Genomic DNA, 72,089 nt, shown 5'->3' on the forward strand with positions numbered 1-72,089 from the left:
ATCTATTCTCAACTGCATTCCCAAAAGCAGAACTTGATCCATTAACAGATTTTTAAGATATTGATGCTTATTTCCTCCAGATTTGATGAAACCAAAGCCTCAGATTAGTTTTCTGATCTTTTTTGAAGCTCTGAATGTGAATAATGTGGGATTATCAGGTGTAAACATACACAACTGAGTTCTGTAATGTTCAAACTCTAAGCAGCAGGTTGCAGTTTTCTCATCAAAACAAATAAAAAACTGCTATCAATGTTGTTCTGTAGTACAAACATATACAGGGGATTTGTTATTTCTGACATGAGACTTTTAAACGTCTGTACAATAATTGGAAAATCACCTAAAGAACGAAAACTAAGGAATGTGTAGCACTTTTAAAGAACATAAATAAAATTTACAAACATGTTTGTAAAGCACCAATATTTCAGTAAAACAAATTGCTTGACTGTTTTATTAACAAAATAAACTACATTTGATTGCTCCTGGAGTCAAAAACCTGTAAGCAGCGATCATAGAAAGATGGGCTACTGGAAACATTCAAAATTCCAATGACGTTTACAAGTACTTTGTACAAAAAGTCCTTTTAAAGATGTTCCGTATGTTGCAAAAAATAAAGCTTTCTCCACAAGGCAGAAGCATTTGCATTTCAAAAGCAGTCTACTAGAGTCATTTGCGCCTATATGGGGAATCGCCCCTGTGCTTTCGCCTGCCCTCATCTCTCCTTGACTCTTTAAACTGGTCTGGATATTGCCTGGGCTCATCCATCCTGGGATTGGGATAGTTACGTGGTCTCTCTCTAGACTTTGATCTGTCTTTCCTCCGTCTGTGGAGTTCACCATCCTTATCATGGCGACTGTCCCTCCCTTCGTTATCAGAAAAAGAATTCTGCCTTTCGGCCCTCTTCTTCTTAGATTGGCTACTTTTGCTTTCCGAAGGAGTTTTTCTTTCCTGATCCCTGTCCTTTCCACCGCAGTAGCTGTTCCTGTCAGCGGAATAATCTCTGTCATGGGAGAGTTTCTGTGGTGCATCATCTCTCCGACTTAAGTCTCTTGAATTCCTGTCAGCATTCCTCTCAGCACCGTTTTCCCTCTCAGGCTGCCTCTTCTCTTTTTTCCTGTCAAGCTGTTTCTTTCGACTTCCTTGCTTTCTCTTGGCGTCTCTGTCTGATGCTTTCTTCTTCTGTGACTTCCTTTTTCTCACATCTGAAAGGATCATAAACAGAATTTACCCTTTTAGGTTAATATATTCGCATTCCTTTATTTGCACATCAAAATATATTGGCTTCATTTAAAGAACCTACAGCAGGCTTCCTCAACCTTGGCCCTCCAGATGTTTTGAGACTACAATTCTCATCATCCCTGACCACTGGTCCTGCTAGCTACGGATCATGGGAGTTGTAGGCCAAAACATCTGGAGGGCTGCAGTTTGGGGATGCCTGGGCAAGACCTTCAGCAGACGCTGCAAGAGCCCATAGGGGATGTATGTGTGAAACAGCCTTTAGGTCAAGGGCTACAGATCATGGGAGTTGTAGGCCAAAAACATCTGGAGGGCCGAGGCGGAGGAAGCCTGACCTACAGTAAAGTGAAGGACAACCAATTCCCAACTGCAACAAAGACATTTAAGCCATTCCGGGAGGGGTGTGTGTGTCTCTCAACTCTCTGGAGCAAATTGAGCTGCAGACAGGAGGGAAATAAACCTAAATAGACAATAAGGAATATTTTCTTTTCAGGCAGTGAGACCTTTCGATCCAAGCTACCAGAAGTTTTACAGCTACTTTGACAATCATATTATCAAGTTGTGTTCTGGGTACTGAGCTTGAGTTAGTAACTGTGGATGTGTCCATTTCCTTCTCTTTGCTGAAGGTTTTTCCAAAACTTGTGGGAGATATTTAGCTTGCTCTGTTATCCGGACAACGACCCAGAGAAAAAGAAAACTATGTAATGTCAACATTGCTCATACTATTTCCTACAGACTTCATTAGATTTTAAAAGTCAGGAAAAACAGTTCAATTCAGCTCCATTTTACTTTCCTCTCAAAATCCAGAGGGCCAAATAATTTAGACTACTTAAAAGTCATTTTATTCCCCATCTGCGTACTCAAGGTAACCTCCGTGCTGCAACAAGAGTGCTTGCATGTGCCCTAAACTAATGGATGTGCATGCAGTTCTTTGTACTATTTTAAGAATTTCCAACTAGAAATTGGGACTTAAATTATGAGCTGCCAAGGTATATTCACCATCAGCAATAATATGTAAACAGACTCGCTGTTGGGATGAAAAGATGACTACACAGCACATCACTGAACACTGACCGTACTTCTTCCTACTGCATGTATTGTTCAACATGCTGACCAGATTAGTCTTCCTGTCTTTAGATAACAAGGAATTGGCTGATCATTCTTGTGGCAAAAAAAGCCCTCCTTGAAGTGGACAGTTATGCCAAAATGTTTGGCCACCTGCCTTTGGAGGGTCTGGAGTGGGGGAAAGGGGGAGCAGAAACGTCTCCTTATATGAGCAGAAAGAGTCTCACAATACTTTGGATCAAAACCACCATGCCTCATATACATTGCCTCTATGGTCCTTGCAACGAAGCAGTAAGGTATTGTTATCTCCTTATCAGAGATATAACTTGTCTAGAATCACCCAGTGACAAAGCGAGGTGTGAACTGGGCTTCCTCCGCATGTTCTTAACTTCTATGCTATACCAATAAAATGAGCACTTCCTGACCATAATGCCCCCAACACAGCAGCCTTTATGCTGTGTTGTGATATGATTAATTAAGTTGTCAGTAAATGTCCCATGGTCTGACTGTTAACTGAAAGTTGCAATGAAGTTTCAAAATGGTGATGATCCTTCAGATGATTTATTTTCAGTCGCCTGACCTCTCAAATAGAAGTCTTCACTTTTCCCTTGGTTGTAGGACTGTAAGTTAATTTTAGTGCAGTTTTCTCCCTGCCCACCCAACCTTATGCTGGAGTGCAAATTTAACATGCTGGGCATTTTGAGAAGTAATTCAATGTGGTTTGGAGACACTGGGATTTTAAAGGAGATACATTAATGAAAGCCCAATGGAAGGCATTTGTATAAAGACCTGAATTCCCCTTTACAAAAAGATACAGTGGAGTAAAATCAATATAGCTTTAGCACAATAGTCAAGTTTTATTGTAGTATCTTCTTGAGTTTTCTGGTACAACCCTGAGGTCTAAATGTTGCTGAAAACAAAGTCTCGACTCCCAGTACGTCTGCTAGATAGACATTCAAGCATTCTAGATATTTTCTGCCAGACATTCTGGAAGGACTCCTCTAAAATAATGCAACGTCTTCACTGTTGCAGAATTACACGAAGATAAAAAAGTACAATTTGAACAGCAGCAAACTACCGGTACTAGCCTGAAGTTCTCTTCAGAAAACTTTGCAAGTAAAATAGAAGCTGACTCTCGCATCAAACAGTCTAAGTACCCTTGGCTTTTCATCATTTTGGCAATCTTTCTGCTTGTGGTGTACAAAAAAAAGAATGAAATCCTGACAATTCAGAGCATACCGCTGAGACTATCAAATCATTTCATTTGGGTATCTTTTTTTCTCCGATGGGAAAAAGGATAAAACATTAGAATGGAACGTATTAAATTAAAACCGAACAGCAAAAAAAAAGCAAGCCCTGCGCACTCTAGCAGAATCCGTTAATTTGTCACCAAGGACCTCCCTGGTTCCCATCTTGCTGCAGCTGTCTATGCAGGAGCCATCTGGCTCTCTGCTGAAATGCCACTTCCCTGACCCTGCTTCCATTCTGCCTTACTTTACTGCTCTGGTGTTACTGATGAGTTGCCTGGTAATAGCAATAAAAAGCAAACGCTGCAAATTACAGAGGGCTGCTTTTCATGCATTCATAACCTATACTGGGTTTTTGTGAATCAGAAGACTTCTGCTCTTAAAACCCACCGATAAATCTAATTTATTTTAAGTCAGCATGCTTCTTGCCTGCATAAGCTCATGCTGGGCGATCATCTGCTCTCACAGCTAACTGCGTGTGTGATCCAGACTGGGCTAGCAGGCATTATTGGGCTTAATAAGGTTCAATTATATAATTCATCTCAACTAGTTGGAATGAAAAGTCAGTAGAAATACTTGCTCAAAAATACTAATTATAGAATGGAAGTTACTAGATATACTGTGCTGTCAGCAAAGGTACCTTGGACCCAGAAAGAAAAACACAATACAAGCTGTTTTACGTTCAGTCATAATAATGGTAGAATGCTACCATAAATATTTTCTGCTTCAGATGCATGTATCTGGCACACACATACACAGCAACAGAGAAAGACCTGCTTATTGTTTTTTTTAATTGACAAAACAGGCGGAGAAAATAACTTGTTTACACATCGGCACTGCCTAAGGTCGGGAGAGAGAAATTAAAGGTGACCCTTTAACTCCAAACACACTGTTGTCCACATTGATAGTTCAGTATCTCACTGCTGAACAGCTTGAAGTGAGTTCTTCTGCGTAACTATGATACGATGACCATGCTATAGGCTTGTTTGGCTGCCTATTACAAGGCACGACATGAGCCATTCTAATTACCCAGGTGCTCACATTTCGAAACCTTCGATTGTGCAAACAAGTCAGATCCGGTTTTTCTGCAGACTAGCCACTCAAACAAGTATGCTAAAGCTGCAATTCCAAACACACTTACTAGTGACTATGACCCATTTAAACACAGCAGGACTTACTCTAAGTAAATAGGCACAGGGGACATGTTGCCCAGGAAGGTGAATGTATTTTCAAATTAGCTTCTATCGGCCATTGTTGGGGAAGGGGGTTTGCCACCACAACTTTCACACTGGGCAGATAATTTGTCTGAAAGCACACCCCAATGGTGAAAACTTGGCTTGTAACCAATGGTGTTGCTCCTCTGACGGAAAGAAAGCAGAATAGGGGAGATAATCTCCAGAGAAGATTTGGGAGGCGAGCAAAGAGGAACTGGCCAAAATCGCTTCCTTCCCTGTGTTGCTGATATATTCCTTTGGATACACCCTGGGATAAAATTGTTTTTCCAAACAAGAAAAGGGCTAGTTTTCAATATTTATTTATTTCTTTTTACAATGTATCCTTTTCACTTTCAAGCTAACAACTCCATGTGTAAATAATTATGAAAATAATACATCATAAATCAGTCTCCCAACAAGGTGACCTGACTTACTGAAATCACATGGGGCTGTGGTTGAAATGCAAACATTGTATTTGCATTTGTTTTGAAATAAAATATCTAACATTATCCAGATAGTCTGGGAAAGATTTATGCCTGCCATTTTCAGGCTGACAATGCATTGTTGAAAAGACTCCTGCAAGTTTCAAACACCTAAAATCAACAGCACACAGGAACCAATAAATGAGTAAATAGACGCTGCTATTTTCCCCCTTAGTTAATGTGCACCAGGGCATGCAGAGTAAATATTAAAAAAAGGTGGAACTGAGTACCAGAGTCACTGCTGCGCTCGCTGTCAGATGATGATTCACTTTCACTGGAGGACTCTGAACTGCTGCTGCTGCTGCTGCTGCTGTCGCTACTGTTATCCTCTGAACCGGACGAATCAGATTCTGAAGATGAAGACGAATCTGATGACTCCACATCTTGCTTCTGCGTCATGATAATTTTTGGTGCATTCTTCAGATGTTCACGTAGCTCATCGCTAGTTAAAACACATTTAGCACGTTATAATTTAATTGGCTGGTGCGAAGGCCAAGCATTACTTCTCTCAGCTGTGTGTCTCAAATGTGAACTCATTTGTTTGTTTGTTTTTGCTTCACAAAACTGACCCAAGTACCACTGAGCCAGTCGCTGTCTGCAAAGTCCTACCCTCTGTTTTCTGCTCTGCGAAGCCCCATCCCACTTTCTGTTTCTTGTTGAGATGGTGGCATACGATACCGGGGTGTGGACTGGACTGTATGACACCTGCCGCTGATTTGTCCTGCAGACATGGTCTGCAGATATGGACTGAGAACACTCCCCACCCTCCATCCAGCACTCCTAGATGTCCACGTGTGTTTGAAAAGGACCTGGGCAGGTAGAGCCAGTTACACTGGCGATTTCCACACCCACCCACCCCGGGGATTGCCTACGATATCAAATGCACAATCTGGTCTTACGCACATTGGATTTTACACATGCTGAACAATGTGCCTCTGTGAGGACATCAAAGGCAGGGAAGGCAGAGAAGAAGTTTGTTATCTACCTAGCATGTAGCATCTCGCTGTTAACACCTGACTGCTTTTATTGTGTAACAAAATGGATTTCCTTACGTCAGTCCTCCAAGACCAATCGAAGTGAAGAAATTGATGGCGAATCTAGTATTTCTTGGGTTATCCCGAGGTAGCAAACCTTCAAAGAATGGCTGCAGAGTTCTGTTAAAGATGAAACATGGCATCAATACTTTAAAATGCTGGATAGCTGCAATCTAAAAATATACATTCAATTTTGATCCAGAGATGATTTGGAAATGTCGTTTAAAAAATATTCTTAGCTACTTTGATTCTGAAGGAAGCAAAAACAGGATGGTTCTATTTATGCAGCAGTACATAGACAGATACAATCTATGACCCTTTTAAAATGTAAATATATATTAAACTGATTTAAGGCAACTAGGTCCCTAGACAACTGTCCCTCATATCAAACATAAAACAATTAGGGATAATAAATGTTAATTTTGTAAGTCCAAAAATAATGGGCCTCGATCAATATATTTCTCTTTACTACACTAAGTAATGCCAAGCTAGCCAATAGATCAGCTCTGTCCAAAAGGAACAGGTGTTTTGTGATTAAACATTTGCTTTCAAAATCAATATTGCACAGAAGCAAGGCTACCTCTAATTTACCATGTACCTAAACAAGTCTTAAAATCTTTGACAGTTGCTCTAATTTGAAAATTGCTATGAAGATATATATATATATTTACTGCCAAATGCTTGGGATTGGGGAAGTTGCCCATGTTTTCCCCCCAAACACTGAAACAAAACATGCATTTAAACATTCTGAAATTAAGAATGATATTCATCTACCAGTCTTAAGACAGTACTGGTCAATAATGCAAGAATTGTTAGTATCTACCCATTTTGCTCAATCAAAACTCCTCTGCATTTTTCAACTGTCCACATTTCTACACTAGCATATGTTAGCTCTTCATTTTATTTTGCATTTCATTCTTTGGGACCAACACAGCAACAAGATGGTTAGATTCATCATGATTTACAACCTTTTAAAAAGATGCTTCCGTAAAAAAGTGTTTTGCCAGGAGTTTAATGAAAGGTTTGGAACATGTGTTACCATGAACGTATGAAGTGAAGGTTACAGATGGGGGAAAAACAAAAACAAAATGCCAACTAACAGTAGATGGTCTGGCAGTGGGAGGGGGAAAATGAGGTAGATGAAGTGATGGCTATTGTGCTTCTCCAGGATGTTGATGTGTTGTTTTTTGACACAAAATCAGTGGTAAATGCCTGGCATTTGTGAGGTAATTAAGGATGAGGCTAGTCTAGTAATTACGGTCTGGTCATGGATATGGTTGAGCCAGAATCTAGATTCCACTGAAATAATGATGGCTTGGAGAATGTGTGGTTCTCTCTTGGGGTAGTATTTGGAGTCTGGGTTCCACCTGGTTTTGGGAGGGTGTTAGGAATTTTTTAGCATGTGTTAGGTTTTTTACCTGTCTTGTTTTTAAGGAGGCGGTTTCCACATTTCACTCTACTTCCCTATGTCTGTCTTATGTCATACTAAAGAATATTACACCCTGCCCATTTTCTGATGAACACAAGTATTTTATGAGTCTCAAAAACAAAGCCAAGCCATGGACCTCCTGCTTTTGAAAACTTTGATAACTCTAGGGTAGTTACCTCTGCAAAGCAATCTTTTGAACAAAATGTGGGGTAGCCCCTGATATGCAAAGGATTTTAGGTATACTAAAAAAACACAGATCATAAATCTGTGATATCACCATGCAAAAATTTAGTTGGGGGGGAGGCAAGGGATGGGGCCACAGACCCTCTGGGTGCATTCTGCGGACCCCCCAGGGGTCCCCAGACCCCTAATTGGGAACCACTGCTTTAGGGCTCTACAAATGAATTTGAGACCCTTAAGCAGGCATGGTGGTGTAAGGGCTGCCCGTGCAAGCTGTTAAACACCAGTGTTATGTGGTGGCAACAGCCTGACTTTTGTCGACACTACAGCCTCAGCATTTTGTGCCAACCAGAGCTTCCCAATCAGTCCCAAGGGTAGTCCCACCTAGAGTGCCTTGCAGGAATCAAGTCTTCAGGTCACCAATGAATCAACCGGCTTCAAAGGATTACAGTGAACAAGGCTTGCTCACATCAAGACACTGTAAAACTAGCTTGCAGTGTGAAGAAGCTTCTACTTACTCATCTTTCAATCTTGCATTAAGATTCGGAAGCCCCATGTATTCACTGAGTCCCTGGAAGAAGATTTTAACAAAAATCCTACTGGAGGATGTTGTAGTTTCTTCGCTTAGCGTTATGCATTCAAGCACCTACAAGTCGGAAGTTAATAGTGGGTTAATAATAAACATCCTCTTCCCCCCGCCTTAAAACAATCCAATTTATTATTTGTTCCCCAAAGAGCAAGTTCTAGACTTTGCTCCAGCTGACAGAGACAACTCTGGCCTTTTCTTCCCTCCACTTGTGACCTCATAGCACCAGCCCCTACATGGTTCTGGAACGCTGGGGGACAGTGAGGAAAGTGGCAGGGGGAGTTGGGAAGCTTCCTAGTGGGATTCCTCCAGATTAGTAGCTTCATCTGGACAAGAGGCATCTATCTGCCGAGAGACAACGATGCCTGGATCCAGCATGCATGTGTGCATGGTCTTTCTTTTAAATAACAAATTCCTACCAACTTCAGATGACTTAGAAGCTGCCATCACATAGCTTTGACACTTTCCCTTCATTTAACATCCGGTCTCAATTACAAACAGTTTATCTGAACTTTCTCCTGAAATGAGGCTTCAAAGCTCTCACCTGTCAGTGCCCAAACAAACCTGGCGCTCAGCTCAGGGTATGGCTTTTGGCAGATCCCACCTACATTTTTTAAGTGTTGGAAGACAAATCAATTTTGCCTTTTCAGAAAGCAAATTAACAACTCATGCCTAGAAACACTGTCTACTCACGCTCCACGGAAGTGAATCCGTATATAAAAGATGCGCAAACATCTTGGCAACGTTCCTCAACTTGTTTGTTTCCAGCCGGTGTATCGTGTCATACTGCTCTTTGAAAATAGCTTCAAATGCTTCCATGTATTCTTTTTTCAACATGCAGAAGCGCTGAAAATGCAGGACACAGGTGGGGGGGGAAGAGTTTAGAAACTGAATATGGAAGTATGGCGGACGAAAACGGGAAAACAATGAAGAGATTGTATATTAATTTTCAAATGCTGGCTTGGATCCTAAAGCTCCTTGGGGGGCAAAACAAAGACACTTCTGCCCCATGTTTGGGGTGGGGCTTTGCAAGGTTACGGGGAAAACGAATGAATGGGAAAGCCAGTAAATTGCAGGTGGGCAGCAGTGCCTTCCTTTCAAGCAGCAAGGGGGGAGCCTCAGGCATAAGACCTAATGCGCTGCTGTCTTCCACGCTTCTCTATTCAGAGAAAACACTTCAAACTCCTATAGAAATAGTGCTGAAAAAATGGCTTGGATCCTAACTTCCTTTCTATGGATGGCACAGAATTCCACACTAGTTAAAGATGAGCTTCTTACAGCTTTGTAAACTCCTCCAAATAAGAATCAGGTTTTGATTTTTAAAATGCTTCAAAGCTCACGGTTGCTAAGGGAAGGCTTGAAAACAATGGAGAAAACCTTAACGGTAATCCAGTTCAGGGCAGTCTCTAGGTCTTTTTTTGCAGCCCTCAGCAACATTGGACACCTGCCCCAGCCCTCCCAACTCCTTCCCCAAAGCCTAGTTAGCACTTTCCCAGCTTTGGAAAGGCAGTGGGAGGACCCTGGGACTCTGTCGAGCCCTCAGGCCTCCTCCCCAAAGCCGGTGCCTTGCTTAGTTGACTTCGGGAACACAGCAGAAGGGGTGGGGCATCAAAGTTTGGGCTCACTCCCCCCTCCTAGCACAGCAAAGCAGTGTGTGGCCCATCGGTTCTGTGTTGAAGTGGTCTTGCCGCCACTTCATAGGAAAAGTTGGACTGCCCTGATCTAGTTCAACTCTCTGGAAACCAATGTCAACTTAGCCGGCCTGACTCGGAAACAAAAAAGAAAAAAATTGCAACACATCATGGCCAGCTTTTAAATCATGTGATTTCCCAACTAATCCTGAAAGGAAATGTGTTCCTGGACTATCTGGCATAACAAAACACTTCTGCTTAACTAACCTTGTCCTGCTAGATTTCAATAAAAGGTTGTGTATGAATGGTGCCAATCTACCAGATTTATGCAGTCTGTTCTATGGGATGAACATGCTTATATAAGGATTGAGCTGCATACTCTTGATTCAGTGCTTGATGCGTGAGCAGACTCTAGCCTGAGCCGAGGTGAAATTCAGTGATATCCAAGTTCTTCTGCCTGTGATATTTGATCTATGATGGCTCAACCTTGCATTCTGCAAATGCTGAAACTGCATTTGTAAACCAGCCCTTTTTGCAGGATGCTGAATGGGATGTTTGTGCATTAGGTGTGCCATCTACGAAGCAAGCAACTCACCCCAGCCAGTAAACCAAAGAATTTCTCGTATGTTCTCTGTTGAGCGCAACAGTCAAGGATCATGTTGCACAATTCTTTCTGTTGGGAGGAGGAAAAACTCATAAAATCCTATGTATCAACTGAAATTAATTACAGTACTTATCTTTTTTTAAAAAAAACCCCACAATAATATTGCCGCAAACACACGGAAAATAGTAAGCCAGAGATTTATTTGCACACCAAATAAAAGTGTGAAATACATTAGAAACAAATTATAGGTTAGAAAACGCTACGGGATTCAATAATGGCAATTCTACGTACATCAACCTACTCTGACTTACTTTCAGAACAGGATTTTTAAAAGGGATTTTTTCCAAAAAAAAAATCTAATCTTCCACTAGTAAAGGATTACGACCTAGCCTTTTTATTCTTTTTGCTACAATATAGCGTACTGAAACATTTCTCTTCAACACACTGTGTTGACAGAACACAAGCCAGTTTTACAGTTACTCCATATTAAACAAGACCAAAACCAAAAATATATTCAGAAAGACTGTTGCTTTGTGGTGGTGGAGAGGGCAAACTAATCCGTCTCTTAAAAGCTATCTTTTCTAATATATGCCATTAGTTTAATATATCAGGGCGCATATTAACTTTCTTACATTGTTTTATTATAGTAATGTTGCAGTCAATCAGTTTTCATACAATAAAACAGGGCAAAGTGCTGATGCTGTTACTGGTGGAATCAGCATGACTTGCAGAACAAATTGCTTTCTGCTCTCTTAACTGCAGTTACAACGTTTTAATATCCCCTGTGGGTTAAAGTAATTAAATATTTTAACATTTTAATTAAATATTACAATGATTCTTAGCAGAGTATCTCCAGTAGCCACGCGCAGGAAAACAAATTTGCCTATAAAGACACTCCTGTTTCCGCCTTCCGAAAGGAGGAGAGGCTGGGACCAAAGGGCTCGTCTTCAATATTAAATGTTAACATGTTTTTTATTATTGTATATGATGATGGAAAGCAGGGATTCGGTGGCAGCTTCAAAGCTGAATAGTAACATTTGTTTCACTCGCTCAACTCTTTCGGCAGATCCTGTATAGCAGGGGTCCTCAAACTTTTTCAGCGGGGGGGGGGGGGGCAGACTATATTTTGGAAAAAAAAATTGAACGAGAGACGATGAGCGGCGCGCGAAAGCCCAGCCCCCTTCCTCCTCTAGGCAGGGTGGGGAGAAGCCAGGAGGAGGGAGGGAGGAGGTGCAGAGGCGTAGGAAGGGAGGGGCAAGGGGGGGCGCTCCGCCCCGGGCAGTGTGATCCCGAGGGTGCCATGGCGGCCTCCCCTGCCTGCGCTAGGAGCCACGCCCCCAGAATGCGCGCCACGCCCCTACGGGCGGTGCACCATGCCCTCAGAATGCGTGCCAGCCACGCCCCCGCCTGCTCTCTGCCCCTGGTGCCGGAGAATGAAGCTCTGCCAGTGAGGAGGTGCTGCCACCGCTGTATGAGGGAAAGAACGCACACACTGGCGATCCATGTAGCGATTCCCGGACTGTCAGTGGGCTACATTTAGAAGGCAATTGGGCCTGATCCGGCCCAAGGGCCTTAGTTTGCCGACCCATGCTGTATAGGCTTTGCAAAGACACTGGCAAGGCAAACTGCTTTATAAACAAACAAACAACAACAACGAGGTACGCTAAATTTGACACTCGGTATAAACAAAGCATGCACTAGCCTTGTGCTAGTCATGTGCATGGGACAAAGAGTTGTTCACCAAAGTCCTGATCTCTGACCACTATAAGCCCAAACAAGGCCTCGCTCTGAGGCTTCTTAGATTTCAACAGATATTGTGCAGGACAAATGAACAAAAGATAAACGAAAGATGAGATTTTAGAGCAGTGTTTTCTAAACATGGGTCTCCAGCTGTTTTTGGAATACAACTCCCATCATCCTTAGCTGGCAAGACCAGCGGTCAGGAATGGTAGGAACTGGAGTGTCCAAAAGCAGGTGGAGACCCAAGTTTGGGAAACACTGTTTTAGAGCCTGATGAATTCTGAGCCAGGACAAATCCCGGTGCTTGCATGGTGCACAATATATTGGTTACTGATCAATGGCCAGGCTTCCCATGCAAGAAGGGCAGGGACTGCTCGTGCCTTATGGTGAAGATACCCAAAGCTTTAGGGGGTTCTCTCCTGCTGTTTCTAAAATTAATAACTGACCAGTAATCTATTAATTGGGACACAGGTGGCGCTGTGGTCTAAACCACTAAGCGTAGGGGCTTGCCAATCAGAAGGTCAGTGGTTCGAATCCCCGCAATGGGGTGAGCTCCTGTTACTCGGTCTCAGCTCCTGCCCACCTAGCAGTTTGAAAGCACATCAAAGTGCAAGTAGATAAATCAGTGGGAAGATACCTTCCAGCGGGAAGGTAAACGGCGTTTCCGTGCGCTGCTCTGGTTCGCTAGAAGCGGCTTAGTCATGCTGGCCACATGACCCGGGAGCTGTCTGCGGACAAACGCCGGCTCCCTCGGCCTATAGAGCGAGATGAGCGCCACAACCCCAGAGTCATCTGCGACTGCACATAACTGTCGGGGGTACCTTTACCTTTAACTTAGCCAGCTATATTCCCTCCCCCCTTAGGAAGACCCGCCAAAGATCATCTAGTTCAACCCCCTGCAATGCAGGAATCTCAACTAAAGAATCCATGACAGATGGCCATCCAACCTCTGCTTAAAGGCCGAGCACAGTGTTTATCCCAGCTGGACAACTAAAAAAGAACTATCAATAAAATAACAGTCTTGTGGCACCTTAAAACATACAGTGGTGCCTCGACTTACGAAGGCGATCTGTTCCGCGGCACTCTTCGTAAGTCGAAGCTTTTGGTTGTCGAAGCGTCCATTGCGCGCAAGCGCAAAGCACGATTTTGCGCTTTGCGCAGACCGCGCTCGCCGATTCTGCACAGGCGCAGAACATGCGCGCAGCGAAAAGACTTCCGGGTTTGCCGACTTCATAAGTCGAAACCTTTGGAAGTCGAGGTACCACTGTAATTATAAGTAAATATAAATGTCTTGATTTCTTTAGGTGCCGCAAGATTCTTTCATTGTTGCCATTTTTTTCTGCAAAAGATCAACACATCTCAAGGCAGTTGAGGCAGAAACAGGTAACAAAGTTGCAAATTCCGAAGAGCGAGGGCAGAAGATGCAGAGCATTTTACAACTGCAGATCTTTTGCCATTTCTAAATTCTGCCTCTCAAGTTTTAATCCAAAGTCACTACCACCTGCTTCTATTTACCCCGAAGGCTTTTTACCACCAGATCGCTTCTCTCTCTCTCGGCATCAAGGATGTTCCTCAGATGAAAGCAGACAAAATTGTCAAAGGCAATCTTCTAACAGCATCTGGTTCCTTGGCAAAGTTTGCAGGCAATCGTGTTGGCTCCCTCTGATCTGCTTAGTTCTGCTGACCATTTTCTTACTGTGTGTGTGTGTGTGTGTGTGTGTGTGTGTGTGTATATATATATATATATATATATATATAATTATTATTTTAAAGCATTTCCCTTCTCTCTCCGCCTTTGATTCTCCATTCTACACTAATTGGTGCAAAACAACCACTCTGCCAACCCCCTTCCCTGCACTTGCTAATCAGACTTAACATTTTTAGCAATTCACCGAGAAGGAACTTTTCTTAATCTATTTAATTTGTAGGGTCAGCGGTGATGAGATGCAGTTGTGTAAGAGTATTTTATGTAAAAAAGTAAAATGTATAAAAGTAAAGCTTAGGCAGAATCATCATGGCACAATCTTATATCACAGTATGCCTAGTCACGTATGTTTGCAAAGCAAAAGGCTGGAATGATTTAAGTTGATCAGACTTGACTCTAGATTAAAAGACCTGTTTTCTCTGTGCTGCCATGGCCTGGGGCTACCAGGATAGCTCTAATGCACAGATGGCCCTTTCAATTGTGGAAGAGTGATCACAGTCCCTCATCTTTAAAACAAACTCCGTTTTTTATATTAATGCTGTATTGAATAGTCTATGTTCTATCGGTACAGCGGGGGGAGGGGGAGGAAGCTAAAATAAAATAAATTGGGGCAAGGTGCAGCTGTTAGGGGGAGACATTCATAGAATCATAGAATCATAGGGTTGGAAGAGACCACAAGGGCCATCCAGTCCAACCCCCTGCCGAGCAGGAAACACCATCAAAGCATTCTTGACATATGCCTGTCAAGCCTCTGCTTAAAGACCTCCAAAGAAGGAGACTCCACCACACTCCTTGGTAGCAAATTCCACTGTCGAGCAGCTCTTACTGTCAGGACGTTCTTCCTAATGTTTAGGTGGAATCTTCTTTCTTGTAGTTTGAATCCATTGCTCCGTGTCCGCTTCTCTGGAGCAGCAGAAAACAACCTTTCTCCCTCCTCTATATGACATCCTTTTAAATATTTGAACATGGCTATCATATCACCCCTTAACCTTCTCTTCTCCAGGCTAAACATACCCAGCTCCCTAAGACGTTCCTCATAAGGCATCGTTTCCAGGCCTTTGACCATTTTGGTTGCCCTCCTCTGGACACGTTCCAGTTTGTCAGTATCCTTCTTGAACTGTGGTGCCCAGAACTGGACACAGTATTCCAGGTGAGGTCTGACCAGAGCGGAATACAGTGGTACTATTACGGTACTTCCCTTGATCTAGATGCTATACTCCTATTGATGCAGCCCAGAATTACATTGGCTCCCCCCCCCCCCCCGGCACATCTTCAAGGTTATAAAATAGAGTTCAGTGTAGGCTTGCCACGTGGTCCAGCAAATATTTAATTCCTCTGTAGCTAGTTCACATAAGGCAAACTCCCATACATGACTCCTAGTCTCCTCCATCACTTTCCATTATGTTTGAGGCTGTCCTGCAGCCACTACAAGGAAGTGCCTATCCACGTTGCGCTTTCAATGGCAGAAAGTTTTACTGCAAAAGAGAGTATGGTTATGCCAGCAGAAATGAATTTAGAAGGCTGCTTACAAAAGTAAGTGAGAAGTGGGAAGACTTGGGGATAGAAAAGGGTACAGATTTGCAGTGTGCAAACCTAAAATCCAGCCTGATTTGGACACGGCATAAAGTCTTGGTTTAATGCTACGTAAATGAGCAGGCAAGAGACTTGAGCTCATGTGGTCCCTCTCCCATCTAGTGAAGCTGTAAAGAGAATGGAAGCATCCACGTTCCATTTTCCACCAACAGCAGTTTATCTCTGCAGCCCAAATGGGCTGTAACGATTTACAAACAATTTATGATAATAAGAAACGGCATGCTCCTGTTTTGTTCTAATGGACCATGGTTTATTATACTCCAGGTGTGCAACAATAAACTGCAGTTAGTAAGGAAAATGGAAAGTAGGTGCTTCCAGTGCCTTCCTCAAGGCTGGTACCAGACGATAGGCGAGTTTCATTCTGAGGTTTTGCTCTCATGTGGCAGAACTATGAAATGGGCTACTCGTTCGTAAAGGGGGGAAAAGGCCAAGGAAGATCTGGGCATCTCTCTTCACCCACAATGAGTGTGGAGACTGTCTGTATAGTGCCATGAAATCTCCAGGCTTCCTACAGGCTTCTGGTTGGCCATTGTGAGAACAGGATGCTAGAGATGGGCCACTGGCTCAATTTATGTTCCAGTATATGTGTGCATCCCCTGACCCACCAGGAGGGCACAGAGAAAGTGTGCACATGTTCCAGAGGGGGGACTTTAACAACTCTGGCTTTCTTCACTTTCGCTCTTTCCAGGCGCGCAAAACCTCCATAAGACCATTTAATACTCGTTTCAGCAAAACAACACACACAATACAACTTTCTCGGACTATTTTCTTTTGCACTCAGAACTGCTCGGCTGCAGCATTTCTCATTCAGTGACAAAACTGCATTTCAGCACAGAACCTTATTTATTCCATTCTGAGGGGATGTTAGAAGTATGAAGGAAAACCAACGTTAGCAACCAAAATTTGCTTTACAGTTGTACCTTGGTTCTCGAACGGAATCCATTCCGGAAGTCTGTTCGACTTTCCAAAACCAAGGCACAGCTTCTGATTGGCTGCAGGAGCTTCCTGCACTCAACCGGAAGCCCCGGAAGCAGCGTCAGACGTTCGGCTTCCAAAAATAGTTTGCAAACCGGAACAGTAACTTCCGGGTTTGTGGCGTTCGGGAGCCAAAACGTTTGAGAACTAAGCTGTTTGAAAACCAAGGTATGACTGTACTATAAATATTAGAATCATCACCATCATCCTCTGGAAGAAACGGCTTTAATTGCATTTTAGCTGATCTGTGCATTATCCCATATACTATATGATTAGTTACGTCAATACCTGAATGAGGGGGTGGGGGAAAGATGCTTATTCCAGAAACGGAAAAGAAAAGAAAAAAGGAATTAGGAAGACTTACTGTCTGGCTTTCAGGAAAATCCATCTTCAGCAATTTATGAGCACATTCTTCAAAGTCTAAACTGTAAAAGGGAGGGGGGAAATTGTCTCCAGAATCACAGCAGCTTAAAACATTTCTATGCTGACAACAGTATTTTCTGCATTAGAAAGCCTAAATATTGTGTGCCTGAAACAGACTTAGTTGAAATACCCAAGCAACAGTAGGTTCAGCTAGTCTTCCAGGCTGAGAATTAAATTGGCTGTGCCAATTGTGTTTTTGGGTGTGAGAAAAAGGCGAAAGATTTATATGATCTGAAGAGAAACCAGGGTGTGAGAATCCTTATGAGTATAAGAACTTCCAAAATCTCCCTCCATTTCATTCATCAGACATAATCTCAACGATCATCATTGTTCCATGGACTTTAGATCTGCTGGATGCTAACATGGGCACAGTTGCAAGAAGTTCATTAAAAAGAAAGCTGTATTGATCAGTACTGATACAGATGGCTACTGAAAGTCCACCACAGCATTAAAAAAAATTAAAATCTGTCATTTTATTTAAAGAAAAGCATAAAGAATACAGCAGACTTTTAATCTTTTTTAGTGTTGAAAAATATATATTTTAGCCATTTAACTTTTTTATATGAACTATGGCCAAAACCAATAATTTTCAGACAGATTAAAAACATGGTGACTCCCATTCGTGAGTCATGGTTGCTATAACATCATGTTAAACAGAAAGCAGAATGTCTAGCAATTAAGCAAATGAGAACATGATGTCCTTAAAATGTTGTTTCAGAATTTCCTTCAACAGAAAGCACTAATATTTGATGTAAGGGGGACACTATAAGCATCCTGTTAATTAACAAAGTTTCCTTACACTAAGGAAACCTCTTCAGTGTTCCTTCTCTCCCTCTTACACACACACACACACACGTTAAATGGTTGCGTTCATACATAACACTAAATCATCATTTAGTACTAGGTGGAGGAGCCTGAAAGGGCTTGAGCAAAGCACCCCATTTATATTTTTCTCTCCACACCTTCACCCCCAAATCCCATGTGACTAGAAGAGAACTTTGCCAGAGTTAGTTCCATTTTTTAGGGAATCCTTAGCATTAAGTTCAAACTAGGGAGGCCTGGTTTGAAACAAACTCTGGCTACTTTAAAAACCCAGGATTTGAAATTGGGTAATGATTAGTGCTAAGGACGTGGGTGGCGCTGTGGTCTAAACCACTGAGCCTAGGGCTTGCCAATCAGAAGGTTGGCGGTTCGAATCCCCGCAACGGGGTGAGCTCCCGTTGCTCGGTCCCTGCTCCTGCTAACCTAGCAGTTCGAAAGCACATCAAAGTGCAAGTAGATAAATAGGTACCGCTCCGGCGGGAAGGTAAACGGCCTTTCCGTGCACTGCTCTGGTTTCACCAGAAGTGGCTTTGTCATGCTGGCCACATGACCCAGAAAAACTGTCTGCAGACAAATGTCGGCTCCCTCGGCCAGTAAAGAGAGATGAGTGCCGCAACCCCAAAGTCGGACATGACTGGACTTAACTGTCAGGGGTCCTTTACCTTTACCTTTTTTTAATGATTTGTGCTAGTTCTAAAGCAGGGCCCCAGGGTTTGAATGCAAGCCAAGTCACACTTCTTTAAAAAGGGAAACTGCACTCTGACAAGGTTCTCTTCCCAGCTGGGTGGGAAAAGGAGATGCTTCAAACAGGCTTGTTTGGGCTCATCAGCAAAGCATTAAACCAGGGTTCTGCTTTATGTGTGAACAAAGCCATACCATTTAAACCATACCATCTCAGTTTTCACCTAGAGATTCATTACAGCAGCATATATAGCAATGAGAAATATGTTATTCTAAAGATTTAGCTCTAAGAATTCTGTCTCACATGAGCATCTATGACAGGGTGGTCTAATATGCAGCTCAAGGGCTTTGACAGGGTTCTAGAGTCCTCCCTCCTCCTTCCCAAAGCCTAGTTCGCTTTTTCCCAGCACTGGGAAGGAGGCGGGAGGGCATTAGGACTCTGCCAGAGCCTCATGTCTCCTTCACAGATCCCAGTGCCTCACTTACAGGGCTTTGGGAAGGCAGTGCAAAGGCTGGGAGAGGGCCCGCCAACTTTTGGCCTCGCCCCATTCCCGGCCGCGACAACGCAGCATGCAGCCCGTGGGTTCCATTTTGAAGGACTCTTGCGGCCCCCGTGGCATGAAAAGTTGGGCCGCTCTGATCTAAAACTTGCTAGCTTCCAAAAAGTATTTGCAATCACAGTGCAAGGGAGTCACATTTCAAACAAAAATTATGTTTCATTTTACCTTGACTGAATTGCTAGGTATATGGTTCGTCGGAAGGAGACCAAGTTGATTTCCGTTTTATCATGGATAGTCACTTTTTGCCCTTGAAGATTCGGAGCAGGGAAGAGAGAGACAGACAGAAATAGGTTTCATGGTTTAAAAAAAATCGGGAATGGTTGGTTACTTCAAAGACTGCTAATATACTATGGAATATATAAATGCAAATAAACTATTTGTGAAGGAAGAAATGGCAGTATTTATTTAATTTCAAGTTAAAAGAAGAAAGCATTGAAGTTCCAGCACAATAGGCAACCTGACTTAGTGCCCCGTCACAGCCATGGCTGTACTGTAATGTACAGTAAAATGTACGACAAAATGTACAGTAAATGTACCGTAAAATAACAGTTATCAGTTTTAGACCCCCTAAGCAGTAGCAGTTACCAGATCATTATCCTGTTCGCTTCTACGTCGTTACATCCTTATTTCAGACATCGTGATATATCACCAGTATAACACAATGTTTAGCTGATGATGTTGAAAACCAGGTATCACCCAGCCCTGCTCACAGCACAACAAAGACATATCAAACCTATCAGTGTCCTCGTGCATGGAAACCAACCTAATACTGCTTAACGAGCCTTGCCTCGTTAATTTCAAAAAGGAGCTGTGATTTAGGAATGTAAATCTGGTTTCATATTGAGATTAATGGTTAAAACCCTTGACAGTTTGGGAGGACCGGGGGGGTGGGGTGGGAGAGAGAGAGAGAGAGAGAGAAAGAGAAAGAGAAAGAGAGAAAGAAAGAAAGGATAATTTTTCCTGTACTGGTAATAATTCCATGGTTCAGGCCTACAAACAGAGCGGTATATCTGGCTGATCATGCAGGAACCAAGTCCTAAACTAGCTGCTCTGAAATGAATTAATGCCCTATTGTTTATGGGGGTGGATTTCAGATTTTCCATACGAGCAATGCAAGTAATGGCAGGGTGCTGTAATTGCCATTTTTTAAATTTGGAAGCAAAAGTTTATTTTCCTTTCCCAACAGTCCTACTGAAGACACACCGCACTGTGGAAGAATCTGAAAATGCTAAAGACCCGTCTCAAAGTTTGTTTGTAAACTCAATCCAGCCTCTCTCTGCTTGCAACAACTTCAGTTTATCAGCTTGTTGGCTAACATGCTATATGCTGCTTCTCACATTTCCAGAGTAATAAAGAATATGCTTACAAAGCATTTAAGGAAACCAGGAAGAGACTCAGAGGAATCCTAAGGAGGCATGAAATACATCCACGCTTGGGAGGAAAGGAAAAAGACAAAGACACACACACGAAAATAAAAACACCTTTTAGAAATAGTGTTAAGAATTACCGGTATACAAAGAATTAACCTGCACCAGGAAAGGGAGGGGGCAGGAAATCCTGCTACAATTCAAGACGAAAAACCACAAAGTGTGTGTAATTTCATTATGACAACACAGACAAATGGTAAAAACAACAACAACCCCTACCAGATATTTGAAGGAAGTCAAAGGCTGGAACAAAAACCCACACAGGTAGCTCTGAATCCCCAGGGAAGCATTGGGTTTGGGCTTATCAAACACCAGTGCCTCACATCAAATAGCAAACCACTTTTGAAGATGAGAGGACTTTCAAAATGCAGATTGTGACATGGAACAGGAATCTGTTGGCTAAGTTAAAAAAAATACCTCCCACTGGACTTTCTAGGTCCAAATATAAGCAAATAACAACTGGATTGAAGGATTTCACGAGGATAAAATATTGGAAATGCCCTGATTTAATAGTAATAGTAATAATAATTTTATTATTTATACCCCACTCATCTGGCTGGGTTGCCATTTAGAAGGGTAAGGGCAACTAAATAATGTACTATGAATACAGTCCTCTAAATTGAGCCTTGCTATTGCTACCATCCCAAAATGCAAATAGTATCTGGCAGAGGCTATGGGACATGCACTATTTGAATAACGGCCAAAGAAGTTGCACTGGAGAAAATAGAAGCAACATTTTAATATTAACTAAAATCAGTTTACTGTTTTGTCACACTAACTTCCACAGTGGCAAGGAGTTTCTTTAAATTGCACCTTTACCTTCTTCATCCTCCTCCTCCTCTTTATCATCCTCTTCTTCCTCCTCTTCACTGCTTGCAGCATCCTGACCACTTTCTGAGTCACTGTCACCTTCGTCAAGAATTTCTACAAATGAGAAAACATGTTTAAGTGCACATCATACCAGGCTGGGTTGCTTAGAGAAGCTAGTCCGTACAGAAACTCTTGTTTATGGAAGAAGATGCTTCAACATCAAAACAAGAAACATTGCAGTCTTGCTCAGTTGCCAGAGAGTAAATCCCACTGAACTCAATGGAGCCTACAACTGAGTAGACATGCACAGAATTGCATAGCAGGTTTCCCAGAAAACCACAGGAATTAGAACTTTAAATACATAAGACTGGAGTGCTAGGACATGATAGTAAGGGTTCACTTGCCAGAGCTCAAAGAGGACATCCTCTTTGGGCTCCGGGGAGGGTATCCTCGCAAGCCATAGGCTTTGTTGAGGCTGCTCAGCCTCCCTGCCTAACAGCTGACGGCTCTCCATCCCTGCATTAGAACAGCTGTGCAAACTCAATTTAGCTAGGCATACATACCTTTCTTCAGAGTTTGGTACTTCTCTTCGTTCGCCATAAAATCTGGATCCATCTTGAACACATCTTCACAGAAACAGAAAAACAAGTTACCAAAATTATAGCAGGGCCATTTTTTTAAAAAAATGAAACAAAACAAAACAAAGAATTCCCACTGAAAAGTTCATTCCAACATTCCTTACTCATACTTACTAAGAACATCTTCTGGATTATAGTCATCTTCCAAAGGCAGCATATGGGTAAACTGATCCTCTTCTTCCACAAGATCCAGTCCATCTGGAATTATCGGGTGATCTTTGAACCCGTCTTTACGCACGGCAAACATGACTTCAATCATGTACTGAACTCGCTTGTCGGTTTCAGATTCATGCAGGACATGACGAAGGCGGTCAAAGATGGCTGTGGTTGTGGGGAGAAAAAAACTGAGGTGAATCTAATTCCTACAAAACTAATGGTCAGGAAAGAAATACTGTACAGCAACGATAAATACATACCATTAACACCCCTAGGAGACACTTCAGTCAATTTGAGGCCGCATTCCTTTAGGAAGCCAATTGCTACTTCAATGCTGTCATCTGTCGGTCTCTCCAAAAGCAATGTGAGCATTTCCAAGCATAAAACCTCGTGAGCCTTAGCAGGAAGAAGGTTAACAACACAAATAATTTTTTTTTTGTTTTTACAAAATAAATCCCTTGACTGCGTGTATCTGACATGTGTAGTCCACAAAACAAGCGTAGCATCATTTCAGAGAAAGGCACTACAAGTTCAGCGTCCCAAAAGGAGCTTTGGATGTGTTTCGTAAAGGGCAGCCCTCCAATCAACTTTGCCGCTCATGTGAGTTACAAGAGCAGTTTAGGCTAAAGAACTTACTGCTCAAAGTCAATTTCCACTTGGTATATGGGTGTGCCTGAAATAGCTCTCTATATAAGCCTTGTCCAACCTGGTGCCCTATTATTATTATTATTATTGTTATTATTATTATTATGCTTTTAATTATTAAAACTTATTGGTCACTTCTTCTTTTTTTACAAAAGTAACTCAAAACGATGTAGAACAATAATTAAATAACATGTACATTGGAACCAACATAAAACCAAACAGAGAAAAATTCAAAATTTCTAGATGTTGTTGGGAATATGACCATCATCATTCACCAAGATGATGGTGGATCAACCACTTAGAAGCCATCTTAGCAATTGGGTGGCATATAAATTAACAAACAACATAAAATAGGCATCTCCCCCCCCCCCCACGTTTATGTGGGGGTTACGTTCTGAGGCATTGTGCGCGCTGGTGAAATAACATATAATTGAAAAGTCAGTGAAAAAGCCTGCAAACACCCCGTTCCGCCCTTTTAGTGATGCTTGAGTGACATCCTTATGTTGTTTCCGGGTCACTTCCGGGTTTGGTGCAATACACAGTCACTCACATACTGAACATGCATAAGTGGCTTGTAATCCCTGACCACTAGTCATGCTGGCCATGGCTGATGTGAGTTGGGAAAGTCTGCCCTAGAGCAAAGGCTTGCAAGCAATATTTAGCAAGAGCCATAGTACAATGAGTTGGGTATTTTTCTTTTCTTTTTTGTATTTTGCTTTTATAGTTCTATTTTCTATTTAAAGTGCTTTCTTATTTATTTACTGAAAGCTGCCCAGATAGCATTACACTATGGGAGAGAAATGCAAATGCCATAAACCTATTTAATGGCAAAATCCCATCACAAAACCTTGCAATGTTAAAAGCCAGAATCCTTGCAAATATATTATCAGTAGTACAGAGCATCTTACCACATTCTGATTCATAAGATGTGCCACAAACTTGGAAGCTGTCAGGCAAAGTTGCTGCAAAACAAAATGCAAAGCTACATATTTCTGCAAGTGATATGTCCATTTCATAGATATTACTGCAAGTGATATGTCTGTTAGTATGGCTTTAAATCCCAAACTACCCCAGAGGTTCTATGTGACTTGCACAAATAATTCAAAGGGCTTTCTCTTACTGGCATTATTCTTATTACTATTATTTTGGGCAGGTGAGAAAGGAGATGTGCCAGCAGCCCCTCTTCTTCCTCAGGAAGGTTACAACTTTCGCCAGTAACATGTATCTGATGACTATTTGTCTTCCTCCAAACATAGGATTACTTTGCAGTGAGTAGGTGATGAAGATTAAATGGAATTAGGTCGTTTCAGGACATTTGCCATGCAGTGAGCTCAGAAAACAAGCTTTGCGGAAGCTGCAAATAATGTATCTTGCTGCAGATGAGAGCTCAGGAAACTTTTAGATGATCTGGCACTATTGGATTCTCATTACTTAAGAGATCAAGTCCAATATCATTTTTGATGTAGAAATGATGCTACACAGAGCACTTCCCTAGTCACACAATAACATTGTTAAGGTGGAATCATTTTTACTCAATGTAGCCATATTTCAGAAAACTGCTTTTTGGAGGGACTGGTTATCAGGATGAAGTCAACTGCAGTCTTATTTTGTAAGGGTGTTTTCACAAACCATTTTTACTAGATGGGCATATAAGGGAAAGCCATAGTTAAAATATTGTTTTTAGCTGTCCTTTACTCCCTCAAAATATTTTCTAGAATAACTATGTAAGATAATCTACAGCAGGAGGAAGTTACAAACGCTGTATGTATATTGCAGATATGTACAATTCAAATGCAAACCTGTTGTAGATAGAAACTACTTATTGTAAGAGATGTGGAAACAGTTTGAAAGAGGGATTATAGCTTTTGATAAAAATAGCCAACCCGCTGTTACCTCACAGAATTGCAGAACTTTCTGTATAACTTCTTCTGGAAAATGCTGATTGGAGGGGCTGTCTCTAAGCCCATGTCATAAGACACTCTTCTGCTTACTATGTTTCCATTTTAAATTCTTTCTTTTTTCAAACCAACAAGTTCCAATAAATACTTGGCGCCTTAGGGTGCAACAGCTTCCTACTCCATCTCTACGCTGAACGTATTTGGACTTACTCTCAATGTTAAATTTAAGGAATTTAAAATTTAAAATGTAATAAATATAGAAAAGAGGAGGGAAATTGTGCTAAGTTATATTGAATGGGTTGAATACAGGAAAGAACTTTGTTCATAGTTACTTTCCCCATAACAGACCCTGGCTCTCTCATTAAACACCCCCTAGAGTCTATTTTGTGCAAGTGTTACTGCCTTTCTGTTAGCACAAGAAACCTTTCGATCCAAGCCATTAAATATTATGTTCTTAAAGCAGTAAAGTTGACTTAGAATTAATGAGAAAATATGTACCGTACTACTTATATCAGATTTCCCTAATTTTTTTCTATTTATTCTCTCTCTCCCTCCAACCCGCTTTCTCCCCATGGCCTCAAAATTTCCTGACATTTTATGACTTTCAGCTCTCCTGATACCCACATAATTTGTACTCAAATCCTAAATACACTAACGCAGAAATAAATCTCAGTGAACACAATGACACTTCCCCATAACAGTATTCAGGCTATAAGAAGCACAATAAATCTTACCCTATCACCTGCATGGTAATAATACATACCTTATCATTTCTTCTATATCCTTTGCGAAAATTTAAAATGAGCCTCTTGAGAATCAGTTCTCCGATATTTGGAAACTTTGAATTGATGATTGCTACTACCGCTGCATAAACATGAGTGAAGATAGGTGAAGCACTCTGGGCTTGCAAAATAGATCTTGATAGCAATCCCCTATGAATGAAAATACAGACGTGCTGAAGCAGCTTTACCAAAACTTAAAAAAACAAAAACTATGTGATTTGTACAGCAGCATTTATCCTAGTAGCTTGAGGGTGGCCGGTGACTTTTCTAGACTGCATTATTCTGGAACTCAATTCCATCAACATGGAACCATCATCCACAGCTAGATCATGCTCACTTATACATACAAACAATTTAATTTGCTTGCCACCTTTCCACAGTTCAAACCACGCTGACGGCAGATTGCAACATGAAAAGAAAAATACATGACAACGTAATGAAAGGGGTTATAAATAAAGGCTAAAACAGTTTTAAAAATACACAACCAAACAGAACAATTTCAATATAAATCACAAGATCTAAAATAAAGATACAAACAGCAACAACAACCCTGCCCCCAAGACAACACCTTCAAACAACACTCCAACCCGAGAGTCTGTTTAGCAGCCACAGCTTTTGTAGCTGGAGTCAGTCCATGCCACACCCTCCCAGACTAGGTGGAAAAAGGTCTGCAAGGCAGGGAGCAGGTCTCCCAGCCCATATGCTTTTGGGTTTCCATCTTCTTTCCTGCTCCACTATCCCCCAATACATATCTGTATTAAAATTAGCCTTTCAAAAGCTCAGATGTTATTCTGTGAATAGGCCAGATTAATCTACAATCATGTTTCAAGAAGCAACAGTTGATGATAAAAATCACTGCTAAAAAACAAAAACAAAAAACCTCTCATACACAAATCCTAATCAGTGACAAGTAAACATTATTGGAAATCCCTTGAGAACTACACTCTCATTATTCAAGTGTGCATTAATATTTCCATTTAACAGATTAAGATTCGTTTCACAATCTACTGCTTTTTTCAAAGAATACTAGGAAAAACCAACTGCAGCACTACTATTGTAAAAACATCATCGTTGGTCTACTGGAGAAAATTACTATAATTTTTTTTGTTAAAAAAATAAAGGCAAGAAAGAGCCCCAATTATTACCCATGTGCCTTTAAGGAAACAATAACATAATCCTGCTGTATGGCTCCATTAGAAAAATGGCACAGCTACAGCACACACAAAAAATGTCTTCTCAAAGAAACATGATATCCGAAAACCATGGTGTGTGAATGTTAAAGATGCAAGAGTCAATTAATTACAGCAAATATAATTTGCTCCCCAATTAAAGCACATAGTTATTTTCATGATGGTGGTAGATATTTAACAAGCCACTGACATCCGGAAGAAAAATGTCTGCTGACAATCTATGTTTTAATCACTGTACTTAGGGAATCTGTCCGGTGTGGATCTTCCTGGATTAGGAGTTCATATGATGCCACTGTTTACTCCTCTACAGAAGGAGCAACTGTGACTGAACAGTCACTTCCCTGTGCCGCTAATCATGACTTAAGAAGAGAGTGGGAGCTCAAATGGCCAAACGGTCCATTATTACAGGAGCAAACATTATACGGAACATGGGTCTTATTTCCATTTGATTGCCATTTCCTGGAAAAATCAGTGGAAGGGCTCTTGAGAACAAGAGGTGGGCGATTTAATCACAAGTCCTGCTTTTCAGAAGATTGAACTCTGCAAAGTATTGGTTGTGTTTGTATTCCACTCTTCCTCCAAGGAACAGAGGGCAAGAAACAGGTCAGGCTGAGAGTGACTAGACCAAGGTTACCCATGGAGTTTCATGGCTGAGCAGAGAATTCTCTTTAGTCACTGGTCAACATTCAAGCCGCTATACTAGATTTATAAAATTTACAGTTCTCACCAACTGGTCCCTCAATCTATAGTGATCCAGAAGCTAGGAGCAGTCAGCAGGTCAGCACTGCTGGCTTATATTGAAGGAAAACCCAAGCAGCTTAATACAGTAAACTTTGCAATGCATGGCACACTTAAATGGTAAATGCTTTGCATGCAGAAAGCCCCAGGTTCATTCTTGACATCTTCACTTTTCTTTCTTTTTGTAAAAATATCATGTAGCCAAAACATTAACGGTTCCTGCCCTAGGCGCTCTAGTGACCACAAACCATGCTCATTACCATGGATCAGAAAACTCCCTCAACCTCTCTCGCCACCAAGGAAATATAATGAATAGAGAGAACCTACCTAAGTGAAGGTGAGATAAAAACCCTACATATACACCAAGCATTACCACCCCACCCTTCTCTTTCCCCCAACTTTATTCTGTACACAACATTAACTTATCACTTCAAATGTAAAAAAAGATTCTGCAACCTGAAAAAGAGACAAGGCATGCACTTCTGTAAACCAAAAAAAGATTCAATAACATATTTTTCTTTAAAAAAAACTTTAACAAGATGAAAACTTATTTCTTAAAGTTTTGCAGCAAAATTCTCGATTGGGAAAAAAGTAAAATCTTTTAAAAAATAATAATTATGCAACACACAAATAGAAATCACTTGGTACGTTTGCTTTGGAAAGCCTGTTTTCAACCATACATCAAAGTTTTCATTAGTGAAAAAGCCTCTAAAAACAAGTATGATCAAAACCTTCCAAGTTCAAAGGGACTTACTCCCAGGTAAGTCTGCACAGGATTATACTTTGATCTTTCTGCAAACCCTCAACAAGTCATTCATATTTAAAATGAAAATCCTAACATGACTCAAACAGCAGCTGACCAAGAGAATATCAGACTACTTCTAACAAGTGACCTGAGACTTAATCAATAACTCTCAGATGAGAAGACTGCATATCAAGAACTTGATACTTACCTTCCTCTGACTATATTTTCCTGAAGAAGCTCATGGATAATATTCTCAATATTTGAAACGTTCACCTTGTTGACGAGACCATTGATGGATTTCTTCAGTGCTTCCCAACTCATCCTTTGATATGCTAAACTGTTTTCAAAACAAATCATTGATAAAAATTAAGAGAACAAGAAAGGAATGTATTTGCTTATTCGGCTAGAATACCAAATAAACAAAAGGACTTTTCAGTTAGTGTATTGCAAGAATGGTGTGCAAAAATAAATATCTACCTGCCTCCTTTCACTTCAATTTTACCAGAGTAAATGATTTTCAGAATAGTTACACCACCAAATAGTGATCTGTCTTTTGCAATAATAAGAATAAGAAAACCATGACAAGAGACAACCAGGAAGGGCAACTTTTCCCATTTGCATCTCACCCCAGTGTGCCTCACACATATGGTTGGCATGTCCAGAACAAATCAGGGCTCCCAGCAGCTAGGATAGCTCAGTCGGTAGAGAATGAGACTTTTAACCTCAGGATTGTGGGTTCGAGCCCCACAAAGCGGCAAAAGATTCCTGAGATGCAGGAGGTTGAACTAGATGACTCTCATGTTCCTTTCCAACTCAACATTCTATGATTCTGTGAACTCTGTTTAAACCTTTGGTTTTATTCTCATGTGACGAAGCATTTGTCATTTATTTCGTAACATTTCCACACCACTCGACTGTAATAAAACCTCAAAGCCATTTACAAAAGTAATAAAATAGCATATCAGCAAAAAATAATTTCCGACAAACATTTAAAACATTCAATTTGTATCAACAATATGCTAAAACAAGATTAAAACTCATAACAGCTTCTATATGTCTGGATAGGCTTGAGTAAACCAAAATATTTTTAGCAGGTACCAAAAAGTGAAGTCAAAAGTTCCAAACAATGACCAATTTTGAGATACACAGGTTTGTTTCTGGGTTATCTGAAACTCCCAAGGTGACTTTGAAATAAAGTTAAACTGTCTTAACAGGTCCCTCTCAGCACACAACAAACGTCTCTGCCGCCACTCAGGCTAACTTGCAGCTGGGTTACCACCCTACTCTCTCTGTCAGAAGGTAAAGGTAAAGTCCAGTCAAAGGCAACTATGGGGTGCGGCACTCATCTCGCTTTCAGGCTGACAGAACCAGCATTTGTCCACAGGTCACGTGACTAGCATGACTTAACCACTTCTGGCACAACGAGACACCGTGATGGAAACCAGAGCACACGGAAACGTCGTTTACCTCCCCGCCGCAGCGGTACCTATTAATCTACTTGCACTGGCATGCTTTCAAACTGCTAGGTTGGCAGGAGCTGGGACAGAGCAACAGGAGCTCACCCCCTCGGAGGGATTCGAACCACCAACCTTCTAATCGACAAGCCCAAGAGGTTCAGTGGTTTAGACCACAGCGCCACCCATGTCAGAGTAGACTCACTGAAGTGAATGGGTCATTACTCATTTCAGTGGGTCTGCTCAGCAAGTCTGCAGCCAACCTTGCCAGCTCTCAGTTCTGTCTCTTTCCTCCAAGATGGCAGCTCCTGGTTAGCCAATTTCTACAAGTTTTTTGGGCAGGGCCAGTTAAAAATTCCCCAGTCGACGGCTGAGCAGTATCTTTATTAGGACCAACCAGAATGTCACAAAATTGTGGCAAACTTTTTAATTCTGAACTTTTCAATGGGCATAATGTTGCACAAAAGGGGTATGTGTGTATATGTGTGTCAGAGAGACAAGGAGGAAGTACTAAATCTTATACTGTTTTGTTTTTCTCCCCACCTTTAAATAATATCTTGTCCAATACTATTAATCAGTTAATCACAAATGTGAAATGTGTTTGTTTGGCCCACCTATTTTTATCAGTGATTTGTGCTTGCATCATCCGAAGCTTGGCTGGAGGAATGTAGGCACCCCCAGTGCGGGTGAGAATTGGATCCAAATCCTCTTTCTTCTTCTTTGGAGGGGGTTCCTCATGAGAAAGAGAGCTCTGTGGTGTTGCTCTCTCAGCTGCATTTCTTCGGTCGGGCGAAGGGGATCTTCGGTACTTTCTCCAGTCAGACTCCCTCTCTCTTTCATGCCTCTGTCTCCTGCTAATAGACAGAAAATTCCAAAGATTTATTAAGCGCAGAAACAGCTGCCAATCACATACATTAGTAAGTGACATGCTGTAGCTTTGATTTTGCTTAAAAATCACGTTAGAGAACAGAAGCAACCAACTGCAACCTGAACATTTTAGTGTTTGTTTTTAGCAGCTCCAGACATTTACCTTGATTCGGTGTATTTGTCTCCATAACGACCCCTTTCGGAATGTTTTTGGTCAGATCTCCTGTAATCTGAATGACTTTTGCCTTGTGGTGACTGAGACCTTTGACGCTCTACATGCCTATGCAGAGATTGAGAGCAAAAGTTAGCAGCTATTTATAAACAAAGTCTCCCCCCTACACACAAACACATATTGTTGTATCTGCAGACACCACATAGCTTTCGAAGCTAGGGGCTGGGAGCCAGCACAAGGACTCCTGCTAGTGCAAAGGGTTTCCCAGCCGCTCTTGTCCTCTGCATGCCATCCTCAAACTAGTTCAAACTTACTTCCTCTCCAAAAGTTATTTGCCTGTTGCAATACTGATCTTCGTTTTCAGTGCTTAAAACAGAACACACATGATACTTATTCCCCAAAAGTCTGAAACCCAAATATTGCTATTGTTTTAATTAGGTTCAGAGCTTTTATAATAGGAAAATACTTCTCCCCACACCCATGTTGTTTTCTATCAAATGTTAACTACATAACTCATCATAAAAAAATGTTTATACCCGTCTTCTGGAGAAGAACTTCTCTGGCGAGGATTGTAATCTTCCTTCCTTTCATAACTAGAACCGGACTTTAAATACAAAATAAATTAGATATTTCAAGGATGAGCAGTACCAGCCAGGATGCAAAGAACAGTATTTGATTCATTTGTAACAGTATTTTCAAATCCTCTTCTCTTAAAGATGCTTGGAGAAACAAAAACATTTCATTCACTAGGAGATGAAATATCAAATTATAGGTGAACAACTTATGTTGATGGGAGAGCATTCCAAAGTACTGGTCCCATTAAAGTGAACGCCTTTGTTTACATAGAAACTAAATGAATGTGTATGCAACTTCCAGTCACTTAACAAAACTTTTCCAACTGCAGCTCCTTGCACACCCCAATAAAGCTGCCCCAGACAACTGATGAATGCTCTGAAGGGGGATTTGCTGCCAGACAAAGGGTTTCAGTTTGAAAATTTAAAAAGGCAAATCCTTTCATTATAAAGCCAAAGCACTTTGCACCCAGAGGGCTGCTTGGATTCTAGCCACTGTATTTTCTTAAAAAGTGGTGCAATGCAGGATACAGCAACTCCAACTGTGCTGCCACCAGCATTTTATGCAAGCTGTTTTTGTCTATCACCAAAGGACAGCATCCAACAAAGTAGTTTCTCAGAACAGATTTAGGGGACGCAGAGGGAGTGGAGAGGGAAAAGAGATTCTGTTGCACAGCCAGAAGTCCTTGAAGGAACAGAGCTACTTCACTGAGTAGTCCCTATTCCCCTTCACACCCAAGTATTTTATATCAACTCGATTCTCACAATTCACTAAGTCCCAAACAGAAAAGGCGGCATCCAATTGAGAAAATGAGTCCTTTAACAGAGCAGGGGAGAAAGGCCATTATTTCTGAAACCCTCTTACCCGTGTATCTGGATACCATCTTTAGCATTCTAACTGTTCTCCACAAAATGCCATATCCATATTAGACATGCAAAATGCCATTTTTATATTACACAAAGAGTGACAAAGAGATAAGACACTTGATGGCTAGCTTTTGTTCATATGATACATTCTTTCATAGGTTCAAACTGTTTCACTTATGCCTGCTTACCTACAGAGTGTTGGGGGAAATATTCACACCACTATGTGTGAAAGTAGAATCTGTATTGACCGCATATACATGTAGCTCTTATATGGGGAAAAGAGTCATAGCTCATTCACAGAGCACATGCTTTGGATGCAAAAGGTCCCGCAGGTTCAATTCTGGTATTCATGTTGGGTTGTGAAATCTGCCAATCAACACGAACAATTCTTTACCACATGTTCTGACCTGGTACAGAACAGCTTCCAATATTTTACATGGAAGCTAACGGCCAATATATGCTGCTACTACGGTTCCTCCGTCATCTATCTCTGGAAAGCAGGAGTTACCATCACCAGGTAAAAAGGTTAAGGACCCCTGGATAGTTAAGTCCAGTTGAATTCGACTATGAGGTGCGCTGCTCATCTCACTTCAGGCAGAGGGAGCTGGCATGTGTCCGCAGACAGCTTTCCGGATCATGTGGCCAGCATGTCTAAACCGCTTCTGGTGCAATGGGACTCCGTGACGGAAGCCAGAGCACACGGAAATGCCGTTTATCTTCCTGCCTATTTATCTACTTGCACTGGTGTGCTTTTGAAGTGCTAGGTTGGCAGAAGCTGGGACAGAGCAACGGGAGCTCACCTTGTCATGGGGATTTGAACCGCTAACCTTCTGATCAGCAAGCCCAAGAGGCTCAGTGGTTTAGACCACAGCACCACCATGAAGACTAGGTGATGTGGACTCACTGAAAAGTGTCTTGTCTGAGAACGCCCCCAAATCCTGGAGCCAGCATAGAGCATACTCTTCAAAATACTTACATTTATCTGTGTTACTCCACTCTTCATTTTTTCTGTCAAGCCACTTCAAGCTCTGAATTACTAATGTCAAAGTACAAAAATCAATATGGGGAAATCCTGCTATTCTTCCAGCAAAAATAGCTCATCTAGAAAGGAGGGGGGAAAAGGCAAGACTTTCTGAAATTGCTCTTTCTTAAAAAGAGCATTTTGAAAATAAAGCAGACCTAAACAAGCTAATATTTCTATTAACAAAAATTAAATCACCTGGTTTGTACAACAAATGAATTTGGTTAGTGTCTTTTTTAAGTTAGTACAGTACCATCACTTTGCAGAGTTTTGTAAGTTAAGTATCTGAACAATTATCCGGTGTAATTAACCTACACGGAAGTAAGACAACAAAGATGCAGCTTACACCACTTGCCAGCCACCATCGCCATATGCTACAGATATCTCTAAAACAGGGTGGTTGTTAACATCATGACTAGAACTAAAGCTGTACTTCTTTGGTCCATTTACAAGCAGCCCTTCTGTGCAAAAAAGGGGGGAGCCTAGGGCAACATACAGCCTGAAATAACAAGTGCAATAAAACGTTAATTTGTTTTTTGTTGATCAAGTGGCATATAGATCCTGCAAAAGAATAAGCAGCTGCGAAACCCTCCAGTAAAATCAGTAAAGTTATACACATATATATAAACTCTAGGTTTCCTGAGGTGCGGCTGGTGGTGACATATGTGGAAATACAAAGGTGTGTACCTCAAGGGGGGGGCATAACCCTCCAGATGCTGGCAGGCCACCAAACCCCACCATCCCCAAAAGGGGAATTTTGGGGGGGGGGGTTGCGAGCCCGCCAGGAAGGGGAGGACGAGTTGGCAGCTGGTTTTGGCCTTTGAAGGAAGGGAAAGAAACCGGCTGACACAACCCCACAGGGCATTGTGGCAGGGTGACAAGGCAGCCAGCTGGCAATCCCCACAAGGGGCCAGGACCCGGCCTCGTTGGGGGACGTTCACGCGTGAACGCGGGGCGTAGAAGAGACCTTCCCCCCGCCAGGAGTCTGAGGAGAAGCGAAGGAGTCGGGCCTTCCGCCAATCCAAGGCCAGGAAGAGCAGCGGCCGAGAGGAACGCGCCATCCTCTCCCCCCCCCCCCGCCGTTCCCGCGATAAATCGGAGGGAAGGGGAAGGAACGGAGCAGAATTGAAGATTCTAAGCGGAGGGATGTGAGAGGAGAGCTCTATCCTCCCTCCCGCCCCGCTTCCCTTCCTTAAAACTTACCTCTGCCTCACGGAGTCCGCCATAACATGCGCCCATATATGGCCACAACGTCACTTCCGCTGCCTCGCAAGCTGGCCCGACACGAGACTTCCGGGCGCGCGGGTGAGGCGGAGAGAAGCCGTTGGGCTTCTTTCTCCTGCTCTCGGGATATCTATCTATCTATCTATCTATCTATCTATCTATCTATCTATCTATCTATCTATCTATCTATCTATCTATCTATCTATCTATCTATCTATCTATCTATCTATCTATCTATGAACGTTTAGTTAGATTGGTACCCGTTTTATGAGGAGATATCCCGGCCCCGCGCAGGAACCTTTGGGGAGGGGGAGGAGGCGGGCGCTGACGTCACTAAGTCGCCTGTTAACAGCGAAGGTGGATCTTTTCGAGCTGCTCTTAATGAAACTACAGTTCCCGGCATCCTTTGCCGGCGGCGTCGGCCACGTTTCCCTGCATTCCTTGGGGCGTTCCACCTGTCCAGTTGTACGAATCCTCTGAGGGTGCCATTGTGCTCACAGGTGTGGCAGCCCCAGACTTCAGACCCGTTATATGTTCAACAGGGCTTATTCCCATTTAAGCGTCAATTCCCATTTAAGCATAAATAGAATTGCATTGTTAGGTTAGCAGACTGTGACTTTTGCTGAACGTCTCAGCCTGCATCACGGAGATGATGGTAAAGATGGCAAAGCGCTGGGCCTGAAAAGAATGTTAGTGTTAAGACTTTATTTTTGTTCAATTTATATTTCATATTTTCAAGTAAAAAAAAGAAATGTTGCCATCTTAACCTTTTACAACCAGACTCGACGGGAAGGGGAGGACCCTTAGCTAAAAAAAACCCCCGTCTAATCTGAAATGCAGATAATAACAGAAATAACAAAAATTATACTAAAAGAATGATAACTATGTTCTTTCAGTGAGCTGTTTTTCAAACAACTCTTTTCTGTGCTGAATATGCTGGGGTTGCTAATTAGCATTTTTATTTAAATATTGTGAGATGTTGATGAAATTGCCCCAATTCAGTAGTCTAGCAGAAGCACTGTTTTAACATCTATCTCATAGGAGGAAATATAACAACCATCTGCTTAGATGCTATAGCTATAACCCATTTTGCTGATGAAGCAGCACACTCTTTCGCTGCAAGAATGCCACCCTTTGCATTCTCTTTCTGAAAGGCGAGACCAAATGCTTTATGCAGTGGGTATATACAGAAAGCATCTGTAGAAACAATCTATAGAAATCTGACTGAGGAGAAGGATTCATTTGCAAAAAAATTTGTGGCAGCAGAATGCATGAATGTGCCTTTCCTTTAATTGTATTTCTCTGACCTCATATCACTTTACCCAGTTCACTTTACTGAAGTCAGCAGTGGCAAAATATTTCCCAGCACCTAGAAATGTACAAGTCTTGCTTACATATTTTAATAAGCTCTGGATTAGTTTTTCTAAAACCTACACAAAAGTTCTGCTCAGTCATAGCGACTGACCTTTCAAGGGCAAACCAAGGATGAAAGCTGAAAGCCAGCTTCCCCACTTTTGCTACAGTATTTGCTAAAGGGTGTTTCCTCTTCAGGCTGAAAAATATACTAGAAAAATATAGTGGGTGGTATTCAGTAAAATATTTGTGTGAGCAGAATGATGTGTCCCCCACATACCCAAATCTGCCCCAGAGGGTTGGGGGAATCCCCAGGACAGATTTAGGGTGATGTGGGATGAGGAGAGCAGTCAAATACTCCATTATGCAAACAGAAATCTTTCTGTTTGCACAATGAAAGGTCTACTTAGTTCTGCTTTGTATAAAACCTAATTATTCCACAATATGCTATGGATAATTAAAAATATATCTCGGCACCTGCATTGTGAGAAATGGCAAGATGTGCACCGTATGGTGCCATATTAGTCAGATGCACTCTCTGAGATCAAGGATGGGGAACCTGTGACTATAAGCTACAACCAACACATCCAGTGGTCATGGATTATGGGAGTCCAACCATGTCTGGAGGACCACAAGCTCCCCATCTCTGATTTAGATGTTTGTGCGCTAGAGGCAAGGTGTATTTATCCTGAATCTCAATTTGAGGGAAAAGGTGGGATATAATGTAAATTAATAAATCAACTTCTTAGTATGGGGATGGCCATCTGCATGTTGTATGTTCCAATCAACTGTATAACCTGGTAGTTATTCATAACTAAATTTAGGTTTTTTTCTGTCATGTTTTATTCAAATAAAGTTGGTACCTGCTCATGAATTCCTGTGGACGGAGTAGGCTTTTAAATTACAGTGCCAACCATTTATATAAATTTTAGCTGAATAATACTCTGTCTTTTAATGAATCAATTTAAGAATTAATCCCATAAATTTAAGTATATTTATTTCTGAAACTTTAATAGTGGTGCTTTTCTTGATTCTCTGAAAGATGTATAAGAAAAAGAGCAGCAAAACCAACTCTATGATTCTATGATTCTAAGAATTAACCCCATAAATTTAAGTATATTTATTTCTGAAACTAGTGGTGCTTTTCTTGATTCTCTGAAAGATGTATAAGAAAGATGTATAAGAAAAAGAGCAGCAAAATAAAATGAAGTAAGGATTGTTCTCTTAATTACAGTCTAACTAGCTTTAGCTGGGAGGCAAATACTTAGATCTTGGTTTTAGAATATGGATGTGGTCAAAGCTAATATTCTTTATTTATAGTCTACTGTTCTACTTGAAGACCTTTAAAATGGCTTGCATTATTAAAAACTCAGTGCTGCTCATTTAACTAGTCATGTTGACAACTTCTTTATCTAGTATCCAGATGAGAGCAATTTGCCTACCGCTTAGCTAGGCGACTTTAGCATTCAAGGCAACTAGAGCTCTCCATGTGGTACACTGGGCTTTGAGCTTCAGTCATTTTCAGTGAGATGGTGTTTTCAAAGGAACAGGAAATGCAAGTGTATTGTGCTTCCTGTTCCTCTGCACCTCCATCTGGATTTATATAGAATTGTCATAGGAGATGACCATATCCCAGGTAAGGGGAACATGTGATAATTCTGTTTCAGACAAAATAAAGATCTAAGGAACAGGAAGCTCAACACACTTGCTGCTTTTTGGATTTTTTACGTTTCCAAGTCCAGTGCTGCGCTTATTTGATATGAAAACAGTGTGCTCTGATGTATGATGCATGCTTCTTCAGGGGATAACAGAAATGCATTAATATAGAATTCGCCATGTTAACCTATTTAAATCATGTTGTATTAACATGAGTTTGGCTCTACCACCTGGTACTGTGTCACGTCAAATCAAATATTCTGACAGAAGGACATAATTTTACTTAGCAAAGCCAGATGTTTTGATTGAAAACAGATTGAAAGGCAAACAACATTCTGTAACATAAAATGTACCATTCTGCTAGTTTGTGTCTAGGTTTTTAACTGTGATGCTTTAAGTAAGTTTAAGTAAATTTGAAAGGAAGCAAAATGACTTTGCTCGTCGTTAATGAAACATCAGGTCACTCCCACAGGCTGGTGGAGCTGCAGTTAGATGGTTAATGGCCTACTTTTGAAATGGTGCCCTGGCCTGGAATTAAAACAGGTTCCCATTTTATCCTCAATCCTTTGTGTCATTTAATCCCAATGTTTCTGACCTTTCTGCTGATTTTATACCAGAGTAGTTCTGATTTATCAGGATAATGCCCTCACCCCTGATTTATGCAGATGTAATTGAAGGCAGAATTGACTTGTGCATTTTTAAAAGGAAGAGAGTGCTTCTATGCAATTTTAAAATAGCATTAGCTGGCTGAATAACAACCTTCTATTCTAGCAGGGAAACAAAATTGGGAAAGGGGTACAATAAGGCTGTATATTCTCTCCCTGCTTATTTAACTTATATGTTGAATTCATCATGTGAAATGCTGGACTGGATGAATCCCAAGCCAGAATTAATATTGCTGGAAGAAATATCAACAACCTCAGATATGCTGATAACACAACCTTGATGGCAGAAAGTGAGGAGTAATTAAGGTGAAAGAGGAGAGTGCAAAATATGGTCTGAAGCTCAACATCAAAAAAACTAAGATCACAGCCACTGGTCCCATCACCTCCTAGCAAATAGAAGGGGAAGAAATGGAGGCAGTGAGAGACAGTGTTCTTGAAGCTACCAACATGAGTCTGACCAAACTGCAGGAAGCAGTGGAAGACAGGAGTGCCTGGCGTGCTCCAGTCCATGGGGTCACGAAGAGTTGGACACGACTAAACAACTGAACAACAACAACATTCTAGCAGGGAAGTTACAGCTCTGCATCTGTGAAATGGGAAGTCGCATATGCCAGAGGGCAGTGACTGAGAATGCGATAAAGACTCGTAAATGAATAAACAAATATCAATAATTCTGCATAATGGGTTCAGTTTTGTTGAATTAAATGGGAGCTTATGAGCAAGCAGTGATGAGGCATAAAGGTCTCATGTGATAGTATAAGAAGACCACTGGTCAGTCTCTACGAAGTATTGTGATGATGACAATGCTGCAGGAGAAGTGGTTGTATTGTACTGGCTGTACTGGTGCTTATTGTAAGGAGATTGTTCGGCTTTGGTGAGGGCAGCCATGGACCCCTTTGCAGCTGCAGCTTAAGAAGCATTAGAACAGGCTTCCTCAAACTTGGCCCTCCAGATGTTTTTGGCCTACATCTGGAGGGCTGAGTTTGAGGAAGCCTGCATTAGAACAATCCAGGTTTGTCTGTTCCAGTTTAGTGCTGCACCTTTGTTTGGGATGAATACTGACTGTCCAGCTTTTAGGGTGTTCAGTGAGCCACATTTGCATGAGGCAACCTTGAGATACTGTATTTGAGTAGAGCCAGTGCAGTTTGGTGGGTCTTGCATCCCTGAGAATTTAAGAACTTGGAGGCTGAACAATGTAGTCAGGTAAAAATCATGGTTCTGGCCGGTGCTTGGTGACCTTGCAAATGATAATTTATTTTTCTTTCTAGATAACTCATGGTAAAGCTAATTATAGCACATTATGCTTCCTTCCCATTGACTAACCTCATCAGTGCCTGGATTGAAAACCCCATATAAACTATAATCAGTTCTTGAAAGGAAGACTCACAATCAGTCACAGGGCTACTGTTATGTCCTTACGTTTTTTTCATGAAATTGTTTGTTCCTTTTTTCTCTGACGTTGGATTGGACAGCTTGGAAACACTGTATGTCTCTTTTTCACCCACACCAAGCGGAAACCCTTATTGGGAAATGAAATTGCTTCACTGATGGCCATATGGCCCTATATCTGTGGACACCTGTTTGCAGCATGGGGCAAGAAAAAGGAATAAAGCAATTTTGGAGAACTCTAAACAATATCTGCATTTGCTGCCTTTAAACTGGGGAGCATTGCATTATGGGGATGAGCGTGAAGATTCAGGTAAAGGCAGTTAACCATTTTTGGTCTCTAACCTCACATGACGGTCTCATAGCTGCCAAGTTATCCCTTTTTTTAAGGGAAATTCCCTTATGCTGAATAGGCTTCCTCGTGAGAAAAGGGAAAACTTGGCAGCTATGGACGGTCTAGTTAATGTTCTGTCTGTTTTGATGATTTACTTGGTGGCTTGGAGTTAAATGTTTTGACAGCTGAAATATTACATGATCAATGAGGGTGGAGGAAGCAATATTTTTGACGCAACACAGCTGTTTTCAGATTTGGATGAGCTTGCCTCAGTTCAAGAGAAATCCAAGCTGATAGTTTGAGCCCAAATCATGTCAGGGCGGTGAAGGTTGCACTTAAGGTTCTACCAACTAGAATTGAAATAGCTGTATTTTCATCTGGAAAGGGCATATAAAATGGGGAAAACTTTTCTTGTTGGCTTGCTGCTCATTCTGTCCCGGCCAAGAAAGAATTGTAGAGTTGAAAAGGAACCATGAGGGCCATCTAGTTCATTCCCTTGCAGTACAGGAATATTTTGCCCAACGTCTGGCTCAAACCTACAACCCTGTCAAAGGTGGCCACCAGACCTGCTCCCCACAAATCAGATGTCTGCAAAGCAGTCTCAGCTGTGTCATGTCTGTTCCCTGTCTGTATATTCATTCACTTCCGAAAGACCCTGCTGTACAGTCTGAAAGCAAAGCTACAGAGGATAAGGCTATCAATGGCTACCAGTCATTGATGGTATTGCCTCTGTATAAGATGTATAAGATATTGCCTCTGAATGCCAGTTGCTGGGGAACACCAGCTGGACAGCACATTGATAAATAGTCTCTATTGCTTGTAGAAGGTCTCAACTTCAATTCCTGGCATCCCCAGATTAAAGAACCCTGCCTGAAGCTCAGAGGAGGTGCTGCTGATCAGTGTAGACAGTACTGAGCTAGATGGACTAATGGTTTGACTTATTAGAAATCAGCATCTTATGTCACTACCCGTGTTTCTCATAAAATAAGACATGCCTATAAAATAAGCCATGGCATGATTTTCTTGAGGCAACAAAATATAAGACATACCCCAAAAATAAGCCGTACCGGGGTAGTGGTGCGAGCAGGTCTGGATGGCGCTTCCGTAAGGAAGAGGAAAAGATGCCTGTCCTTGCCGGAACCGGATGCGCAGCGTGCGCCACGTGGAGCCCAGACCGAGTGGGAGCCGGCAAAAGCTGCAGCACACGCTGCGCCAAGCTCCGACCCAGCAGGACCCGGTGAGAGCCGCAGTGCACACCGCGCCGAGCCCCGACTGAGCGGGAGCTGGCAAGGGCCTCAGCGCGGGCCGTGCTAAAGCCCTGACCCAGTGAGAGCCGCAGCGTGCCGAGCCCCGACTGAGCGGGAGCTGGCAAGGGCAGCAGCGTGCGCTGCGCCAAGCCCTGACCCAGCCGTACCCGCCGTGCCACAACCCAGCAAGAGCTGCAGCAGGACCGGCAAGAGGCGCAGCGCGCCGCGGCCCAGCTGGACCTGGCAAGAGGTGCAGTGGGACCTGGCAAGATTAAAAAGATAAGACATCCCCTGAAAATAAGCAGTGGTGTGTTTTTGGGAGGAAAAATAAACATAAGACCGTGTCTTATTTTAGGAGAAACACGGTATATGTCATTGTGGTTGGCCATTGTGGGAAAAGAATGCTGGACTAGATGGGTCTTTGGTTTGATCAAGCAGGGAGTTGAACAGGACCATTAAAATTCACTGCAAAGTGCAGATTTCTAAAGTGGTCTGCCTTGTCTCCAATCAGTGTCTATAATTTATTTGATTCTGCATCTTGATTGCCACTGAAGCTCAAGCAATTTCCCCACTGCTTCAGAGACATTATAGATTATGCTTTTCATCTGCCCTTGCAAAGAAATCACACAGAACATGGAAAAATACAAACAACAAATCCCACCATCGATTCTCAGAAGTTTATAGCGAGAATGTTTTAAAAGAGTACTCTTTCAAATGAGGTTTAAAAGGTGATTAAAAGTAATCTCTGTCTCTCCCCCCCAAAACAAAACCTTTAAAGAGTAAACAATATATGTACAAGAAGGGTAACCCATAGATATTTTCTATCTTTATGTAATGAGTTCTGGTATTACTTTTCATTGCCGAGGAATGATATCATCCAAAAATTTGTTTGAAATCCAAATCCTGAAAATTCTTCCTACATTGCTTAAGAAGATGAAATTAATTTCAAGCTTCCTTACAGGCACATATGCAAACACTCAGGACAGATTGGATATTTGTCAGTTCCTTTATAAAGAGTAGCATGAGCAACTCTAGGGACGCAGCCGCATTGAAGAAATAGATCATGCTTGACCTGGTGCACTGCTTTCTGTGTCTGCACACAACAATTCAACAATGATTCAATTTTCAGTGGTCAAAGAAGCAATACAGAATGATAAGATACGTTGGTATGGATATTTCCAAATCTGAAATAAAGTTTTAAGATTTATAAGGGAGAAAATATAATCATAAAGAAAAGCAAACATCAATTATCTAGGATATATAACCTCTTGCCAAAGTATGATAGTGAACAGGAACAAGTAAAATAATACATGATAAGGAGGGCTCAGGACATGAACAACACAAAACATAGACGTGCAGGAGAAATGATAGAGAAAGCACCACAAATCGTTGCTGAACACAAATGTAAGAGAACATTGTTTCAAAGCTATGCTACAGTGGCACCTGCCTCTTGTAATTATTGGTGTATTAAGTTAATTGTATTCAAAAAATATGCAAAAAGCAGAACAGAACATATTGCACTGTGGTATACATAGAATCAGAATTGTAGAGCAAGAAGGGGCCTTAATGGCCATCTAATTCACCCCCTGCACTCTCAACTGAAGCACCTATGACAGATGTCCACCCACCCTCTGCTAAAAACCTCCAAGGAAGGAGAACTCGCAAGCTTCCGAGGGAGACTGTCCCACTGTCGAACAGCTCTTGCCATCAGAAACTTCTTCCTGATGTTTAGTCAGACTCTCCTTCCTTGTAACTTGAATCCATTGGTTTGGGTCCTAGCCTCCAGAGCAGGAGAAAAAAACCTTGCTCCATCTTCCATGTGATAGCCCTTGAGATATTTGATGATGGCTATAACAGTATATCTCTCAGTCTCCTCCTTACCAGGCTAAAGACACCCAACTCCTTCAACCATTCCTCATAAGGCTTGTTTTCCAGGCCCTTGATTATCTTGGCTGCCCTCCTCTGCACACATTCCAGCATGATCTGGGCACTATAGTTCTGTTGATACAACCTAGTAGAGCGCTAGCATTTTTTGCTGCTGCATCACACTGTTGACTCATGTTAAGTTTGTGGTCTACTAAGAAATCTAGATCCTTTTAAAATGTGCTACATGCAAGTCAGGCATTCCCCAGCTTATATTTGTGCAGCTGATTCTTCCTGCCTAAGTGTAGAAACTTACATTTTTCCTTTTTACATTTTTACATTTTTCCTTTTTTACATTTATTTTGTTAGTTTTGGCCCAGTTCCCCAAATACTGGAAGATAATTATTAGAATAATAACAAAAATATTGAAATATTAAGTTTCCTTAGAATCCAGTACTGCTGCTGCTGAACTATATGCCACCTATCATAAAGAAAACATCCTATCTGCAGCTGCAAGATTTTTAATGGATTGAAACTGGAAAGTTATATTACTCCCTTCTTGGAAAGAATAGCTTAATAAAGGTTAGGAATGGGGCAGGGGGGCATAGAATTGAAGTGACTATTACGTGATCCTATCCACTCTTAACTGGTTCCAAACAAATACAGTTAGATTACTTATGAGTAAATATGACTAGAATGGCATTGCATGCCATTACTCTTTCTGCTCCAAAGTGTTGAAGGTAGCGTTAAAAATACAAAATTACAAAAAACCCTACAACTCCCCCCCAACCCCAAAACCAAATAGATAAATAAAGCTATAAAAGTTACTTTATAAAAAAGGACAAATTGGCAGCATCCAGTATGTAATCCCAAACCACCATCAGTATTTAACCAGTCAGTAACACACCTTTGCAAAAGGCCTTCCTAAATTGAAATGTTTTGATCTGCTAGTAAGAAACAGGGAGGTGGCCAAATGGATTGCTTTTTCTTGGCTGTTTGATGTGTTACTCAAGGCTCTTTCATATGTTACCACTTCAGCGGAAGCTGCTGATGAAAACCCTTTATGCATGACAGTGTGTGTTAGCATTGGAAAGTAGACTCTCCAGGCTGATGGTAAAAACTTGCAAATAACATTCCTCTCCCTCCCTGCTAGACTGTTGCTATGCAGAAACAATTTTAATGGCCATGTGGGGCCTGAGTGTTTAATTTGGCCCAAATATTGTGACTTACAAGCTTTCTGTCTTGAAGTTTTCAAGGACACAGGAAGATGCTGTATACTGAAGCAGTTCATTGGTCCATCTAACCAAGTATTGCTGACACTGTCTGGCAATGGGTTTCCAGGGTATCGGACAGGGGTCTCTCCCAGCCCTATCTAAGATTCTAGGCAGTGAACCAGGAATCTTTGTATGCTGTACTACAGAGTCTACTGAGCCATGGTTCTCCTTCAATTACTTGCCTAGATACCAGTCCAAGACCCACATAGCCTCTCCCGATTCCGAGAGAGAAAGAGAATATGTTCTCTTACGGTATTTGTTCCAGAGATCAATCCAGTAAATATGACTGGTTTTTGCTGTTGTTGCTTTCAGCCTACAAATGATATGCAATTGTGCCCCCCCCCCCTATTTTCATTGAGTTTCCTTTACACTGAAAGGAATGGAGTTGATGGCATTGAATAAGTTAATGACAACATAATTTATGTAATTTTACAGCAGTGGACAACGAGATGAATAATGTAGTTTTTGGTGGAAGTTGGACCGCAGTGGAATAGAAACAGTACTGTGTGCAATTAATGCAGGGCTTATTGGAAAACAAATCTCCCTGCACATGCTTTGGCAAACTGAATAAAACACTAAAAATAACTTTCACAAAGAAATCTTGTCAAAGGTTAAAAAGGTAAAGGTAAAGGACCCCTGACAGTTAAGTCCATTTGCAGATGACTCTCAGGTTGTCCACAGACAAACAGTTTTTGTTTTTCCAGGTCATGTGGCCAGCATGACTAAGCCGCTTCTGGTGAAACCAGAGCAGCGCACGGAAACGCTGTTTACCTTCCCGCCAGAGTGGTACCTATTTATCTACTTGCATTTTGGGCGTGCTTAAGTTACTGGGTTTTCAATTATTGTATTGTTTACAAAGCCATGTTTGCTCTTTCAGAACTCATTCATTCCAGTTTGAGCTCCATACCATACATTTTGCAGTGCATTTTTATAGTCTGAGCATAACTTTTACTGTCTCTGCAAAAAGTACAAAAATTCTTCCTTTTTTAGTCCCCATGCAGAATGAAGATAATTTTCAAGTAAGCCTTTGGCAAATTTCTGAAAAAAATTAAGATCAGGTTAGAAATAAATTGGCTTTATGTCTGAAGTCTCGGTGGAGCTTTCAGGGCGAAACGATGATTCAGCCAATAAAACTAGGTTAAGCCAAGGGCAGCTCGTTTCTGTAATTAACAAAAGGCCTGAAAAAGGAAAGGAAAGGAAAGGTAAATAATACTAAGACAGAAGGTTCATATAAGGGCTCAGTCTTAGATCAAGAACCTCTTAAAGAGTTTATGCTGTGTAATGTTAGAAGCAAAAAAAAAGATCTGGGCTCTTACATATGTTTCTTTTTTTATGTAGAACATTTTGAAGGTGTGTACATTATCTTTGGCTCAATCCTCAGGCAAAAGCAAGTTTTCTGCTTGATGGGAATGCCTCTATACTACTCCAAGCAAAATTCAAACTACCTCTATAGAAAATATTGATTTGCTACATTTAGCATCTGCCCTTTCTAAAAAGGAGCTCCACACGGCATACTGAACCAGCTACAGAAGTGGAACTAGATTGGGCACTTTTTAGAACCCACGGCTGTTCATTTCTTATATCAGTAACTGGTAGGGTAGGCATTACACGTAGCATCAGATAGGTGGCTCTCTCTGCAAGCATTGTAGTACACGTACTGGCAAAATTCTTGCTTCAAAATTTAAATTCCATGCAATTTTATTTTACCAGTAGCTACTGCCATAGGCTTTAATGGAGGCAGGAAAACCATAATAACCACTGCTCAAAGGCTCACCAAACCAATGAAAGATTGTCTTCCATGGTAAACCGGAATAAAGTACATCAGCAGTTTTTTGCCAAAATTGGAAAGAAATGTATGATATACTTGTTCAAAAACTGGAGGAAAAAATGGGAAATGTGTTAGTTTTCAACAATTTTTAATAGGCGGTATCTTTTGCAATTTTTCTGGGGTCAGTCTGTTATATTTATAGATTTCATCAGGTACATTGTGTATGCCAAGTTATTAGGTTATTAGGTTAACAGGTGTCATTTTAAAAACTATAGATAATAAAGGTGGATTTTGGGTTGTTTTTTTGCTACATAACTACATCCTTTTAATAACATAGCCAAATTGCAAAGGTCTGCAACCAAAGAAATCAATTCAAATCAATGCTGATAAAATAGTTGCTCTCTGTCTAGCCCACCTCCTCTTTTTGTCTAGTCTTTCCAGTGGTCTTCTTGACTGACATTGTGGTTTTGTATTTTATCTTCTACATAAGAGCAGATGTGAGAGAAGATTTAGAAAAAGGTTGGAGCTTTTTTTGGGGGGGGGAATGCTGCCCTTGTGTGCTTCACTAGGAATGGGACTATATAATAAATACTGTACTTTAAATACTCCCTATCCTCAACCAGCCACACATACAGAGAGAATGTGTGTTTCTCTGAAGAATTATTAGGCAATTGATGCCAACTTGCCAGCAAAATAAATGCATGTCTTGATTCTTCTTGATCTCTCTGAGGCCTTCGATGCCATTAACTATGGTATCTTCCTGGAATGGGAATGGGGGGGGGGAACTGTGCTATAGTGGATCTGGTCCTACCAGCACGGGACCGAGTCCAGAAGGTAGCATTGGGGGAGTGCTTTTCTGTCCCCTGGCAGTTGGGGGTGCTGCACTATTTTGTCCCCAATTTTATTTAATACCCACACGAAGCTGCTGGGAGTGGTCATTAGGAGTTTGCGGGCAAGATGCCTTCAGCAAGTTTATGACACTTAGCTCTATTTCTTCTTAACATCTGAACCAGGAGATGCTGTGCAGGGCTGGCTTAATCCCAAATGCATTGAAAGCATTGTGTTTGATTTGATTTGAAGGTTCTGTTTCAGGTATTTGATCTACAGTATAGGCAAGACCTTTAGCAGATGCTGCAAGTCCATAGGGGATGTATCTGAGAAACAGCCTTAAGGTCAAGGGCAGGGAACCTGTAGCCCATTATCCATTGGTCATGCTGAGTGGGTGGGTGGGGTTGATGGGAGATGGGGCTGCTGGGAGAAGGAGTCTAAGGACCCTAGAGATTTTCCAGCTCTGAAAGCAGAGGTGCAGACCTTGCCCTCCCTGCCCGTTCTCTCTCTTCCCCCGGCCTGCCACCCTGCTTTGCTCTTTGACTCTATTTTTTGTAAAATTATGAATGCAATGGGACACTGCTAATGGTGTGGATTAGAAAGCTGTAAAAAACATGGGGTGTGCATTATGCTTGTGCTGGTAATTAAAATGTCAATAAAACATTGATAGAAGCTCAGGCGCCATGGAAATGAAGTAATGTTTACTTAATAGATGTGTTGCCTTCTCCCCCACACCAGTGAGTCATTTGGAAACTTGTGCTGCTACATGATAATGATAGTTACAAGACAGATCATTAGTAGGGTAGTGGAAGTAAGTAAATATGGGGTCCTCTGCTGCAGAGGCTGCAGTCCTATGCACACTTACCAGGCAGCAAGTTCCATTGAACTTGTATAGGACTACAGTGGTACCTCGGTTTATGAACACAATTGGTTCCGGAAGTCTGTTCATAAACTGAAGCATTCATAAACTGAAGCGAACTTTCCCATTGAAAGTAATGGAAAGTGGATTAATCTGTTCCAGACGGTTCGCGTAGTACTTAAACTGAAGCGTTCATAAACTGAAGCGAACTTTCCCATTGAAAGTAATGGAAAGTGGATTAATCCGTTCCAGACGGGTCCGCGGAGTACTCAACCTGAAGCGTACTTAACCCGAAGCATGGGTGTAATTGGTTCCGGAAGTCTGTTCATAAACTGAAGCGTTCATAAACTGAAGCAAACTTTCCCATTGAAAGTAATGGAAAGTGAATTAATCCGTTCCAGATGGGTCCACGGCGTTCGTAAACCGAAAATTTGTAAACCAAGGTGTTCATAAACCTAGGTTCCACTGTATAGTGCAAGGCTGCAGCTCTAAGTACGTTTATGTCCATTCACTACATCCAAGCCAAATAATGTCACTTTTGGGGTGTTAGTCTCCTGAACAGCTACATTTGGTATTCTCCATCTGCCTGACCACAGCAAATGGTGATTGGAGAATGATTTGCTGTAGAAATATCAGAAACGTATAAGCATGCCCAGTATCTTCCAGAGTCAGTGGCAATTTTACACACGACTTCCTGCATGACATGCCACCCCCAAAGTCCCTAACTAAGAATATGAGGCCTGTGTTACTGGTGAACTAACATGTCTAACAGCAATCCACCAAGTTCTCAATAAACCTTCTGTTTCTGCTACCGGCATAAAGGTACAAAAATCCCCAGGGGGTGGGAGTAGTAAAGGAATAAAATACCCAGCAAGCTGACATACACTTAGAGGGCATCCTAACAAATTTGCTTCTTGGTATTGAGCTGAATATGGCCCAGACTATTTTTTCCAGAATCACAGTTGGGGCAACGTGCCCCCCCCCATGGGGGGTCTAAGAAATTTTGGGTAGGTTGCCTTACATTTAAACATGAGATTGTTGAGAGTTTTCAGTTAGTGTCTTGGCTCCCCTCAGCAGCTTGGTAATTTGGCCGCATTGGCCAATGGGGACCGCCATCTTTTATTGCCAAGGCTGCCTGGAGGACTCAAAGGACTTCTGTTGCCTCCTATTCTGCTTCCTACCAATGATTGTTGTTGTTGTTTAGTCGTTTAGTCGTGTCCGACTCTTCGTGACCCCATGGACCATAGCACGCCAGGCACTCCTGTCTTCCACTGCCTCCCGCAGTTTGGTCAAACTCATGTTCGTAGCTTCAAGAACACTGTCCAACCATCTCGTCCTCTGTCGTCCCCTTCTCCTTGTGCCCTCCATCTTTCCCAACATCAGGGTCTTTTCCAAGGATTTGTCTCTTCTCATGAGGTGGCCAAAGTATTGGAGCCTCAGCTTCACGATCTGTCCGACCAGTGAGCACTCAGGGCTGATTTCCTTAAGAATGGATAGGTTTGATCTTCTTGCAGTCCATGGGACTCTCAAGAGTCTCCTCCAGCACCATAATTCAAAAGCATCAATTCTTTGGCGATCAGCCTTCTTTATGGTGCAGCTCTCACTTCCATACATCACTACTGGGAAAACCATAGCTTTAACTATACGGACCTTTGTAGGCAAGGTGATGTCTCTGCTTTAAGATGCTGTCTAGGTTTGTCATTGCTTTTCTCCCAAGAAGCAGGTGTCTTTTAATTTCGTGACTGCTGTCACCATCTGCAGTGATCAAGGAGCCCAAGAAAGTAAAATCTCTCACTGCCTCCATTTCTTCCCCTTCTATTTGCCAGGAGGTGATGGGACCAGTGGCCATGATCTTGGTTTTTTTGATGTTGAGCTTCAGACCATATTTTGTGCTCTCCTCTTTCACCCTCATTAAAAGGTTCTTTAATTCCTCCTCACTTTCTGCCATCAAGGTTGTGTCATCTGCATACCTGAGGTTGTTGATATTTCTTCCGGCAATCTTAATTCCGGTTTGGGATTCATCTAGTCCAGCCTTTCGCATGATGAATTCTGCATATAAGTTAAATAAACAGGGAGACAATATACAACCTTGTCATATTCCTTTCCCAATTTTGAACCACTCAGTTGTTCCATATCCAGTTCTAACTGTAGCTTCTTGTACCACATAGAGATTTCTCAGGAGACAGATGAGGTGATCAGGCACTCCCATTTCTTTAAGAACTTGCCATAGTTTGCTGTGGTCGACACAGTCAAAGGCTTTTGCATAGTCAATGAAGCAGAAGTAGACATTTTTCTGGAACTCTCTAGCTTTCTCCTACCAATGATATTTTATTTTTTTAAAAAAAATGTTTTCTTCTGCTGTGTTTGACAATTCCTCCACCTCAAGTTGTGTGAATGGCTGGTATACTCACTTTCTTAAGAAGTGAGCCTGAAACGCAAGTCTGAAATTAGTGTCAGTTTCCTAATTTGTACAGATTTTGTAATAATGGGGAAATGCTCTCCACATTTTACCCAAAACGTCTTTCTGAGAAACGAGGCCTGTGTCATGGTCATGTCAGCATGTCCAATAGATGGTGCTACAACCTAAGGAAATTACATCTTCCTTGGTCTCACTCAATCTCTCCCCCTTCTTCTGTTATTTTTATATGGACTTGATTATTTATTGGCCGTTCAGATGGTTCTTGCAGTCAGTGAAACTCAATCCCTTTTCTAATATTCATGAGCAATGAAGCTTTCAGACCTACTTCCAACACAACTTGTTTATATTGTAAGCCTTTGGGTGAGACTTCCTTATTAGTTCTGAGTAGCGTACCAGACCCTCCAAGTGTCCCTATTTTCCAAGGACAATCCCATATTTGCAGAAGCCGTCCCAGTTTTTTATTTGATCCTGTAATGTCCTGTTTTTCTTTAGGATGTCCCTATTTTCATTGGAGAAATGTTGGAGGGTATGGACTTATGCAACCCGTGAGCCAAGGAAATAAGTAACTATACAACCTTGAGAAGATATCTGAAGGCAGCTCTGTATAGGGAAGTTTTTAAATGTTTAATGTTATGGTTTTTATATATGCTGGAAGCCACCCAGAGTCACTGGGGAAACCTAGTCAGATGGGTGGGGAATAATAATAATGGTAAAGGTAAAGGGACCCCTGACCATTAGGTCCAGTCGTGACCGATTCTGGGGTTGCGCGCTCATCTCGCATTATTGGCTGAGGGAGCCGGCGTATAGCTTCCAGGTCATGTGGCCAGCATGACAAAGCCGCTTCTGGCAAACCAGAGCAGCACATGGAAATGCCGTTTACCTTCCCGCTGTAGCGGTTCCTATTTATCTACTTGCATTTTGATGTGCTTTCGAACTGCTAGGTTGGCAGGAGCTGGTATGCAATGAATTCTTCCATCATTTCTCTAGAGACAAAAGGAGTGCCTGTAATGATTGGAATTTTCCACAAGATGGCAGTAGTTTCCACAAACAAATCTTGGAGAAACATCTACCGGTATGTCTTTCTGGCTATAACTTAATTTGTTTCCCTGACACTTCAGTCTTTCTCTCTCTCTCTCTCTCTCTCTCTCTCTCTCTCTCTCTCTCTCTCTCCCCCCCCCCCCCGGGCTTGCAAAAAACAACAACGCTCCGGGTGCTTTCACACACAAAGATCGCAGCTTGTATCAGGCTGAACTTGGCAGCTTGCAGGACTTTTCAGAGTGTCAGGGAGCAGCGCTCTAATCACATGCTCATCTGCATGTGTTCTGCATCTGATGCATCACCCCAAAAGTTGTTGAGCGTTTTTTTTAGGAAGAGCCCAAAATTGCTGAGTTTCTTTAGGAAACCACCAAAATTCTTGAGCTTTTTTTTTTAATACCACTGCTGAAAATCCAGGTTCATTCAGATTGCAAATAAAGTGTTTTATCTTCATAATTATGAACTACCTTTAGCTGGCAACTTTATTTCAATATTAGATACTGGTACTAGAATTTGAAATAACTACTGGAGTTAAGTTGCTTAGCAATGCAAAGGCATGATTGCATTGTCACAATTTACTGTTCTTGTGAAGACTCACTATGCTGAGTTTGCATGCATTTATATTCTAATTGAATTGTCACAGGCTGTACTTTTCACGTTTCATTGCCATTTAACACCAAGCTTTCCCGCTTTCCCCCTTTATACACATGTACCTGTCACACAGAGTATTACTGATCTGATGGCATGGGCTTTAGTCCGTGAAATCTTATGCAAAAAATATATATCTATTAGTCTTTAAGATGCTATGAGACTATCTTGTGTCATCTATTAAATACTGCAGCATAATGATGCCATTGCTTGTCACTTATCAGATATTGCCATATATCCAATAGTGAAATCACAGGCAATGTAAAAATACAGAAATGAAGCATCGTTGGATAGAAATGGAAAATAACTGGTGAATGTTCATAAACGACAGAGAAATACGCAACCACTAAATTTTGGGCAGGAAAGAGACCTTTCAAGGATCCCACTCCCTTCTTTTACATTTTACTCCATTTGAACCAATGGCAAATTCCTCTGTTTTCACTTTCCCAACCCTTCTGATGTGTAATACCATTTATTTTAAGGACAACCCCCCCCCCGGTCAGCTGTGTCTCAAATATGTAATAAGCACTCACCGTTACCCATTGGCGAGGAAAATTCACTTTGCACATGTCCAGGTGTTCTCTCTTCTTTAATATTACTTCAGGTTGGTCAGCCCTGGCATTCAAAATCAAAACAAGTTCCAAAGCTGAGCCAAAGTTTCAACCAAGCCTTGGTTTGGACATGGAATACCCTTTCTTTGGGCATGTGGCAGTGGTGGCAAGGATTGATAACAGAATCACAGAATTGTAGAGTTGGAAGGGACCACAAGGGTCATCTAGTTCAACCCCCTGCAATGCAGGAATCTTTGCCCGACATGGGACTCAAACCCATGACCCTCAGATTAACTGTCTCCTGCTCTACCAACGGCGCTATCCCAGCTTTGATATACATTTCGTATCTACATCTACCCCCTACAACAAATATTTACACATTTCAAGATCTAAATCCTTCCAGTGTAGCTTGCATTAAAATAGACTTTGAAGCCAATATTGACATATAAAGAGGCATCAAAGTCCTTTCCATGGGGCAGCTGGTGGTAGATAGCCCAGTAGTGGTATAGGGCAGTGGGCTGTAAGACGAGCAGGTACCTAATGCCTTGCTTGCCTTGCTCTTCTAGAATCCTTCCCACTACCGTAGTTGGTGGTAGGTGGCTGTCAGGGACTGAACAGAAGAGGAATGGTGGAGACCGCTTCCCAAGCCCTCCCCCTTCCAGGGAGGAGGAAGAGGAAGACAGTACAGCGGCACGCCTCTGATTAAGAACAGTTTCAGGTTAAGAACGGACCTCCGGAACAAATTACGTTCGTAACTAATTGTATAGATTTACAACGGGTTTGAGGGAGGTCACAGCTCAGAGGCTGATGAGGGGGAAAGTTGGGAAATCATGGGAGAGCCAGAGCAGCTGGATGACATGTTGTCATTAGAAAGCATTCCAGACCCTCCATCTCCCAGAACCTGGCAAGCCTTAAAAGTAGGAGAGCAAAGAGACCAAAGACAGGGCATGTAGCAGCACCCGTAGAGATGATGAGAATGATGAATGAGGACATGGGGGAGACTGGGGATGGGGTGGAGATTCACTCAGGACAACACCATCATCCAAGGGACCGGGTTCGGTAGCCTCTCTCTGTAATATTGAAATAAAGAAGGTCTGTAAAAAACTCTTCCTTGTCTTTATACTTTCCTAGGTTGCCAGCCGGGAGCCACTGACAGTGGCCCAGTGGGAAAGAGAGGCAATAGTTCAGTTGCCGAAGGTAGTTTTTGTCGCTCCCTCTTTCACACTTGGAGCTCTGCGGTGCCATTTCTGTGTAGCAGCCACTCAGTTTTACCTATCTGTAAGATGGGTCCATTGCACCACTGGCAAACTTACATAGATGCAATGCATACGCCACCACTGCTATCTGATAGGAAAACCATGATCAGAAGGCACCGTAGAGACAAACCGACAATTCAAACATTTCTTGATACTTATAATGGCTGAACTTTTTTTGGGGAGGGGGGGCGTTACAAGAACTTTGAAGCATAATAATTTACGTTATAAGTGTGACATAAAAAGCATTGAGGTCGAGGGACAGAGGAGTCTCAAAGGATTAAAAAATGGAGGACTCCTTTGAGAATTTAGTACAAACGGACTCTTAAGTCCCAAATAATTTTGGAAGACGGGTTATGGAAAGGAACACAGAAGTAGCTACACTTCAAAAAAAAATTTTTTTAAGAAAAAGTTGGGGAAGCAGCTGGGGGTAGATTTGGATCTGAAGGCAGAAAAGGAATAGCCGGCACAGCTGGGGAGGAACTTTGATGTTGCATTGCATGAGGTTTAAGGAGAACTAGAGAACGAGAGCAGCCTTTGGAAGTGCCAGTGGGTGAAGGAGGTCAGGATACCCTGTTATTTTAGAAAAAGAAGCCCTTGGTAGGTCATCTCTGTCAAGGGAAGAGGCAGTATTTAGGGGCACGAACAGAAATAATTTTCGGGTCGAGAAGGAAAAGGCGCAGGGCACTTGGGCAGTTAAATGACAAAAGGAGCCATTGGCAGTTGTTATTGTAGAAGTTGCTGGCTCTCCCCTCCCAGCTTTTCTGCCTAGGCTTTACCTATCGGCTTGCAGCTTTCATAGCCTATTTCAGAGGCAAATGCCAAGAGGAAAGTGGATGCAGTGTGGGGAGCTGCATCCTTGGTTCATAAACCTTAAAGCCCTGGCCTTTCAGGCATCGGGTTGTATCCAGCCAAGTTGGCCTGTTAGTGCAAGGACTTCCACCTGTGTCACAGGACCTCCTTTCCCTCTCCTCTCCCAGAGTGTCCCCACACCCCCAAATCTGTTCTAGGCATTCCCCAAACCTCCAGAACAGAACGTGTGTGTGTGTGTGTGTGTGTGTGTAGCAGGTGCACAGGGAGAAGAGGGAGGCAGCATGTCCCTTTTTCCTCATTAATAAATATCTGTAACTGCTTCACATCAGTTCTGCAATGTTGTAGGCTAAAGGCTGAACCTTTGACCCTGCTGTGCAAAACTTCCTCCAGTGAACTTTTGATCTTCCCGAGCAAGAAAACCATTAACCCCAAGAAACAATTGTTTTGCAACCCGCATTATACAATCTCGGCCAAAACCAATTAGGAAATGGCAGAAATTCCTATTCCTTCACACCTGTACTATATGCCTGTTGTCTGTATTCTCATGTCTGTTACCTTGCTAGCTGGGTTTGAGTGTCTCCTGCCACCAGGTTTGGGTGGAACAGGCCAGAATGTTGGTGTAATTTTGCAGTTGTCCCATGATCTCACGGCAAACAGTCATCCCATGTTTGTACAATGTAATGAGCAAAGCTACACTCGGAGAACAGCATCGTAATAACACGGAGCCTAATGAACCATGTAGCGAAAACCCAGTGATCCCCCAAACGACAGGGTAATTAGATATTAATATACATATAAAACAGGAGAGTTATTATCATTGTGTTACGTTGATCTGGGACATTAGTGGGACACACAGCAAATTAACCACAAAAGTGTTCTAGATAATCATTCAGATAATATGATTTCTATTGCACGGCAAGAGGGGGCAATTTGTCACTGTCTCTCAACTTTTACATACCAGTTGCGCTAATGAAAAATATGTGGCCCTAGTTCCTTTTGAGCTGAAGAGTGGCATACATCAGCATATCAAAGTTATGTAACATTCATAATGGGAGACTCTACCGGATGAGGAGGGGGGGGGGAAATCAACTTGTATAAATTAAAATTTTAATCAATCTTCCTAATAGATTCCCATTGAGGAGCCTTTGTGACACTGAGATATAGTCTGCCAAAAGAAGGCTGTCTCCTCACATTTCATCATTGCGTTGCATCGTTGACTGGCTGGCAGTTAAAATACCAGCAGCTCAGTCCTAATTTCTAAAGCAGTGTCAACAGCTATTTCTCTCCTTGGAAATGATGTGGCAGGACCAGGACTGGTTTGCAGCTTTGAATAACTCTGTGATCTCTATTTCATACAATGCGAAACTTTCCAAGAATATCCCAAATGCCCTACACACACACACACACACAGAGAGAGAGAGAGAGAGAGAGAGAGAGAGAGAGAGAGATCCAGCCGCAGGATCTCCTACTGAGGAGCTGGCATCCGTAAAACAAGTGAAAGAAATACTTTACTGATTGATGCAGGTGTATCTCAAAAATCAATGAACATGAGAGTCAATGAGCACAAGTCAATAGTGAGTCGATGAACATAAGTCAATGAAAAAGCAGCCCAACTTTAATCTCTTTCAACTCTTGTTAGGATGCTTTTACTATGGTCTAGTTCTTGCCGAGATGATAAACATGTGTCTATCAGCGTCAGCCTTTAATTGCTTCCCCCCCCCCAATCACTCACTCAGACACTCTTCTAGAATTTGGGAGATTCGTGGACCAGGCCATACACATAGAAGTTGATCCATCAAATTCCCATGGCATAGTAGGCATGTTTCACGCACATAATGTACTAAATGGTATGGGATGCCCCCGTGAAGAATGAGGAGGCACTTCTCCTTGATAAAGAAAAGGGAGAAGGAAGGGGAGGAAACAGTTCACTTATCGGACATTTGCATGCCTTGTCCTCTATGTACGGCATCAACTTTGCACAATTATATTACATAATCTAAAGTTAGCATTTCTGCATCTCCCCAAACCTTGTTTCTAAATAGCCCTTTGAAACTGTGTTTGCTTGGAATCGGAGTTATGTATGGCCAATATAATTCTTTTTTTTCACTGATTGTTGCTTGAGATTCGATGGATTTGCTCTTATTGAGACACATATTATGAAATATCCCTCCCTCTAGGTAGAGAATCGATGTTATAGTACCTCAAGGATTCTTTTTTTTAAAAAAAGAAAGGAAGTAGCTGCATTACACAGATAACATGACCACTTGCAGCTCAGTTCTCTATTTTCACACCTGAAATATTAGGTCATATTTGATTTTTGCTATCAGAAGTGAAAGCAGCAGGTATTCGCTTTAATTGATTGCCCCCTTACTCTTTCAGACACGTTATATCACATTAAGGTATTGCTCGTCTCCAGCTATCAGAATCCAACAACACATTCCGTACCTGGGGAAAATGACAATTCAAAAATCAATGAATAATGCAGCAAAGAACCAGATGTTAATCTTACAATTCACAGAAACCCATTTCAGTTGCAGAAGGCTTCCCAAAGGCTTTCTAACTACCCTGTATAAGATACATTACTGAATAGAGCCATATTCTGGGCACAATCAGCCAATGGGAAGCATGCTGTACAACCATGGGTAAAATGATGCTTTGTAAATGCTTTCCCCGCTAGGTTTGGATGATTTAATAGATAATGGTCTCATCTTTGTGGGACTTAAAATGGGTTAACAGAGTCCGTTATCCCTGGATAAGGAATTTCATGGAGCAAATACATTCTTCCACGTTTTGTAACAGTCTCACAGAGTTTCCGTGGCAGCAGACATTCCTATTCATTTCTTTGGTTTGTAGGTCAATGCCTATATTTAGCTTTCACAGAATTCTCCTGGTCCAATTTTGGCTCAAGTGTAGAGGACCTTTGGAGGAACCCGGCTGAAATTATATATCATTTCTTTCCAGGTTTTTGACCAGCTTCCCTCAACCGGGGACTCGGCTCGCTACATTAGTTTAAAAACAGCGTTTTGAATGTGTTATTAACATGCAACACCAGATGGCACTGTAGAGCACAAAACTTATCCATGTGATTTTGCATAGGGGTTCCCCCCTTTTTACTATAACAATTTAATTGATGACTTATTTATAGCGTGTTTTTTCCTGTGTGTACCCTGGCGCACCAAATTCCCATCATCTGTGATGATTGGCCATGCTAGATAAGGCTGATGGGGGCTGCTTTTGGCTCTAATAATCAATGCGGCATACAATAATTTAATCAATTAAGCTAGCTGATTATTAACTAATTGATGCAGCCAATATCCATCCGCCTCCATCGCTACCAATGTGGGTGTGATTTGTGCTTAGGACACTTTCAAAACAGATTAAATAATGCAGGACTATCCGAATACCCTTCGGCACCCTAGTGTTGCTGTCAGCCAGAAGCCGGTTTCTTGAAAAACAAATGAAATAGTTTAGGGGCGTTAAAGGGCAGAGCAATGTCTCCTGAGGCTGTAATAAGAAAGCTAAAAAAAGATCGATTATCTGAGCTTGCACATGTTACACAGCTGTCATTTGGAAGAATTAAGAAAGTGCGTGAGAGAAAAACTTCCTCGTTTCCCTTGACATAGCCTGCTAACCCACTTTTTCCCCCACAGGGGTGGTGTTTGGGCCGTGTTTAAGAGCGCAGATCTCTTCACTGTTGTATGGCTCCTTTCCCAGACTAAGGTGGGAACATATGGAGCCGGCTTTCATACGAGGATAAATTGCGCTTATTATACCCAAGACAGATTAGAACCTCACAAGAATTTAAGATAGGGAACAGAGACTTATCACATGAGGCAAGCCTGGCCTTGGTGCTGGAATTCCCGTTGCGCCACAACTCCTACTTAGGGGTGGAGAAGGCGACATGGCCGCTTTATCATTACCTCAGGTGATGAAAGGACATTAGAACTGGTTCAGCTCTCCTTTGCTGGAGCACAGAAAATTATAGATGATTATGGACGGGTTTAAAATGGGGGTCACAAAAATGCCATTTAAAAAAAAAAAACTTTGAGGGAGTGCTGTGGGTGCCAGTTACAAAATGGCTGCCGTGGCGTAACACAGAAACAGAGAGTGCATTGATTGCTGTTTTCCTCTGCCCCCCATAACAACTTCGTGGTTACCACACAAAGTCTTCTTGGTCCTGATTGCGGAGATATAGCTGTTAAAGACACAATAACCATTTTCCCCCTCAATGCCAATCCTAAAAAAAAACCTAAGCTGCCACCCTATACCCACTTACCTGGGAACTGGCTTCATTAAACACAAAGAGACTTGTTTCTGTATACAAGGGTTGCCCTATTTGAAGAAGTGAAAATCGGGACACAAAAGTTGTTTTTTTGCATATTTGTTGAAGGTTTTTTTTTGGCGGGGGGGGGGGGTGTTCGCCAAAAAAGCCACACTGGATTTACCCAGACATTTTAACCGGATTCCGAAAATTTGGCACACACTCCTTTTTCGAAGGACCAATCCCGGCTATGTCTGGAAAATTTCGGACCTATGACAGCCCTAACATACTGTAAGTTGGGTGTCTGGACTTTAGCTCTTGTACAGCAGCTGACGTGCTTAAATCTTTCTGCAAAGTTTTCACATTTTGCATTTGCCATTTTGGGGGGTGGGAGTGGGGTCTTTAACGTGCACCAGATTAGTAATAGCATTTGCAGAAAACAACGTCTAGGGAGCACCTGATCTCAGGCAAACCCACCTCAGGAAAGATGCATCCTAGATGCTAGAAAAAGAGGAAGGGCAAATGATGAAGATTTGTTTTGCAGAAATTGGCCCACACATGAGACAAGGTGACCTCAGGCGGCAGGATTCACTGGGCCAGCTTATCCTGATGTTGATTTTTCTTCCCCCTTGTTCCTGATGTAGATCTTCTCTCCTATTTCTCTTTGGGGGGTGGGGTGGAAGGAGGGTGCCATTTCAGGGACCAAAATGTGTTGGGGCAGCCCTGGGTATAATCCAGTTTATTTCATTCTCATCATCTGTGCTTGCATAGCTCCAGGAGTTGCTATTTGGAACCTGTCATTACTGGAAACCAGGCATGTGCTTTGGGCACATGCTTTTGGTTCATGCTAAAAATGTTTTTATATAATCAGGCCTTCCCAGAGGTATCTGCGGGTCAATTGGACTACTGGTTATAATGGTTTGCGGAATGATTGATTTTTTATGAAAAAAAAATTAATGCATTGCTTATTCTTTTTGTGTACCACTTCAAAATTTTCTTAAATGTTAAGTGGCTTTTAAATGTTTTGACGTGAAGCCATAATAAAAGATTTGACCTCTCTGGGTAGGGGAAGCAGCTGGCAGGGGCAATCGCGGGTGGAATGGTGCTGGAGGGACAGAGGTTAAGGAGCCTCTTTTCTCTCTGTTGGATTTTTATTGTGGCTTCTCTGGTTTCATTTCATAAAGGAAGAAAAAACCGGTGGAAGCTGGATGCACCTGGATGCATCATGTGTAGTTTGACCTCGGCACTTTAGGATTCAGTTGGCAAGTAGTCTAACTACAAGCCCTCTTATTCCTGTGGAGCCTTCGATAGGTTTTGCATTGACTGAAGGAGAGTTGCTGTATGACGGAAGTAGAACTTCTCTGCTTACCTCAGGGCTGAGAGAAAGCTTTTTTTGCATTCTCCTTCTCATTTCACTGATGTCAGAAAGAGGCACATGTTTTAAGCACAAGCCTTTCTGCTCATGTAGCAAAAATGCGCCAAAGGCAAGCTGAAGGGCAAATACATTAAAGCTCCCGGAGATGATCTCGAGCAAGCTCATTTTGTAAACAGATTGAAAGATAGCCCTGAGTCGTGCCTACAAAAACAAATCCCCCCCCCAAAAGAGTAAAACCTGGAAGTGCATTCCATACATTTCATTCCCCATAGTGAGCTTTTTATGCTCTCTATTTAATACAAAATAGTCCCAGAGCAATTGCACTCAGAGTTCTGCTATTAGAAACTAAGACCCATAGAAAAACAGTAAGGTCAAGAGATTCTTCTGCCTCCCAGCAAGAAAAAAAGCCCCGCAAGGGAATAATGTGGATGGCCAACCACAGAAACGATAGACGGCGGAAGAGGAATTGAAAGCTCTCACAAGCACATGAGCCACCACCTCCACCAATGTGGCCTCTCTTTTCCTTGCCCCCTGGAAATTATATCATAGAGTGGGGCCCATAGACCAGTTGCTGGCCTGTTATCCTGATGAGGAAGCTGCTATTTGAGACGAGGTTTCCAGTTTGGTTTTAGAATTCCCTGCTCTAGCCCACACTTTAGGGTGGAGTCCATCAATCAAAAATGATTACTGGGGATGGAGGACATATTTTAGGCTAAATTGGCCAAGGGAGTTCTAGCACTTAGAGAAAGATGTTGCACAGGGAGACATCTGCAGGTGCTTGGCAGCTCTGTGTTTCTTGGTCCTCTGCCTATTCTCTCTCTCTCTCTCTCTCTCTCTCTCTCTCTCTCTCTCTCTCTCTCTCTCTCTCTCTCTCTCTCTCTGTGTGTGTGTGTGTGTGTGTGTATATATATATATATACACACTAGTGTCATTCAGCCCATTTACTAAACGGGCACTAGAATATTCGGCCTTTTTCGACGACGGCAGCGCGTGGGGAGGGGCTGCCGCTTCGTCGGGGCGCTCCACTGAGCCCAGCTGGCCAGCGGGCGCCCAGTAGAAGGCCGCGATTCGGCCTCTTTCTGCGGCGGCAGCGCGTGGGGGGGCCGACTGGCCCCTCCCATGGCCGCTGCTTCGTCGAGGCGCACTGCTGAGCCCAGCTGGCCAGTGGGCGCCCAGGAGAAGCCCACGATTCTTCTGAGGACTGTGAGGGAAACGGTAGGCAGAGGGGTGGGGAGAGCGTGCGTGTGTGTGTGTGCGTCAAGTCTCTGCGTCCAATCCCTGTGTCCGTGGGGCACATGCGCAGTAGCGCAAACCTAGGGGCACAGGGAATACTGGACGCAGAGACACTTGCACTTAATTATATAGGATATATCTCCTTTAGCTACTGTTTTTAGAAGGCTATTCAGTGACATAGCAAGGTCAGGTAGTACCCGGTTCGGAAAATTTCTTGTTACCCCACCCCCCACGCATTGAAATTATCAAAAGAAGGAAAAATAAGATACTTACAGTTGCAAGTGTTATTTTCTGGTTTGTTTCCTTAATATTGTGAGCATAAGCACTTAAAACCATTCCCCCCCCCGCAATGGGAATTTCTTATGAATGAATTTTTGTAACTTAATTTCGCTATTTTAAAGCTTTGGCTTAACGTACAAATACAAATAAATAGCATGCATCATAACGTTTCCGTTACTTACCAAACTCAATATCATAGAGAATGATCACAGTGAATCAATGAACTAAAAAAAGGTAACAAAAATAAATTCAGCATGGCACTTATAAGCTTCAGTAATAACACACAACTAACTCAACAGAATGACGTGGGGGGGGGGGCCTGACCGGCACGGCAACAGATAAGATTGGTTGCGGGTTGAGTGATGATGAGTCACCTGTTGTTTACGTCTTGCTTGAGTACAAACTGCAGAGACAGACTTCGGTGAATCGGCGGAAATAACACCCCCTCCCCTTCCTTATCCATACGCTCTCTACTACACAGCGTCGAGTTCAGCCGCGTTTCATTGCGTTTGTTGACTGAACTGAAAAGTCTCAATACGTATTACGTTGAATTTTTGAGGTTAATTAATTACAAAAAACAGGCCCCGTGTTGCAATTCAAACAAGAATCAAACATAGAGCAACACATGACCATACATGGGAATGCAATGTTCTATTGACATTATATATTGACAGCCATATGTCAAGAATGCTTTGATGGTGTTTCCTGCTTGGCAGGGGGTTGGACTGAATGGCCCTTGTGGTCTCTTCCAACTCTTATGATTCTATAAAGAGTTCTTTTAGAATTGACATTGCATTCCCATGTATGGTCGCGTGTTGCTCTATGTTTGATTCGAGGTTAATTAATTGTCAGACGACGTTATTTAACTCGTTTTAAATATTATCCCCCCCCCAAAAGTGTGAGCTCATTTTTCTTTTAAAAACCCCCCACATATTTTTGCCATTTTGTCACTCCCCTCAATGATGACAACCAGGGCGAACTGCACCCCCCCCCCTTCGTACACCACTGAGGCTATTTGAGAAGCATGATTTGGCTTTTTCTTTTTAAAAAAGGGGGTGTTTGTGTGTAAGGTTTTTGGATTCCATGAAAGGTTCTCTCTACCTTCTCCTGCCCCCACAATGTGAGCATCGTGTCAATGCCACAAGGCATTCATCACCTGCACCCTCCTTTTCTCGATAAAATTGGGCTGCCACTTCCTCCTCCCCTTCCTACGTGACTGGGACATGGAATTGCTGCCATCACATCAAGTTTGGTCCCGAGGAGCGAAACAGCAGCATCCCAATTGCACATATGCTGTGTGGAGAGAATCAGGGTGAGGAATGAGAGATGCTGTGCTGTGTTTTATCAATATAAGTAATGGAAAGAGGTGTATTCCTTACAATTATTTTAAGCAGAAGAAAGCTCACGGTGCTGGTATGTTCTGCTTATAAAGCAGCATGAAGTGGGATAAATCACCCTGTCAATTTAATGGTTCAGTGTTCACCGGCTCTGTATTATCAGCAAGATTATTCTTCCTGGCCAGGAAAAATGGATACGGATAAATAAAAGAGATCCAAAGAAATATTGTTTTAATAATAATAATAATAATTAATAACCCAGATCCTTTTGTCACCATGTTACACCAGCTGACACAAGGTATACAAAACAAACAACTTGCTTTGTTTTTTTACCCTTTTATTATGACGATCCATTAGACAGTAATACTGCTTTCTGTCACCAAAAAACATTTAAGCAACATTTCCATGTTTGGGAAAAAAATTAAGTGTTCCATGTCAAAAAAACTAATAGTAAGTGAAATAAGATCACTATAGCCGTACTTGCAGGAGATACCCCACCCCCAACGAAAGAGGAACAATGCTGTTCAAATGATTGTAGAAAATCAGCGCAATTATATTCTGTAAGCAAAGAGGTGCCACAGGGCCAGCAAATCATTTTTCAGGCACTTCAGAATCTGAAATATTATCACAACAAAGTGTAGTCATTATTTTGTAATGACAACCACCACCACTGATGCCCAAATACATGTATCTAGATCTAGAACAGAGCCTCCTAGTGTCCCTATTTTCAAGGGACACCCCTGATTTAGAGAAGCTGTCCCTGTTTCTCCTTTGATCCCAGAATGTCCCACTTTTTCTTAGGATGTCCCTGAGGGTGGGGAGGGTAGCATTGTCATATGTCCTGAATTTCCCAGTCATTGTCTGGATTCTGTTGTTGCCCCCCCCCAGCCCAACAACTTTGCCTGAAAAAACCCAACAACTTTTGTGTCCAGATTTTCACTTTTTGAAATATGGCAACCCTATGTTTTATTATGTTTTTATATATGTTGGAAGCTGCCCAAAGTAGCTGGGGCAACCCAGTAAGATGTGTGGGGAATAAATAGTAAAATTATCATAATGGAATGGGACGACCCTATTTTCACCAGAGAAATGTTGGAGGGTGTGATACAATAATGCAAGGGTGATCTAGTGTTGATGTTACCAGGAATCAGCTTATGAACAATATATATACACAGTGGTACCTCGCAAGACGAATGCCCTGCAAGACGAATTTTTCGCAAGACGAATGCGTTTTCTGATCGGTTGGTGATCTGATGGTGACTCGCAAGATGAATTTGTTTTGTGAAAAATTTGTCTTGCGAATTGCGGTTTCCCATAGGAATGCATTGAAATTTAATTAATGCGTTCCTATGGGAAACCGTGATTTGCAAGACGAATTTTTCACAAAACGAACTTACTCGTGGAATGAATTAAATTCGTCTTGCGAGGCACCACTGTATATATATATATCAGAGATTCACCCAAATAGCTGAAGTTGACACAAATGGTAACAGGCAAAAGTCCATCGCAGTTAAGCACTTTAATGCTACATATATCAGCAATTTGATTCAGGAAGAAAAAGGTTAAATTCCCTCTTCATGTCACCTCTGACCCCATCAAGTGTTAGCTCCTACCCCCAGCTAAAGCTATTTGTTCGTGTGTGGTGTTGATTAGATGCAAAACTGCAAAACCCCAAGCCATTTTGTCAGAGGACTGGTCTCTCTACTTGCAGAAGACCACCACTCAAGAGGTAGCAGGATGAGTGAGAGAACTTAACCCCGCACCCCCTTTGGCAATATGTTTTAACTTTCCTATTACATACGTGCCGGGCTTCTTAAGAGATATATACGCCCGCCGTCTAGAGGTATTCCAGCAGAGTGAAAAACACACAACTTGTTCACTCAAAGTAGCTTAAACAAGTGTGCTTTATTTATTAATGAACTGTTTGTAGATGTATTTAATCTATAATTAAATAAGATTCAATTATTTAGCAAAGCAAGTGGAGCCAATTTACCAGGCCTATGTGAACAGCATCGGAAATCTCTGCTATCTTCCCAAAAGCGCAGCTGAGCGTATGCTATGTGCAAATAATTACTGCTTACTGCTGGCGGGAGCCAGAGGTTGCAGGATCCCCAAACTCCCATCAGCTTCAACCAGCATGGATAATAGCCAGGGATTATGGGAAGTTTAGTCCAGCATCCTATGGAGGACTAAAAGGTCCTCATCTTTGATTTACTGCTTAATTTTTTGAAGGCAGGTGAAGATAACGCCAGGTGCCACCTCTTGCTGCACGTGGGACATTCTCCAGCAGGAACTTACCTGCCTTATATTGAGTCAGACTGTTGGCATATCTGTTGCCTACGTTGACTGACATAGGCTCTGCAAGGTTTCACACAATACTCCCAGTATTTGTGGCGGTGGAGGAAGAGAAAAAATGGCCAGCAATTCTGGAAGTGAAACAGAGGCCTCTGTGAGAATCCAGTATTGTGGCACTGAGGATCCCCAGGTTCTGCATGTTTCCCTTCTTTCAGTTTTCCTCTGCTGTCCCTCATTTTTTTCAGCATAATTGTTAACTTCATCACGGTCCTTTGCTGCCACAGACTTCTGATTTAACTCCATTTTGCCAGGCTTATTTAAGTTTTCCTTTCCAGACTTTGGCCAACATAATCCTTGCTAGGGTGATTATGTACGACAATACCTGGACACGAACGGCCTTGGTTCCTCTTGGGCTACATAATTCAAGAGACGTAGTAACATATCTTCAAGTAATCTTATCTTGAATATTTCATTTTTTATTGTTAGGACATAAGCCACCTCTTCTATTTCCATATCTCCAGAATGGATTTTGTAGACCTGCCCTAACTTGTGAAAGCAACAAACCATAGTCAGTGGAAGCAAGGAGCACTGCACTGCCCCACCCCTAGCAGCAAGGATCATGGCTGATATTTGAGCATGTTACACTGATCCTGGCCTGACTAGCCCAATTCAAACTGCTGGTTTTGACCTATTAAGCCTTAAACGGCTCAGGACAGCAATATCCGAAGGACCGCCTCTCCCCATATGAACCATCCCGGACTCTGCATTCTTCATCTGAGGCCCTCCTCTACGTGAGGTCCAGAGGGTGGCAACATGAGAACGGAGTCTTTTCTGTAGTGGCTCCCTATTTGTGGAACACTCTGCCCAGGGAGGTTCACTTGGCGCCTTCATTACTGTATATATTTTTAGGCGCCAGGCGGAAACGTTCCTCTTCAACCAGGCCTTGCGCTGATTCATATTCTACAGCCTTTTAAATGTGTCACTGGGGAAGAGGGGAGAGGGTGTGATTGTTTTGTTTTAACTGTTTACTTGTGTTTTTCTTATGACGAAGAGCAGTATATAAATTTAATTAATTGATGATAACAGCAACAATCAATGGCCTACGCCATCACCCATCAGCCTCAGTCAGCTGCTGGGGGCCATGACCCACAAGACATATACCTGCATTGACCCTGTCAGCACTAAGATCAGTGCTTCCCACCTACCTGTTCTTCTGGCAACAGGTCATTCTACAGGCAGCAGCTGTGTGGGGGAAGCGCCTTACCTTTTTTTTCATTTCCCACAATGCCCCGGAGCACCAGATGTGGCATTGCTCCTGGATTTCGTGGGAAATTAACAGGTAAGCATGCAGCCAACAACTGGCACGTTCTGGCCTGGAGCTCACTTTGCAGAGGAGTCGCTTCTCTCCTGCCCTGTCCCTAAGCCGGCTCCCAGGTTGGTAGGACCATCTGCAATGCATCACCCCCGTTCCAGATTTGTCTCAAAATCTAGATCCTGAAGACATTGCCACCACCTGACCTACAATCTTGTTCTACGTCTTGCTTCTCTGACACATTTTTTTTTAAAAAAATAATTTTTATTGATTTTCTTTTCTCATAACAAATATTCAATATCATCACTTAGCATTCATTTTCTAGCCCCAACTTCCATTTCTGGTTTGCTACACCAAATGTTACATTCTGCTCTTTATACGTTATGTTTACCTGTTATATTTCTTGTTGTCTGTAAATAAAGTTGTAAATGTTATTTAAATCCTGCCGAGTCCATGTTTTTGTTGTTGTTTCTGCAAGTAAGTTGTAAAAGGTTCCCATTCTTTTTCAAAGTCACTATTGTCCTTTTCGAGGACGCGGGTGGCACTGTGGGTTAAACCACAGAGTCTAGGGCTTGCAGATCAGAAGGTTGGCGGTTCGAATCCCTGCGATGGGGTGAGTTTCCTTTGCTCGGTCCCAGCTCCTGCCCACCTAGCGGTTCGAAAGCACATCAAAGTGCAAGTACGGTAGATAAATAGGTACTGCTACAGCGGGAAAGTAAACGGCGTTTCCGTGCACTGCTCTGGTTCGCCAGAAGCGGCTTTGTCATGCTGGCCACATGACCCGGAAGCTGAACGCCCGCTCCCTCGGCCAATAACGCGAGATGAGCGCTGCAACCCCGAGTCAGTCACGACTGGACCTAATGGTCATGACCTTTATTGTCCTTTTCATGCACTTTGTCTGTTAACTTAGCTAGCTCTGCATAGTTCATCAATTTTACTTGCCATTTTTCTTTTGATGGTATTTCTCCAGTCTTCCAATTTTGTGCTATTAGGATTCTTGCTGTTGTAGTAGCATACATAAATAATGTCTGGTTTTTCTTCAGCAATTCTTGTCATAAGATACCTAACAAAAAAGTTTCTGTTTTTTTTAAAACAAAAGCTATTTTAAACATTTTTTCAGTTCATTATATATCATTTCTCAATTTTTAAAATAATCTTACAATCCTACCACATTTGATAAAATGTACCTTCCCCTTCTTTACATCTCCAAAAGTTCTTCTGTTTTATACATTTTGGTCAGTTTTAATGGTGTAATGTACCACCTATACATCATTTCCATGTAATTCTCTTTCAGCAATATACAATCCATAAATTTCAAGTTCACTTTCCAGAGCCTTAACCAGTCCTCAAACTTCCGACACATTTTGAACATGGCAGCTTAGAGAGTGACAAAGAGAGAAGACGTTGGGAAGTAGCTATTACAGAGACAGATTGCGGTACATTCTATTCTATGGCTTTTATAAAAAATGATGGAGTCCTCAAAGGAATAAATCAAAGCTTCAAAATTACTTGAATCTAAAGCGGCCTATCATGATTAAGCGTGTTGTGATGGGCAGTGATTTACACATGTTAACTTTAAATGCTGCTGGAAATATTTGTAAGGAACACTTTCAACAGATCTATTTATAAAATCGTCAGGCTTTGAACAACAAAGGGAGGGAAATGGTAGTTACAAAGAATCTATAACCTGCTGTGAATGTGTTTTTCAGACTATTCAATATGCTGTATTTTGTAAGAAGACTATAAAGAGAAAATGTGATCAAATAAATCAAAGCTGAACTTTACCTAAAGGAAAGGAAACAAATGAGGAGCCAAACGAGACCAGGGAGGAAAAGGTGGTATTGCAGCTTGGGGAAAACACATCAACAAATTATATTAACCAAACAAAACTATTCTCCGTCTCATAGCTGGGGAGTTCTTCTAAATTCCCACTCCTCAGCTACACTAACTAAAGGCAGCTACTCTTCCTTTAAGCCCCGGAGTGTGATAACACCTTGAAATTAGCTTTCTTACACTCTACAGAATTGTATTTCTTAGAAAATAAAACACTGCTTTTCGGAAGATGAAATAAATTCATTACGCGAAGTGTGTGAAAAAAAGAAATCCTGCTTTCAGTGAGTGACCTGAGGCTGGTGATTGTATTAAACTGGAATTACAACATAATTTTGCTTTAACCTGGATGGAATTAGCAGCGAAAGGAACGTTCAGGGAAAGAGTATGGATAAGTGATTCGCGGGGAAAGAAGGAAGTTGCTGAACTTTAAATGAGCGTTGCATCAGGGACGGCTTGCTGAGCTTGGAAACTCATGTCAGCTGGAGACGTTTAAAAGAAGGTCTCAGTTTCTCACACAAGGAAAAATTGGGAGCAGAGGATAGGTTAGGACTGAAGAGAGGCTAAATATGAATGATTTAATGCGGCCATTATTCCAACTATGCAGGTATGAAATGTAGTTCGTTCCAAAACCCTCTTCTGTTGATTAATGTAAAAAAAAAAAGTGGAAGCATAAAAAATTCACTGAATATTTTTTCTCTTATTGGTTTGTTATTCTGAATTAGGGTTGGGCAAGAAATTATCCAAATATTGCAGTCCAGTTCTCCAGTCAAGGAATCTGTGATAGAATCCTATCTGAAAATAGAGATTCTTTGTGCTGATGGATTATTCCTCAGAAGTTGAAATTTCATGATCCTTTCATGACATCATTACAGCAACTTTCTGTAATAGCTCAGTAGGACTCATGGCCGACCCATTTTACCTCAGATTTCCCTGCTTAAGTTCCTTTGCCACTTCAAATGAAAATGAAGACCTCCTGTGCTCCAAACTCTCTAGTCTCCACTCCTGTCTCTCAACCATAGGACCCAACTCTGGGGGGCCAAAGAGGCAGCATGGTGTAGTGGTTAAGAGCGGTGGACTCATAATCTGGTGAATCGGGTTCGCTTCCACGCTCCTCCACATGCAGCTGCTGGGTGACCTTGGGCTAGTCACACTTCTCTGAAGTCTCTCAGTCCCACTCACCTCACAGAGTGTTTGTTGTGGAGGAGGAGGGGAAAGGACAGACTTCCTCAACCTCAGCCCTCCAGATGTTTTTGGCCTACAACTCCCATGATCCCTAGCTAGCAGGACCAGTGGTCAGGGATGATGGGAATTGTAGTCTCAAAACATCTGGAGGGCCGAGGTTGAGGAAGCCTGGGAAAGGAGATGGTGTGTAGCTGGAGCTTTGAGACTCCTTAAGGGGAGTGAAAGGAGGGATACCAAGTCCAAACTCCTCCAACTCCTCCTCCTCCTCCTCCTCCTCCTCCTCCTCCTCCTCCTCCTCCTCCTCCTCCTCTTCTTCTTCTTCTTCTTCTTCTTCTTCTTCTTCTTCTTCTTCTTCTTCTTCTTCTTCTTCTCCCCCAATACAATATTTGAGTGGGCAGCCCCCCCCCCAAGTTGATGGACACTGCTATTCAATCATAGCTGCCAAGTTTTCCCTTTTCTCGCAAGGAAGCCTATTCAGCATAAGGGAAAATCCCTGTAAAAAAGGGATAACTTGGCAGCTATGCTATTCAAATGGTGCCTGTGTGCTACATGTGATTGATTATGTGGGGCAGGGCTTACCTGTCAGCATCAGGCTTTAGGAAAAAAGAGTGAATGTCCTATATTCAATCTTCTATAAATAATTCACTCCGAATATGCCGAAGGAGCTTTATTTGGCAATTCTCACTGGTGTTAAACCTGGGCTGGATCTACACTGACCTGTTTTAACATTATTAGAACGATATTAGATCTATTGTTCTAAAACGTCACAGGGCATACTCGTAAAATAAAGCGTTTCACACCTCCATCAAAACAGGAAACATTCTGTTTTTGCTTTCTCCTCACTGTCTCCTTGGTTTCTGGTTGTTCTGCAGTGCCCTCTGGCGTCACGTTTTGATAATGTTAACAGCAGAACATCATGTGGCCATATGGGTATCAAAAACCATTCCTCAACCCTTTCTTAACGTTAAAAACCAGGAGTGTAGGTCCGCTCCTGGATCTGGACTGTACCACTTCAGGCTGCTGATGAGTCTCACCTCGTTGAATGTATTCCCTGCACATAGAAAACTAGATATAATGTCCCTTTCCTAGCTCACAGTGGGTTCCAGGATACGGGGTGGTTTTAAGTGTTCGAATGCAGAGCTAATGCAATAGGGTAACTTATCTAATTGTGCGTATGTGTGTCTTTACTATTTATATTTATTGGTGTGGTTTTAGTTTATCTGTTTTAATTCATGTTGTAAGCTGCCTTGACTGTTGCACTGGGAGAAAGGTGTGATATAAAATAAACACATGAGGACAATCTTTGTATCAGGAAGAATAGTTTAGCTAGCCATGGAAAAATGAATGGTTACAACTGTTTGCCCAAAATTAATATCCCCAATTTCGTGTATGTGTATGTGTGTAGCAGGATGCATTTTTTTAGAGAGAGAGAAGGATAAAAGATAAAAAGCCATTTTTAAAAAAGAAAAAGAACCGTTCTGTATGAAACCAAAACAGGTATTCTCCCCTTCAAAATGAATCCCATGTGATTCTCAGGATAACAGCAAGAAGTAAATAAAGTAGCTTTCTTTAAGGCACTTCCCCCCCTATGGCCGCAATCTTAAATTACACTTACCTGGGAGTAAGCCCCATTGCATTAAATGCAACTTACTTCTGAGTAGACATAGTTAGGATTGCACTGTAAGTCACATTGCACAGGTAATTTTTTTATTCATGTCCAGTAGGATAGCTTAAGAGATGTTCTACCAAAGGAAAAACAAGAATAAGTAAAATAAGCCTCTGGTGCCTTGATATTTCACTTCCAGAAGAAAGCAAAATACTGACATGCATAAGTTATGCTGAACTGAGCAATAATTTTTTTATTGGATAACCTGTGCAGGGACTTCCTCCCTCACAAACCTGTTATTTACCTCAGAAAAGAGCTTATCTAGCTTGCAATGTACCTCTATATGGCTATTGAGATTGCAGCAGATTTCAGAAGAGGCACAGTGCAATGCTTTGTATGTTTTTGTTTATCCATTGTACGGTAAGTCACTGGACCTCACTCTCAGGTAAGAGTTTTCAGGATTGCAGACTTAAGCAGTTCGATTGATAGGGAAAATACCCCACCTTTTATTGTGCATGTGTGCGTTTTAAAGCTTGGCTTAACAGCTCCAGACAGGGCAACTGAATAACTAATGTAAAGGCACAGAAAACTCCACTTGCTTGATGAGATTTCCCTCTGCTGACATGGCACTTCTCTGCCAACTGAAAATGAGTAATCTGATAAAAGAAAAGCCAAGTCTGAAACACCCACACACAAACAAACTGTATTTGTAAAAAAAATTGTGGGGCTGGGGGTGAGATAATGTGTGTGTGTGGGGGGTCAGCTCTTCAGGCTTTCGGTGAGCCACTGTGTTGTCATATTGAAGACCAAGGCTACAATCCGATGCACACCTACGTGGCAAAGAGTTAAAAGGAACTACAACCATTGCTTCTTCTGTGACTCAGTTGTGGTTCTCCTGTGACTCAGTTCAGGTTGTGTGATTGTGTGGTTCAGCCCTCTGCTGTTCTCTTGTGGTTAGCAAGAGGATATGTAACTGCAGGAGTAAATGCATGAGAGACCCACTTAAGAACATCA

At 42.0% G+C, this 72,089-nt stretch overlaps 1 protein-coding gene across 2 annotated transcripts; it reads right to left on the minus strand.

Moving 5' to 3' along the window:
• Positions 1-419: 419 nt before the first annotated feature.
• CWC22 (CWC22 spliceosome associated protein) lies at positions 420-34,450 on the minus strand. 2 transcript variants are annotated; one of them, XM_035133810.3, is made up of 20 exons: positions 34,390-34,450; positions 33,142-33,266; positions 31,263-31,330; positions 30,718-30,834; positions 30,302-30,541; positions 28,442-28,570; positions 25,542-25,710; positions 23,789-23,842; positions 22,496-22,631; positions 22,194-22,400; positions 22,005-22,067; positions 21,451-21,555; positions 19,370-19,451; positions 17,083-17,143; positions 10,697-10,774; positions 9,164-9,316; positions 8,403-8,530; positions 6,294-6,395; positions 5,472-5,683; positions 420-1,199 (listed from the first exon to the last, which is right to left on the minus strand). In XM_035133810.3, the coding sequence occupies exons 2-20, from the start codon at positions 33,166-33,168 to the stop codon at positions 664-666; spliced, it is 2,667 nt and encodes an 888-aa protein (XP_034989701.3). In that variant the 5' UTR covers positions 33,169-33,266; positions 34,390-34,450; the 3' UTR covers positions 420-663. The 2 variants fall into 2 exon arrangements, with proteins under 2 accessions (XP_034989701.3, XP_088516522.1); XM_088660396.1 differs by lacking the exon at positions 34,390-34,450 and adding an exon at positions 33,385-33,492.
• Between the last annotated feature and the right edge of the window lie 37,639 nt (positions 34,451-72,089).

This window comes from Zootoca vivipara, chromosome 1 (assembly GCF_965207765.1).
Source record: "Zootoca vivipara chromosome 1, rZooViv2.hap1.1, whole genome shotgun sequence".
Taxonomy (NCBI): Eukaryota; Metazoa; Chordata; class Lepidosauria; order Squamata; family Lacertidae; genus Zootoca; species Zootoca vivipara.

What these genes read in the sequence shown, in the direction of transcription:
- CWC22 (XM_035133810.3), bottom strand. Translation starts at nt 33,168, where the DNA reads ATGAAGAGTGGAGTAACACAGATAAAT. An exon ending in GTACCAAACTCTGAAGAAAG is followed by an intron (nt 21,556 to 22,004) that starts GTATGTATGCCT and finishes TCTCATTTGTAG; the next exon opens with AAATTCTTGACGAAGGTGAC. An exon ending in GGAGGAGGAGGATGAAGAAG is followed by an intron (nt 19,452 to 21,450) that starts GTAAAGGTGCAA and finishes CGAATCTTCAAG; the next exon opens with GGCAAAAAGTGACTATCCAT.